The 72089-nt window shown below is 30.8% G+C and overlaps 6 protein-coding genes across 7 annotated transcripts; 5 read left to right on the forward strand and 1 right to left on the reverse strand.

The window, feature by feature from the left end:
- Window positions 1-4051: 4051 nt before the first annotated feature.
- On the forward strand, window positions 4052-4900 carry LOC105121257 (RING-H2 finger protein ATL56-like). The gene has a single exon (XM_011019821.1). It carries the CDS (start codon window positions 4179-4181, stop codon window positions 4689-4691), a length of 513 nt encoding a protein of 170 aa, XP_011018123.1. The 5' UTR covers window positions 4052-4178; the 3' UTR covers window positions 4692-4900.
- Window positions 4901-9421: 4521 nt separating this feature from the next.
- On the forward strand, window positions 9422-10322 carry LOC105121258 (RING-H2 finger protein ATL56-like). The gene has a single exon (XM_011019822.1). The coding sequence runs from the start codon at window positions 9528-9530 to the stop codon at window positions 10041-10043; it is 516 nt and encodes a 171-aa protein (XP_011018124.1). The 5' UTR covers window positions 9422-9527; the 3' UTR covers window positions 10044-10322.
- Window positions 10323-19111: 8789 nt separating this feature from the next.
- LOC105121332 (uncharacterized) lies at window positions 19112-19945 on the forward strand. The gene has a single exon (XM_011019920.1). It carries the CDS (start codon window positions 19112-19114, stop codon window positions 19943-19945), a length of 834 nt encoding a protein of 277 aa, XP_011018222.1.
- A 23516-nt stretch (window positions 19946-43461) lies between these two features.
- Window positions 43462-47320, forward strand: LOC105121259 (probable alpha,alpha-trehalose-phosphate synthase [UDP-forming] 11). The gene is made up of 3 exons (XM_011019823.1): window positions 43462-45658; window positions 45747-46020; window positions 46759-47320. Exons 1-3 carry the CDS (start codon window positions 43701-43703, stop codon window positions 47065-47067), a joined length of 2541 nt encoding a protein of 846 aa, XP_011018125.1. The 5' UTR covers window positions 43462-43700; the 3' UTR covers window positions 47068-47320.
- A 6850-nt stretch (window positions 47321-54170) lies between these two features.
- LOC105121261 (probable cyclic nucleotide-gated ion channel 17) lies at window positions 54171-62272 on the forward strand. Its single transcript, XM_011019826.1, has 7 exons — window positions 54171-54640; window positions 55143-55710; window positions 57703-57915; window positions 58017-58318; window positions 59478-59589; window positions 60442-60678; window positions 61178-62272. Exons 1-7 carry the CDS (start codon window positions 54612-54614, stop codon window positions 61901-61903), a joined length of 2187 nt encoding a protein of 728 aa, XP_011018128.1. The 5' UTR covers window positions 54171-54611; the 3' UTR covers window positions 61904-62272.
- LOC105121260 (preprotein translocase subunit SCY1, chloroplastic-like) lies at window positions 58644-69121 on the reverse strand. Of its 2 annotated transcripts, none has more exons than XM_011019825.1 (8): window positions 68821-69121; window positions 67519-67649; window positions 67041-67426; window positions 66293-66592; window positions 66120-66209; window positions 64597-64720; window positions 63889-64052; window positions 58644-58845 (listed from the first exon to the last, which is right to left on the reverse strand). In XM_011019825.1, exons 1-8 carry the CDS (start codon window positions 68991-68993, stop codon window positions 58774-58776), a joined length of 1440 nt encoding a protein of 479 aa, XP_011018127.1. In that variant the 5' UTR covers window positions 68994-69121; the 3' UTR covers window positions 58644-58773. The 2 variants fall into 2 exon arrangements, with proteins under 2 accessions (XP_011018127.1, XP_011018126.1); XM_011019824.1 differs by lacking the exon at window positions 58644-58845 and adding an exon at window positions 62565-63103.
- Between the last annotated feature and the right edge of the window lie 2968 nt (window positions 69122-72089).

Genomic DNA, 72089 nt, shown 5'->3' on the forward strand with positions numbered 1-72089 from the left:
ACCAGTAAGCAAGATCAAACAGAGCATACAGTTAAGGATCCAGATACATTTCAGTGATGTAAATTTCTTAAATTGAAAATTGAAAGGTAACAAACAAGTAAATGGAAACTCAAGTTCACAACACATAAAAGGACAACATCGTTAGACAACTTCAATTGATGGTTAAAATGTGAAACAGTCATAGCATAACCACTGAGAAATGAGAAACTTGATATACTTCAGAGATGTACATCCCTACATTAAAAAAGGAAAAAAAAAAAAGAGAGAGAAGGTAAAAGATAGAGATGTACATCCCTACATTAAAAAAGAAAAAAAAAAGAGAGAGAAGGTAAAAGACTGAATAAAATAAGGACATTCATAAGCACATAACCTTTACAAGTATATTCCAACATAGAAGGACTAGCAGCACCACTTCCACTTTGAGAAAATTAGAAGTTACAAGAAACATTAAAAAATCTATTTTGTTGTTCTTTGCATCATTAATTTAATATAATAGAAGTAAACCAATTAATAATAAAAAATAAACACAGAATACCTCGAAAATTCTTTCTTTTTTCTTCTAATCACCATTATTATTCACGTACCAGACAAGATAGAAAAAACAAAACTTTAGAATAAATTCTACCTTCATCTTACCAAGATGCTCTAGGTCTCAATAGCAAGCAAAACCAGCTGAGAGAGTGGAAAGTGAAAAGTGAAAAGTGAAGAACTAGAGACAGCGCTGCTGGTTAATAGAAAGTGAAATCGAATCAACCATTTTCTTAATTTTAATCTTGGAAAAGTGATTTCTTAATCTGCTAGGGAAAGGGAAAGGAAGTTAGGAACAAAAGGTGGAGTCACTGGAGTATCGGTCACGGGTGAGGTAGGGACTGGAAAAAAGGGAGTGTTGTGTCAGCGCCAACACGACAACATTCATGGTTTTAAATTTCATATGAAATCGTGAAAAAGATACGTGTTTAATGTTTTCTACAAGTTGATCTGATTTTATGCGAATTTGATCGGGTTTAATTAATTTTATTGGTTTTTAATTTTTAATCTTGATTTTACATGTTTTATATATTTTGACTCGTAAAATTATACAATTTTACTAGTCAAAACACATTTTTAACAACCATGTTACCATTTTCAAAGGTTAATGTGGGTTGATTTTCGTGTTTTTTTTAATTTGATTTATTTCAATTTGTTCTTTCAATATTTAATTTATTTGAAATTGGTATTTCTACCTCTTTTTTCTTTTCTTTTTTATTGAGTTACCCAATCTTGTATACATGGTCACGGATTTTGCATGTTAACCCAAGTTGATTCTAATTTTTTTCATTACTGTGGGATTAGCCTCAGGTTCATAACTAGAGTCACCAGTTTTGTGAATTGACTTTTTTTAATCTTTTTTTAAAATTGATTTATTTCAATTTCATCTTCTAACATTTGATTTATTAGAAATTTTTCTATGTTTTTTTTTTCATTTCCTTTCTATTGGTTATCCCGATCACATGTCCACGGTCGCGAGATTTATGAGTTAACCCAAATTAACTCATATATTTTTTTCATTGTTTTTTTTTAATTAAGTTTTTTTTGTCCTTCAACATTAAATTGTTCGATTATTAAGCTTCATGATTTTATTCAATTTGCTTTCAAACGCGGTCACATTGGTATCACGACTAAGTCAAATATTTTACATCCTAACCTAGGTGGGCTCAAATTGATTTTTTTTCCTTCTTTTAATTATATATATATTTTTAATTTCATCTTTTAATATTTTATTTGCTAGAGATTAAACTTTAATTTTTTTTTATTTTTTTCTATAGACTTATCATGTTCTCATTTGATTTATTACGAACTGATCTTAAAAAAAATATTATTTTTTTTATGAAATTATCTTAATCTTATGTTTATAGTTATTAAGTTTGCTAGTTCACTCATTTTAATTAGGATTTATTTTTAGTTTCTTTCACCCTTTAATATTAAATTATTTGATAATTTAATAAACTTAAATTGAGTTTTTTAAAAAAAAATTTTAGTTGTCATGTTTTGTTCATATTATTCTTTTTTTAGTTGTCATGTTTTGTTCATATTATTTTTTATTATTATATATTTTTTAATTATATTATTCAAATTATCAATTCAAAGAAATAACTCTGCACTAAAAGACTAAACTAGCATTCTTCACATTAAAAAAATTATATAAAAAAAAAATTATACACCCGCGTGTGATTAATTGATTGGTTAATCCCATATCACCCAGGCATTGACTAATCGGTCCTTTTCCTTGGACACGTGGGACCCATCAAAACCGGAGCAACAGTCCATGAAACGATTGAGCAGCGCACATAGAAGTATATACAATGGCAAATACGTGAAAGGACAGGGGAGCTGTAGCCCCTACATTTTCAATAACATTACACTTTGGTCCATGTTCTTTTGAGAGTTACAATTTTACTTTTATGATGCATAAATTTATTTAATTAGGAGTCTTCATATAAGTAGCATAATTTGACATTGACCTTGATTTTTAATAATATATTTATGTGTATTTATGAAGTAAAATCTCTGACGTAGTGACAATTCAATACATAGTTATATAATGAACGCCTTTATATTATTTAACGGGTTAATAATTTAATATATATAAGATGAAAGAAAACAATTGTTATAAAATCAGAGTCTTTATAAAAACATTTTAATAATGTATTTCTCTTCGTTAATTCCGAATTCTACACCTTGGTTGGGAAGTTTTCTCTCGTTGAAATTAGTTTGAAATCTCTATTTAATATCTTCAAAGTAAGGATTTGAAAGAAAAAAAAATGAATTGCTACAATCGGCAAGAACAGAAAGGGGTAAAGTTATTGTTGATTTGATTTCCTATACTTCTATTATTATTATTATTATATATTATTTATTTTTGATTTTTTTGTTAAACAAAAAACTTATTATCTAATACATGTCAACACAAAAAAATAATTTAAAAAATAATTACAACTATATTTTCAAGTAATCCCATTAAATATTCTATTTAGTAATATAATATATAATCTTTTTTTTAAGTTTTTTTTAATTGAAAATATATATAGTATTATCATAGTTTTTATGATTATAATTTTAAAATATAAATTTTAAAAATATAAATTATAGGATTTCATATATAAGTTTTCAAAAAAAAAAACTATACAAAACTGTGGCATTTATATTTTTAAAACTATAATTAAAATAAAATACAATTTGAACAATACTTCATTCTTCTATCAAGCAAATCTTAAAGGCTACCTTATCATCCAATACAAAAGAAACTAATGCCGAGTTTGTTTTATGTAAAATGATTTGTTAAGATTTACTTTCCAAACTTTATTTTGAATTTATTGTTTTTTAATTTTATTTTTTAGAATTTAATTTAATTTTTATTTTTTTTATTGTTATTTATTTTTTTTCTATTCTTTTATTAATTAAATTTTTTTGTATTTATTAAATTTGATTTTTATTTTTTATTGTTATTTATTTTATTTCAAATAATTTATAAAATTAATTTTTTTAGTTTTACTATTTTTTAATTTTTTATTTGTCATATTTGGTCCGATTCTTTTGATTATTATTTGTTTTATTTAAAATAATTTATAAAATAATTTTTTTAATTTCATCATTTTTTAATTTCTTTATCAATTATATTTGATGAGATTCTTTTAATAAACTTAAAAAATATTAATAAATTATTTTTATAACATAGCCAAAAATAATTTATTTTTTATGACATTACTAAATATAAAAAAATAATTTATTTTTTATAAATTTATTTTTTATGAAAACCATTTTTTAAAAAAAAAACTGCTTTCTCATAAATAAACTATACTAAACATGGGTCTTGTGTGAAAATAGTCAGATATCCAACGCATTAAACAACATGTAAGCATTACGAAATCATCACCATGACAATTAGCTGCCTAATTATTATTAGTTTTCATTTATTATCGTGTTAAATATTATTTTTTAAAATATTTAAAAATATCTGAATAATATTTTCTCAGTATTCAAAGCCTCCTTTTTCTGCCCATAGAAAGAAAGAAAACTGAAAGTGGAGTCGGGAAAACCGCACTTCTCTTTTCTTCTTTTCTGATGCTCATCTATTAGACCCAACTTTTGTAGTTACCAAAAACCTTCTCCTTTCCATTCATTCACTTCCATCTGTAACCATGCCTCCTCCTCACCACCACCATGATCACCACCGTACGCACGGTGGAGCACCACCAAAACCAAACCAAGAGTTTCTTTCTCTAATCCTGAAAGCCATAATAATGACTGCAATAACCATCTTTTTTTTCCTGTTCCTTGGTGTTGCCGCCATCCTCCTCCTCGTTGCCACCTCTGCACTCCACCGCCACTCGACTACATCCTCCAATTCCCCTAAGGCGTTGCCTCTCAAAGACTTAAAGAAGCTCCCAAGATTCAGATTTTCGACCAAGACGAGACCCGAAACGGGTGCTGATCAAAGTTCATGTGTGGTTTGTCTTGAAGAGATAAAGCACGGGCAGTGGTGTAGAAACCTTGTTGGATGTGGTCATGTGTTTCATAGGAAATGTGTGGATGCGTGGCTTGTTAAGGTTTCCGCATGTCCTATTTGCAGGACACGAGTTGGATTGGATCAGGGCGTAAAAGATAGGCCATTGTGGGACTTTGTTTGGAGAGATGAATTGAGGGTTTGGTAGCATTTTCTTTTTCTCTATCTAATTGTAAGTTCTTGTTAAATTTCGATCCCCTCTTCTTTTTTCTTTTTGTATGTACGTTATTAGATTTTTGCTTTTATAAATAAACGAATGGTATCAACTTTCAAATCCATGTATTTGATTTTGAATGGCAGCATGCTTGTTCGGTCGATAATTCTCTTCATGATATATGCTCTGTTTTGAATACGAAATCTGATTTTGGTGGTTGGATTCTTGATTGTAATTCAAATGCGACTACTTTGATCGGTTAGAAATGAAAGGCTGGTGCTTTTAAGAGGTCAGAGCTCAATTACTTTCCTTTGAATTGTCTGTGGATACCACATGAAAGGTTGGTGCTTGATGAATTTGTTGGCCAGACTTCGACATCATTAGGAAGAAATCAATTCTTTTCCGAATGGATTTAATTATTCATAATCGAAATGAACTTAGTGGACAGCTAAATTTTTATTTCCCAGTATATGAAATGGTTGCTCATGAATATTTTCTTAACTCGATCAAATTCGCGTAACATTAAAATCTTTTAACCCCATTTCATAAGTTCTTGAGTATAATTACCTCAATGTAGTGGTAATAAAACACTACATTCATACTTCAACAAAAACTTATTCCATTTCATTAGACTAATTGTTGCTTTTAAGCGTATATCCACCTACTCCTAGGATATTTCAGTGTTCCTAGTGTTTTGATCCAAGCAAACAGAAACACAGAACAGCAAATAGCTTGGAGTTCAAAAGAAAAAAGATATCATCATTATAAGCTGCATAACATAATGAAATTCTTACCAGTCTGCTTCTTTCGTCACCAACTAATTTTACAACATCAGATTAGCTTTTCTTATACGACAGAAATCAGCCTTGCATATCTTTTGCGTGAGATAATCATCTCTCTCTCTCTCTCTCTCTCTCTAGTATTTTTAACTGTTACATAGTGAAATTAGATTTGACTTTGAGTACATCTGTTTTGATTTGATCTCATTTCTTCTTATTTGTTCATCTTGGAGATTTCCTTTTGTTGCTGGTTTTTGAATCCGCAGTTTGGTGCTGGATTTTGATTACTGTAATAGATAATTGCCATTATGTCGAGCTTGAGCTTGCTTTTGTGTTGGTCTTTGTTGTGACTACTCTTGATCTCTTCTACGAGATTCTCCTACCCTGCTTTTGCCTTTTGCTAGCTTATTGTTTGCCTGGATTTTGGGTCATGGTTTAACGTTGTGGCCAGTTGGGAAAACAGTTGCTGGGAAGTGGGTACAATACGATGCTGTGGTTGAGTAGTGAAATCACATGTTGCATAGCATTTCTTTAATTTTTAGGCATTAATGTATTAGTGCTCGGGGAATGATTCTCCTTGCTGTGTTATGCACATTCTTGTGGCTTCCAAGTCATACATTTCATTTCTAAGAATTTATGGCGGAGTTAATTGTTGGAATGGGGAATCCTTCTTTTCTTGTTGTCGCTGCATAACTTTGATATCTTGTTTCCTTTGGTTTTATGCAATGAACCTTTGTGGTTCCTTCTCCCTATAGTGAAATTTGATTCTTGATGCTTCCCCATTTGTAAGTGGCCTTGGCGAAAAAAACTAGTTCTGTGCAGATCCTTTGAACTGAAGTGCAAAAACTGTATTATACTATACCATGGCCTCTGAATATCAAGTAAAATCTTGGGATTTTAGTGCTTGGCGTGCTACTTCATCGGATAAATATGTTTTTCATGCTGGTTTAACGAAGACCCTGTCAGGACTTGCCACAGATATATATAAAAAAACACGATGATCCTGTTAGGGAACCGCCACTTTCTTGAATTTCCATACAAAAATTAGCGTCATATAATCTTGAGCTTCGGTTACTCCTCCTTTTAAGCAAGATTTTGCAACATCTAGTTTATCCCAGTATTCAATATGATTTGTTAAAATAAATAGGGATTTTGAAATTTGATTCTTGAACCATTCAATATCACCCTATTTGCTAAAAAGATAGTCGATAAGGATGGAAGAAAAAGAGAGATCAGGCTGGATAGGATGCAGATATCTCAAAATTTGATTCTTTCTCACATGAAGCTGGATTTTCGAAAAGAATAGTGACTGATAGCTGCATCTGCTCTCCTCCCATTCTAAGAGTTTGTTTGTTACCGTGATTGCTTCTATATTTGAAGCAAATCATGAAAAATACATGTTTGATAACATATAAATACCTGTTTTTTTTTGTTGAAAACGCAAGTAAAAATTACTCAAGCTGCTTCCTAACTATTGTGCTACAATTAAAATATCAGGAAGTACAGGGTAAATTTCACTTTATATTATTTATTTTTTAAAGTGAATAGTATAAAGTGAATTATAATATTTATTTTTGTAAAGTAAACAGTGCAGAATGTTAGTTGAAAACGCAAGTAAAAATTACTCAAGCTGCTTCCTAACTATTGTGCTACAATTAAAATATCAGGAAGTACAGGGTAAATTAGTATAAAGTGAAATATAATATTTATTTTTGTAAAGTAAACAGTGCAGAATGAATTATAATTTATTCTACACTGTTTACTTTATAAATATGAAAAATGTAAAGTGAAATCTGAATTTCTTATGAATGGTCTCTATTGTTCATGATCTACACTGTTTACTTTATAAATATAAATAATGTTTAGTGAAATTTGAATTTTATGTGAATAGTCTCTACTATTCATGATTGGATTGGATTCGGTTTAAATTTAAATATATAAAACTGAATCCAACCTAAAAAATAAATAAATTGTTTTATTTTTAATTATGTTTTATTTAATAAAATAATATTTAATATTATTTAATAACACTACATTAATTATAAGAAGAACGCATGATAACAATTTTAATTTTATTCTTAATGTTAATTTATCTAATTTTATTATATGTTCAAAAAATTATAAAAATTATAGTTTTTATCAGATGAATTTTATATATAATAGAATTGTAGATAGTTTAATCAAATAATAAAAAATATTTTATATAAAGTATTATTTATTTCAAGATATAATAATATTAATTAAATCTACAATATTTAAATTAAAAATTATTAATATTATAATATATATTTTTTAATTATTTTATAACTTTAATTTAAAAATATTTTTAATCAAATATTTTAAATTATTTTTTATTTATTTTTAATTTTAATTATAATTTTAATCAAATATATATAAACATCAATCTAACCTTAATAAAAAAAAATAATGCGCTCCTGGTCAATTGTTGTTTAAATCTTGGATCTTTGTGGGAAAAAACGTTGAGTATAGTGCTCTGAGGAGAGCTACGTGGATTCAACAATTTTTTAAAGTGTTTTTTAATTTTTAATTTAATTTAATATTGGTTGATAAAAAAACATATGATTAATTGATTGGTTACTCTCAAATCACCCGAGCGTATCCTTTTCTTGGACACGTGGGACCCATCAAAACTGGAGCCATAACCCATCAAACGATTGAGGAGCGCCCATAGATATCTGTCTATATATATATATATATATATATATATAAAAATGGTTAATAAGCATTGGTAAATGAAGTTTCTCTTCATTATAATCATTCTCATCCAACTAAATTTGAATTCTAGGACGACGACGGCGACAGCATAACAATCTATCCATCCAGTAGTGTTTCTATTTCTGTTCTTTTCTGCATAAAACGACGACGACGACGTTGACGATAGCATATCAATCTATCCATCCATTGGTATATTCCATCAAGCGTACATGTTTTACATACCAAAACCGTGCCGTCTTAAGGAAATATCTAATGCTCTCTATTAAAAATCATGAAGATTTTACAAAGATAATTCAAGATAATTATGACTTATTATTTTTAATTTAATTCTATTTTTATTAAAAAATAATTAAATTAAATTTTTTTAATAAAATAAAAACTTATTTATTGTTTAGTTTGGTCTTTAAAACAAAAACTATTTTAAATCAGTTTCACTCAATTATTTTATTTGATTCTTATTTTTTATTTAGTTTGATTTTTTTTTATTTGACTTGATTTTTTTATTTTTTTGGTTGGAATTTGGTTCGGTTTTTTATTTTAGACTTTTAAAATTGAATTGAACTAATTATTTTTTTATAATTTTAATTAATTTTTTTATAATTTAATTTTATAATTAATTTTTTAAAATATTAAATTTAATTAATTTTTCAGTTTTTGTCCCCCTAGTTACAATTCTGTGGATCTACGGATACAATAACTTCGCGTTTTCTTGTCATTTTGTTTTTTCTTATGACAAGGACTGTTTTAATGGAGCCTACCTCCTACCTACCTACCTACCTACCTAGCTAGGTCCATCTCATCTAATGCAGAAGAAAATACACATGGAGCTTGTTTGGAAATCTAGATATTAGCTTTTCATATTAAAATATATATTAATAATATTTTTTATTTTTTAAAAATTATTTTTAGTATTAACACCTTAAAATGATTTAAAAATATTAAAAATATATTAATTTAAAATTAGTAAAAAATTTAAAAAAAATAAATCTTTTTAAAAATGCTTTTAAAACACATAAACAGTGCCGTAGGTTTTGCGTGAGAACGCATAAACAAACAGTGCCGTAGGTTTTGCGTGAGAACGGTGACAGATCCTCCGCGTAAGCCAGCATGCGAACACATGGCGACACCACATCGACATTCTAACTGCAGCCGCCCTTTACTGCCCACGGAAAGAAGAAAGTGGAATGATAAAAACCGCACTCCTCTTTCCTCTTCTCTCATATTCTATATAAATTGGACCCTATTTTTGGAGTCACACCAAAAACCTTTTCAGTCTGGCCATTTCCTTTTCGTTCATTAACTTCCATCTGTAACCATGTCTCCTCCTCCTCATCACCACGGTGGTGCACCACCAAAACCAAACCGGAAGTTTATTTTTCTTGTCCTGAAAGCCATAGTAATGATCGCAATAACCATCCTTTTTTTCCTCCTCCTTGGTGTTGCCGCCATCCTCCTCCTCATTCCCACCGCCGCACTCCACCGCCACTCGACTCCATCCTCCAATCCCCCAATGGGGCTGCCTCTCAAAGACTTAAAGAAGCTCCCAAGATTCAGATTCTCGACTAACACGACACCTGAAACGGCTGCTGATCAAAGTTCATGTGTGGTTTGTCTTGAAGATATAAAGCAAGGGCAGTGGTGTAGAAACCTTGTTGGCTGTGGTCATGTCTTTCATATGAAATGTGTGGATAGTTGGCTTGTTAAGGTTTCTGCGTGTCCTATTTGCAGGACAAGAGTTGAATTTGATGAAGGCGTAAAAGATAGGCCATCGTGGGACTTTGTTTGGAAAAATGAATTGGTTAGTGGTAGAATTTTCTCTTTCCTTTTCTAATCGACAACGCTACAGAGCGAGGGTGGCCCTTCTAGGCGGGCAGCTTTGTGACAACACTCCGGCTTCGCTCCGCCTTACAGCCTTGCTTCCCATTGTACTTGCCATAAGTTCTTGTTAAATCTTGAGTCCTTTTTATTTTTATTTTTTTGTATGTACGTTATCGATTTTTTGGTTAATAAATAAACCAACAGTACCACCTATCAAATCCATGTATATGATTATGAATTGCCGCATGCTTGTCTTGGTCGATAATTCTCTTCATGGTATATGCTCTGTTTTGAATATGAAATCTGATTTTCGTTCTTGGATTCTTGATTATAATTCAAATGCGACTAGTTTGATTGGTCAGAAATGAATTTAGACACGATTTCTGATTTTAAGAGGTCAGAGCTGGATTATTTTCCTTTGAATTGTCTTCGGCGACCACATGAAAAGTTGATGCTTGATGAATTTGTTGACCAGACTTCGACATTATTAGGAAGATTTTTTTTTTTTTTCCAAATGGATTTACATACTCATAATCGAAATGAATTTAGTGCCTGATTGAAAGGCATGCAGTACGAATTCTGCAAATTGATGAGGATAAGCTAAATTTTATTTCCCAGTGTATGAAATGTTTACTCATGAATACTTCTTTTTTTTTAACTGAATCTACTGGATAGAATGCTGTTATGTCCAAATTTGGTTCTTACTCAAATGAAGCTGGATTTTCAAAAAGAACAGGGGAGGCTGGTGGGTGATTTAAGCCGAGTATTCTGCAACTTGCCTGTTGAATGATAGTTGCATCTGCTCTCCTCCCATTCTTGATAGGCAATGTGGTGTCATAGTTGTAAACTCTTCGTTGCGATATGCTTGCGGTGAATTGTTGTCTAAGCTTGGAACTTTTTGGATCGCTTGGTTATTCAACCCTCTAGAATCCGGTTGCCTGTCAATGAATTCTTCAGAATTAGTGCTAATGCCACGTGTAATTTTCATGGATTGTGAATCATGTTGATGCTATGACCCGGTAGATAAAAGTTTTGCTGGGAGAAGGGTATACAATATATTTGATCAAAAATCTTACTTCTGGAAGGGTGACAGTAGAAAAGAATGCAAAGAGCAGCAGACAGTTGCATTATATTTCTGTTTTTCTCAGGCTTCAATGGATTCTGAAGGTGTTAAGCTGTTCCCCATTTTCTTATCTTCAATTATAGTTTTTGAAATCTAGCATGTAGCTAGCTGAGTTCATTTAAAGAAGGAACCTTTTTGTCTGGATGTCACTGCATAGCTTGGAGATTGTGTTCCCTTCGTTTTCTTAACCAATAGTGTACCCTATTTGCGCCTACTTCTTGCCACCGATTGCATTTGATTCTTTAATAATATCTTTTTTAAAGTGTATTTTGGAGAGAAAAACTGCTTTGCGTGCAGATTGTTTGAATTAAAACGTAAAGAACAGTATTTGGGGATGCTTGTTCTGCTCTCATGATGTGCTATCTTCATAGGACTCAATGACACTAAACTATTTTTCCACATCATGATTTAACAACTGATCGTATTGGAGAGCAGCATGTTTCTTTGATCTAGATAGCTACAGGAATTCACTTCATGCTCTCTTGAACCACAATTCGATTTTTTTTTTAAAGATGGTTCCTGGATTTATTATAATGAAAAAATATCGATTCTTGACCTATTGAACTTGTTAAAGTATCATGTCATTTCAATCCTTGTGCTGGCTGGGTCGGTTTGGGTGGGGACTATTCTGAGTTTCTGACATGTATCCATTGACTGTTATCAGGCCTCCCGACAGATCATGCACGAAGACTTGGTCCTTCCTGCATTGGCTCACTGGAATGGCGGATTCAGGCTTATCTTTATGATCCTCATTCCACGCTCATTTTAAGCTGCCTTTTCATATCACCCGCGAGAGGCTGTGTATTTAGTTGTTGCACAGCATTTCTGGACTTTACTTTGCCTAGGTTTGAACTCTCATTGTTCTCTACGAAATTGAGTTCCCACTATGATGGATCAAGAATTTACCATCAGCAGGGGGAGCGGCTATTTATAACTGTTCCGGCAAGTTTCTAATTTCACGAACTCTTCGCACTTTATGGATTTCCGCTTGATCATCCACGAGAAATCATGACTAGGAATTGTCAACCCTAGCCAACCAAATCGACACCTTTTTCATGAGCTGGAGTTATGTTTTATGTGTATTAATGTTCACGTCATAGGTCAAGTTCTAGGCCTTTGGATTGGAGCTAAAATATTAAGAATCATCACCCAGTTCTCTGTAGTGAGCAATCTTCTTCTCAGAAGTATTGAATTTGAGATTACTGGTATTCACTGGAATTTACTTTCAATAATTCTTGAAGGATGATGGAAATGGCTTCCCAGTTTGTTATCGGTGTTATCAAGGGGACAGAATGATTAGAGGGAAATTGAGCAGCGTTTCATAGCCTCTCAATGAAATGAATGGAAATGCAGTAGGGGAAGGCATTAGAGGTGATGATTTTGAAGTCAAGGCCATGAAAGAGCTTTTAGGAAGTTTGGAGGTTTTCTAGATGTTAATGAGAGAACGCCAACTGCAGCTGGCCCTTTGACTTTTCTTTGCTTGCTTGGTTTCTTCAATGAGCGTTGAACACTCAGTGAACAAGGCGAGCACCCTTCCTTGTGCTCGGACCGGAGCGAGGATTTCCTCGTTGCACGGCCGGGTTGCTGAGACCACTACAAAAGTAAACTAGTTAAAAATATTGTGAACTTATTTTATTCGGACGTCTCCCTAATTAAAAAAAAAAATCAATTTAGTTTAATTTATCAAACCCATAATTTAAATTTAAAATCAAAATAATTTTATAAAAAAATAAAAAAAAATTATAAAATTCAATCCCCTATCAATTTAATATTAAAAAAATAAATTTTAACCCCTGTCAATTTAATATTAAAAAAATAAATTTTAAAAATAACCTAAAAAATCAAAATTATCTTGAGCTAATCTTTGAAACTTATAACCCGAATTATAAGCTTAAGATCAAACCCATAAAAGACAAACTTAAAAAAATTAAGAATTTAAATTCTCAATAAACCAAACGCGGAAGGATAAAATTGACAAAAAAAATCAATTAAAAAAAGATGTAAAACAAAACAAATAGTAATTAAAAGAATGAAAATGAATTTGACATAAAAATAAAATAAAATAAAATGTTAAATGATAAAATAAAAAAATAAAATCAATTAAGAAAGTGATAAAATAAAATAAATAGCAATAAAAAAAATGAGTACTAAATTTGATATAAAAATTATATAAAATCAAATACAAATAGATGAAATTAAAAAAAAATTAAAAAAATAGTGGTAAAAAAAAGATTTAATATAATACAAAAATAAAATGATGAGATGTTTTTTAACTTTGATAGGCCAATGTGAATCTTAGAGAGAGGAGATAGATAAAAGGGAGGAGAATAAAAAAAAAATCATTAGAGGTCTATTGACAAGTCTTCATCGACTCTTGTCAAATCATAAAGAAGAATAGAAGTATTCCAAAAAATTGACTCATCTGTAATATTTGTATTATTTTACTTGACCCAATCCATCAATCCATCAAATTTAGAAGGTAAAAATCCAATTTGAGAAAAAGAAAAATAAAAATAAATATATGAGAATGATGAAATTAAAATAAATAAATAAATATATGAGAATGATGAAATTAAAGAAAAGAAAAGTAGTTCGGCATTAATTAATTAATTAAGAATGAGGGGATGAGGGCAAAATAGGTAAAAAAATAATAATTTAATAGGGTCAATAAGTAAAATTAGAAAATCTATGCTATATAAATACTTTATTTTTTTCTCTTAACCGACAGTTTTCAAGCTAAAAAAGGGGAGGGATTCTTGAATTTTCTTTCAAATTCTTGCCAAATTCACATAAATAAAAGAGAAATTAAGTGTAATTAGGAGAGTTAAGGTTCAAAATGGGGTAATTAAAGGTTATAGAGTTATTTTAAAGAGAGAGAAAAAGATCAAAAGTTAGGGTTTAGAAAGAAAAAGAAGAGAACTAAGAGTTTTCTTGCCTTCCATCGTTGAAACATCTTTCTATTGAGGTGAGGTTGTGAAGTTAGACTAGCAGTAGGGGACCACATCATGCGCATAAGCATCAAGAAAATGTTTAACACCTTGAAATAATCTATCAATCTATTTCAATAATTCATAAAATCAATTACCTTTTATTGTAATTTAGTGTAAAATTATGAAATAAAAAGGTATAATAATGCCCTGTCGAATGAACGTATCAAAAGATTATTTTCTAAATAATGAAAATAACATTATCGAATAGGCGAGTTGAGATATTATTTCCTGGTTAATAGAACTAGCACTCTGTTGAATTAGAATCTTGTTTGTTTAACCACTTGTACCGATAGGAGGGGTTGGACTTGCAAGTTTTGATAATGAGCCAAAATATTTCTGGTTTTAAAAAATATTTGTTTTGAAAAATGAGTGCCTATGATTTTTATGATTTTTGTATAAGAGAAAGAATTATGTAATAATTGTCTTCATGTCATTGTCTAGACTGATAATAGAATTTGAGGATGATAAAGATGGAGAGGATTCATTGTCTTTGATACTTTATAGAAATTGTTTAATGATTTTAAAATGATCATCTTCATATTTTATTAAGACGAGAAGAGTAAAAGCATAAGATCTTTAGGCTATAAATTTGGATTGAAGATTTAACTCTATAATTTGGCCTTTTGGTGTTTTGAAGTCATTTGACTCTAGTAGGTTTTGAACTTTTGCTTTTTTCTGCAAAGGAGTTCCATCATTTTACTTTGTATCGCTAATAAGAATGGGATACCTATACTAGGTATTATAGTCAAAATATCATGAACAACCCAAAAGACAAAGAATTCAGAACAAAACATAAAAATTGGTGGGAATTTCTTCTTATTTTTTAAAGGTTTAAAATTCTATTTGAAGTAAATATAGCTATTTTCAATTAAAAGGTAAGGTCTAAGAAACCAGTTTGGTAAGTTTGAAGTTTTGATAAAATTATTAAAATAGAATATCGAATAGTGATTGCCTTTATTATTTTGAAGGAAAAGGACATTGAACCATACTTGTTGATAATCCTAACATAAATAAAAAGAAGTTTTGATAGAATTATTAAAATAGAATATCGAATAGTGATTGCCTTTATTATTTTGAAGGAAAAGGACATTGAACCATGCTTATTGATAATCCTAACATAAATAAGAACGTGTAATGGAATCATAAGGTTTGACATGATAGCTGATCAAAAAAATAAATTGTCTGGTAAAGGGGTTATTTTCAATAAGAAGAATTAAGGATATTTTGGATAATGCATGTGGAGTAGGCTTATTGGAAATGAATTTATTGTAATTTGAAATGTTTGAATTTGACAGATCCTATTATTTCAAGAATTGTCATGTAATAAGATTGGAAATTGGATATGTTCCAGGTTTTGAAATACCAAGTTGGATGGAAGATTTTTATGGTTGCAATAAAAGAATTAGGGTGGAAAAATTCTTTTTCTATAGTTAAAACATTTTGATAATCTAGTTTTTAAATATAATCAAAATTTTCTCTTGAAACCTTTTGAGATAATTCAAATGAAAGATTTGAATTAAAAGAAAATGAGGGGTTTTTTAGAGGAAGAGTCTGCTTCATACGATGATTTGATCAATTTTGCAGAGGGAATTACCGATGTAAGTATTTTTATAGGATTTAAGATTTTAAAGACTCCTTTTTTATTTATGGGTCCTTGCCTTTGTCTTTGGATTTGGATTTGAGAGGCATTAATACCTGTTTTGGAGAAATTCTCTAGTTAGAAAATCAAGAACAAAATTTGTATCTTTTTTTATATATTTTATATCAAAATAAAAAATAATTAATATAACTTATCATTAAGCAAAAATCTATTTTAAAGCAATATTTTGAACATTTTTTTATAAAACTTCTTTAGCAGATTTACAATCAATGCGTAAAAGGAATTTTTTATTTAAAAAATCACTTTGAAATTTCATAGTATATAACATAATAGAAAGAATTATTTTTTTTATTGGTAGAGTAATTCTTTTAATAATCATTCAAATGTATAGATATAAATTGAATAATTTATTCTTTGTTTTCCTATACTTATTTGAGGATACCCACGTATCTTGACTTAGAAGGATATATCTCATCTATTTTAGGAGCTAAGGGTTTGGCAATTTATAGGCAAGAAATCTATTGGATCTATTTTTTTAATTTATCAAATGATTTTAGTATGTTCAGCAGACTAAAAAAAGATTTTTAAAATCCGATTAAAACTAACATTTTGGTTAAATTAAATAAGATATTAACTTGATCAAAATCATTTAATTTAATTATGATTTTAATAATTTAATTGATCCAATTTAACACAATCTAAAATAATTATTATTTAATAAAATTAATCGGACAATAACTCCATAATTAAAAATCTTGTTCCAAATCACTATCCAAATTAAATTACGTAGTAGTTATGGATAGATGCTATTTAGAAACCTACTAGTTACATGACCCGCGCGATGCCGCGAGTCAATTTATTTTGTATAAAAAAATATCAAAAAAATTAAGATTTAAAAATATTAGGTCTTTCTGCAAAATTATTTCAAAAAGTCTTGGGTTTGGCTGCAACGTCTGACTTAAGAGTAATATTTATAATATTAACAATAATATTAAACTTGCATGACCTAAGTTTAAGTGGTTTTGGTTGCAATACCAGACATAATAGCATTGGATGTAGGTCTGACTGCAATGTCATGTCATAAAAGTGTGATAATTAAATAGATTAATTAAAAAAAACTAACATAAAGAAAAAACTAATAAGAAAAAAGGGAAAAAAACAGAATCAATTGGGTTAACTCGCGGAAAAAAAACAGAATCAATTGGGTTAACTCGCCAAATTAAGTTCACTTGTCAAACCTGGAATTCGTGTTATGAAAGTGTAATAACTAAATAGAAAAAAAAGATTTAATATTAATGAACTAATTTTTTTTTTAAAAAAATTATAATTAAAAAGGAAAAAGCAAAGAGAAAAATACCTACAGGAAGGAAAAAACTAATGAAAAAAAAGAAAAAAATCTAAATCAACTGGATTAAACCATCAAACCCGGGATCCGTGTCATGAAAGCCTGATAACTAAACAGAAAAACTTTAATATTAAGAAACTATAGATAAAAAAGATAAACTAAAGGCATAAGCTTTTTCATTGTAGATTGCATCGTGTTATTCACAACAAAAGACTTAAAAAAAAAAGAAAAAAAAACAAAGGCATAGCAAAAGACTTAAAAAAAAAACAAAGGCATACACCATGGGTTAATTTTTTTTATTGCATAAAAAATATAAAAAAATGCTAAGATCTAAAAGTGTTAGGTCTTTTTGCAAAGATATACCCAAAAGTCTTTGATCTAACTACAATGCTTGATCCAAGAATATTATTTATAATATTAATAATAACATTAAACTTACATGACTTAAGTTTAAATGAGTATGACTGCAACACCAAACCCTGGAGCATTAGATGTGGAGTATTAGATGTGGATTTGTCTATAAATTCGTGTCATAAAAGTGTGATAATTGAATAGATTAATTAAAAACAAAGAAAAAAATCAATAGGAAGAAAAAACTAATGAAGAAAAAAATAATTTGAATTAATTGGGTTAATCCGTCAAACCTAGGATTCGCATCGTGAAAGTTTGATAACTAAATAGAATAAAATAATTAACTGGAGCATTAGATGTTGGTTTGTCTATAAGTTCGTGTCATAAAAGTGTGATAATTAAAAAAAAAACAAAGAAAAAACTAATGAAGAAAAAAAATAATTTGAATTAACTGGGTTAATCCGTCAAACCTGAGATTCGCACCGTGAAAGTTTGATAATTAAATAGAATAAAGTAATTAACGGGTTTACTCAAAATTAAATGGATTAACCTGTCAAACCAAGTTAATCCTTTAAGCCCAGGAATGTATCAAAAAAATCTGATAATTAAATAAAAAAATTTAAAATTAAGAAACGAAACTAAATAAAAGATTAATTAAAAAAATTCAGGTTAACTCATCAAATAAAGCTAACCCATCAAATTTATAATCAAACCAAAATGTTTAGTTAAAGATAAACAACAATAAAAAAATTAAAAAATAAATAGTTTAGTGTTTCATTTAATTTTTAGTATATATTATAATATAATATAATATAATAATAAAAATAAAAATATAATATATTAAAGATGGGAAAGTGATTATAATATAATTATAATATAATATAATAATTATAATAATGTAATATATTAAAAATGGAAAAGTGAAAGGTGTGGGAAAGTTATGGTAGTTTTTTTATACTTTTTAGTATATTGTTAATTTGAAATTTTTTTTTAATTTTGATTTTTTACTTAAAATTATTTTTTTAATATTTTTATATTATTTTAATGTATTGATATATAAAATATTTTAATATATTTTTAAATAAAAAATATTTAAAAAACAACTCATTTACATTTTTAAACACCAACATAGCAGAACAAAAAAAAAAACATGCGGTCATAATCATCATCCTCCACAAAACATGGTCACTCTAAGATTTGACTTGAAGGTTTAAAAAAACATCATCATCATCAGCCACAAAACATGGTCACTCTACGATTTGACTTATGGTTTAAAAAATCCTTCAATTTCTTCATTATCAGCAAAAGGGCCCCTACAAAAATTTCGTGTTTCTATTTCTGCCCTTGATAATGCCTACAAATTTCCACATTATAAAACAGAACCGATGCCTGAACTCCGAAATAGATGGTATAAAACACAAGCCCATTTACGTAAATTCAACATCTCATCACTCTCTGTAATTAGCAAATGAGGAACATCATGGTCAAAACGCAGAAGAAAAAACCAGACCACAGCCTCAAAAGTTCAAAAAAATTAAAAATTAAAAAAAAAATGCCACATCCAACAACAGTCATCAATCCAAAGATTTCTTCAACTCCAGCAATCATATGTTCTTGTTTAATCTTTCAACCCCTCCAGATTTTCTTTATAAACAAACAGATCTTCATTTTCATGTTTGCCCTCCTTGCCCTCCCCCTCTCTCTCCTCTTCTTCTCTCGCTCCCTCGCTTTTCATCCCATCCAATCTCAAATCCTCCACCTCGAATTCATTGCGGCGCTCTCACCCACCAGTTTCGAAGCCCGCCACGTCTGGAAAGAGTCTCGCGAAACCGCTATCGCCCTCTTCCACTGCAATTTCCTCTACTTCGTGCCCTCTTTCACTCTCTCCCTCCTCGCCGCCGTCTCCTCCGTCGTCTCCGCCGAATCGGGGTACCACAGAAACCCCATTGGCGTAAAGCCTGTTCTTAACGCTGTCAAGTCCACGTGGCGAAGGACGTTAGTTACTTCGATTTTTGTTTATGTCATCCTGTTCTGTTATTCTAGCGTGCCTCGTACCTTATGGTCCTTAACTGGAGGAGGTGTTTTCGGGTCGGGTTTTGTTATTTGGGTTGTCGGGTCGGCTGTTGAGATTTATTTGATGGCGGTTTTGGGGATGAGTTTGGTGGTTTCGGTTTTGGAAGAGAGGTTTGGGTGGGATGCAATATTTATCGGGTCAGATTTGATGGAGGGGAAGCGGGTTTGTGGGTGGGTGTTATCGGCTCTGATGGGTTTGGTTACGGGTTTGATTGGGTGGAAAATGGAGGGGTTGAAGATGGACAGTGAGGACCTGGCGAAGAAAACAAGATGGACGGCCGTGATGTTGTTGAAAGGGTGGGAGGCGTTGGGGTTGGCAGTTTTGTACGGGGCAGTAATGGTCTGGGGTTATGTTGTGGCCACCGTGTTTTACTGTGAGTGCAGAAAACAGCATGTCGTCTGGGAAGTAGAGCGTGGGAGTGTTGATGTTTGACAGTGTTCTCTTGTAGCTTTGTGTTTCAATAATTCTTTCTTCAAGCAAACACGGATATGGTTTGATTCTTCTTCTTCGTCTTCTTCTTCTGGTTCTACGGATATGGTTTGATTCTTCTTCTTCTTCTTCGTCTTCTTCTTCTGGTTCTGGTGTGTGTGTAATGGAAATTATGAATTATTTTCTTTGATCTTGGAATTCAAAGAAATTGTTTCGCTCATCAAAGAGCTGCTCTGTGTCAACTATCCTATTTGAAGATTAGACGGACATGATCCATGAGACCAGAACCATTTACATCACACATCTAGTACAAGTCAACTTCGACCCGAGGAAACCAAGCACGGCATGCAACACTTATTTGAAGAGAATAGTTTTTTTTATTCATATTTTTTCAGGGATCTCACTTGTAATAAATTATGTTCATCTTTGTTGTCATCTGTATTAGCTGAATTTGGAGCTCAATGATTTTTTATAATTTTGTTTGACGGATCAAAGGATGAGTATCAAAACTTAATGATTTATAATGGTTACTTCTTGTATATTGTTAAATAATCAATTACTTGAATAGACTGCAGAATATAACATGTTTGTATAGAAGAAGATAAAAAGGTCTCTTTCAAGAAAAAAATTGTTCAAGAGTTTATGTGTTGTTTATGTGTGATAGTTGTTGTGGGGAATTCTAGGTATGATATCAGGATGAAATGAATATTGAAAAAAAAAAAAAACGTCACTTATAAATGAATGTTGGTGTGCATTACTTTAACGCATAATTATTAAACCTAGTATAGGGTTGATCAGGATAAGAGGTGGGGTTCAGGTTTTATAGGTTAATTTAGATTAATTAAAATTAATTTGTAAAAATTTAAATTTTATTTTTTATATAAAAAATTAAAAAAAAATCATATAAATATATGTTACATATATTATAAATAATGAAATTTTAAAAAATATTTTAAAATTTTTTTATCACACATTAAAAAGATATTAGGTTAAAATTTTAAGTTGAAATATTTAAATAAAAAAAAAATTTTATCCCACATTAAAAAAACATAGTTTTTTTCCTGTGAACATAAAGTATATATATTAATAGGTTTTAAATTTCACATTAAAAAAATATAACTTTTTTCTTATAAACATAGAAATCTAACATTGAAAAAATATAGCCTTTTTTAAAACATTGAACATAGAGTATATATACTAATGAGTTTCAAATCTCACATTAAAAAGATATTATATTATCATTTTAAATTAAAGTATTTAAACAAAAAGTTTTTTTTATCTCACATTGAAAATAAATTAATTTTTTTCTTAAAAACATACAGTATATATATTAATGGGTTTTAAATCCCACATTTGAAAAAAAAAACATTAGGTCACGCCCGGGTTGACCGGGTCGTTGCACCTGCCAATATTTTGACAGACCTGGACCGGTCCAGCCCCCAGGTCGACCCGTCAAGCCGTCCAGATTTAATAACTATGTTGTAAGGTACAAAACCAAAGAAATTTATATATAAATAACCAACAAATCTAAAGATACATATTACTTACTACTTTAGAGATATAAAGATAAGAGATAAAAGCTCACCACTTAGAATGAAGATACAAAACTTGATAGGGTATCGAAATGTCAAGTTAAAGATTTTTAATTTAGATTTTGCCATAAAGATACAAATACACGGTTTGAAACATCATTATGGAACAACCTTTCAAGTTTAGAAAAAATCAAAATGACTTAATTGAAAGACCAAAACAAAAGACTTTGACATAAAACTAGATAAATATTAACTAGCATATATTTTTTACTTTTTAGAAACACATATACTTAAAAAACTTGAAAACTAAAACAACCATAACTTGTTGCAGAAAACTTCAATGCATGCATGATTGGAAAATCTAAAAATATAATGTTTTGAACTTGAAAACCATATATGATCTTCATAAGAGTATACAATGACAAATACAAAAAAAAGAGAGCAATATGCATTCAAAACTAATAATGACTGAAAAAAAAGGTTATTGTTAAACCAGGTGATGAGATTTGGATGCATAAACGAAAGGAGAGGTTTTCTGAACGTAGAAGATATAAGTTGATGTCAAAATGAGACAATCCATTCTAAATCCTTGAAACAATTAATGACAACGCCTACAAAGTAGATTTATCAAGTGATTATAGTGTTAGTGCTATTTTTAATGTTTCTAATATCTCTTTGTTTGATGTAGATGACGAATCAAGGTTAAACGCTTTCAAAGAGAGATGAGATGATGAAGCCAAATTACATTAATGATCCATCAAAAGTTTCAATTGAGAAAATTACAAGATTAAAGATAAATAAGCTTAAAGATGCATTTAATTGGCTTATTTAGAGTATTTATCAAAAATAAATTTCAAGAAAACTACAACTTTAATAAATAATGATCAGATCTTAGTTAACTTAATCTATATACAAAAGGGGTCTGACTCATTTACTTCTTAGGCTTAATTAATTTTATCATGGGCTATACATAGAATGAGTGTTCAACAACTATAGAGTTATGTGTTTCCATATGTTTTATGGATTCTAAACTAAGGATGAATTCTTTATTATGTGTAGAAATATAGGTGGTTAAGGAAGAATTATTTCCTTGTTTGTTTTGAATCGCAAAAGGCGACACCATATCCTATTTAGTTAAATGTTATTTTTAATTAAGGATCTTATTGAATAATTGTTTCTTTTTTATTCATAGAGTGCGACAATGATTAGTACTTAAAAGTGTATTTTTTATCAAGGTTTCATGTCATTATTTTGCACTTGAAATATCAATAACTCTTTAACTAAAACATGTTTTATAATAACATATCTAATAATATAAGATATAATGTATCTAATAATATAAGATACCTATAATTTGTGGTAAATGTCTATTTTTAATGCAGGTCTATCACATAAATGAAAGGATTGATTGATGACTTGAAGAACTTAAATTGCATGGATAAAGAGATGGTCAAACTTAGAGAAGAGATGTCGGTGCAATCCAAACCGGAACACTGTTCGGTAATTGGGTCATATTTGGAGCTACAGATCTCAGATTTAGGTCTAATTTATATGGATGGAAAGGTAAGACATAGGCCTACAACTTTCATATGGAGCCCAAGATCTAAAAAGGTCATTTTCAAGTCCAAATTGGAGCAATAACAAAGAGGTCTGAATATGTCTTTTAGCCCGAGCACCGTTTAGTGTTTGGCCCATATCTAGAGTTCTAGAAGTCCAAATGACCTGAATGTTTTACATAAGAAAGCTGAGACAATTTCCTACAACTTTCATGTTTTCAAGTGGCTCTAATTTTGACATTATCAATGATGTTTTCAGCAGACAATAAAAGATAAAGATTATCACCAAGTCAAGATTTGGTCACCTACTCATCAATTAGTCATCAAATCAATAGTTCCCAATTTTAGCCTATATGGTATAACCGACACTTGAGCTATGAAAGGAACTTGATTTGTTGTTAACATAAGTTATAATCATGAATGCTTGACGAGATTTACAAGTATTAGCATTAATTGAATAAGATGACTAATGTAATCTTGTTAACAATCTATAATCCGATTGGAACCTCCTTTGTGTGTGGTTTGCAATTGAATAATAAGAGTTTATACTATACTTGTTTAACATACCATTAGGGGAACCTCTAACCTTGACATTTGTTATTATCATTGATATTCCATTTCAAAGTTCTCATCATCTTTTTCTTCTTCTCCTTCTTTTTCTTTATTATTATTATTGTTGTTGTTGTTACTATTACTACTACTACTATTATTATTGTTATTACTATAATTATTATTGTTGTTGTTGTTGTTGTATTATTGTTGTTTATCATTTATACAATTAACTTCCCTGTAGTTCGACCCTGGTCTTGCCGAGTTATTTATTACTTCGACACTCCTGCACTTGGAAGAAGACATCAATCTTTTAGTAATGTCAGACAACTTATCATTATTTTTTTAGAATTATTATTTTTCATGTTTTAGGTCTTTCTTTAGATATTTTGGGCTTTATTTTAATTTTGGTTAATGTTAGCCCATTAGATCAACCAGAGTTTAGTTTTTTCAAAGTACAAATACTTTTGTAAGATATTTTTTTTAAATGTTGGATAATATATTATTGCCACATATCTTGTGTGTAGTATGAAAGGATTCTCTTATTTTGGTTCTTCAGTGAACAATTTTAAAGTATCGAAGAGATAATCAAAGTTTGCAACATCTTCCATACTACTCATCCATGTTTCTTCATAGGTATAAAATAGGGGTTAAGATTTTATAGTCTTGGTGTCTCAATATAGTCTATTAGTGTGCCAAGCTCAATCACTTCCTAAATTTAACTTTTATAGATAAAGTCAATCTGAGTGTGGGTTTCTAGCTTTTTATATTGATGGGGTTCATTTCATAAGATAAGTTATATTGCTAGTTATCTTCCATTCCTAATGATCTATTATTCCTAATCCACTGCAATGAGTTAAATTCTATAAGGATGTTCAAGCCTATCCTTTCTAAGATCAGGTTATTTTTATAATTTTTAATTGTATGGTGAATTGATATATCTATTATCATCTAATCCTGATCATAACATATAACTATTGGTAGTCTATCAAGTCATGTGAGTGAATAAATGGGTAGATTTATTTTGGGCATTTTTAACCCAAATCCTAGGGAAGTTTATTGTTATGCTTATTGTTTATACAACAATGATCTATTTGTATTTTTATTTATTGTGGTTTTATACCCTAGCCCTAGATATCTAAGAAGTGACTTATTGTTAGTTCATCAACTTGGAAGTAAGGTCTAATAGCATTGGGGTGAAAAATGAGTTATAACAGTTAAGATCAGTGAACTTAAAGGTTTTGCTAAGTCTAAACATTAAACAAAATAGTATAAAATTTTAAAAATAAAATGACAAAAACTAAAAAAAAACTAAAGAAAACAAAAACAAACATTCAAAATAATTCTTAAATAAGTTATAAATTCATTTTTATATAATTGTTTTCTTTGAAATACAAGCTAATGTAATATATTAGACAAACATACAACTCAAGAGTTAGAAAGTAATGACAATTTTATAAAAACTTATCTTAGGAATTTATTTTATAAAAATCTCATGAATTGAATTAGTTGATTATAGTATCTTAGGAATTTATTTTATAAGAATCTCATGAATTGAATTAGTTGATTATAGAAATACAATAAATAAGATATTCAAAAAGTAAAATTAAGATTATATACATAATCATTGAAGATCAATAATAATCATTTAAATAAAATCTATGAAATAATTATTATAGGAGTTAGGTTGAGATTAGATTGGAATTAGGTCCATGATGCTCAGGAATAACACGGGGATTGACTTAAGGCACTTGATGATCAAATCAGGATCTATATAAGATTTAGGGGACTTAAGGTCAAATTCTAAATAGATTTAAGGTATTTGAAAGTTAATCTAAGACCAAATTTTGGCAAACAAGGATTAATCTAGGATTGAGTTTAAGTTGGTTTGAAATTACTAGAGGTTGAGACAACCTTAAAGCTAAGGCATCATACTTGGGATTAGGCAAAGACACCATTAAATCAAAACTGAGAAAATGATATGTTTATACCTTTCAGCTTTGACTAATATTAGCATCCGTCCTAATAATTTTAATATCTAATTATTACTAAATTTATTTTTTTAAAAAAAAAAACTAATCAAGTTTTTCACTTTTAAAAAAACTGAACGAAAATAAAAAAAAAATTAAACAAAAAAAAATTAACAAAAAAATGATAAAAAATAATTCAATATTTTCCCTAATTAGTGATATAAAATCACTCAAAATTTATTTTTAACAAAATATATTAAATAAAATGTCTAAAAAGGATTCACATGCTTTAAGAAACTTTATCATTAATTTTTTTTAAATTGAAATATTTAATAAAATATTTATACCATATGCAATATAATTAAAAACACACACATAACACTATACATGACAAGTACTTCTATTATATCAAAACAAAATAGTCTAAGTCATAATTAATTATAGAAAAATATTCAAACTATTTTTCATGAAATCACCAAACTACCTTTGTTTAAATTATAAAAAATTGCTAACATTGTATGAAATTGCATAATATAATGACAATGACAAGAACTTATATCCATATCAAAATAAAATAGTCTAAGCTGTAATTAATTATAATAAAAAAAAAAAACCAAATAATTTTTCAAGAAATCACCAAACTACCCTTATTTAAATTGTAAAAAAAAACCAAATAATTTTTCATGAAATCACCAAACTACCCTTATTTAAATTGTTAAAAATTGCTAACTTTTATATGAAAAGAAAAACCCAAGTTACTCTTCATATAAAATAATCAAATCACCCTTACCTAAATTGTCAAAAATCATAAGCTTTCATGTGAGAGTTGGAATTCACTACCCTCCTCCAAAAAAGAACCAAAGTTTTCATACAATCAATGATTACTAATTGATTGATTTTTAGTCTAACCATGACAATTAAATTTATACATTCATTAAATTTATACATTCATCAACATGATTGTATTATTAATTATTTTAATAAATTCATTAATGACTCCATGCTGGTTGGCTCACCTAATAATTTCACAAGAGATATCTTCTTGTTTTAGAGCATAGTTATTAGAAAGATTTCCCACAAAACAATATAAAAATAAAAAATCTCACGTACTAAATGAATTGATCTCATTAATAAATTTCATATATGCAAAAGACTTCAGAATATAAATCTATAAGAATATTTTAATTGCACAAAATAACCCTATACACTTGCAAGTCAAGATATAATTTACAATCAATGAACTTATATTCTAAAAGCATATCTCTTCCTTTTCATGGATTTCGGATTCAAATCTTTTCAAATATGACCAATAATATTTTTTTTCAAGTATATAATTATTTGTATTTAAATTTTCTCTGGGATTTTGTTTTTGTGATCAAGATTAGGGTCATTTAATAACCAATATTATGGAAATTTAATGCCATTGAAAGAGACATGCGAATCAATCTATATATAAAATTTTATCATATGTATCCTAATATAATTTATAATAATAAGATATAAATTTCAACTTTTTTCTTGAATTGAGCTTCTGATTTTTTCTAAAAAATTATTCTTGATCTTTTTATAAGGGATTTGGCTTAATTTTTGTTTTTAAGAATTTATTATTTCTCTTATTTTATCTTTAATGATATTTTTTTGTGTTTTGATTATTTTCCAAAAATTGTGCTTTTTTTTTCAAAAGTTATTCTAATTTTGCGTGCAAAGCTTTGTTCTTGAGGGGTAAATCTAGGTTATGATGATTTCTATCAATATTAACATTTTATAGAGATTAACATTTGATTTTTTCTTGAAAAAAGCAAAGAAAAAGAGAGTGGAGCTAAGAAAGCAAAGTCAACCACTGTGTTATATTCTACTTTGATGCTTTGCAACATTCAAACTTTTTGGTCTAATGGATATGAAGTTTCATGGTTTGGACTCCTACTAAAGCATGTCAATTTTGACAATACAAGTTAGGTAGTTTGTATTTTTCATACTAATCAATGACTACAACTACTACTACTTGATTGAGTTTCACTTTAGCCATGTTCATCAAATATATGCACTTATTGAATTTATAGAATGATCATTGATGATTCCATGATCTTAGTGAACTAGGATGGCTCACCTTATAATTTCTCAAGAGCTTTTTTCTTATTTTAGTAGATATTTGTTAGAAAGATTTTCCACAAAACTAATTCACGAACTAACAATCTCATGTATTAGCTAAAAAATATAGGTTTAATGTTGATCTAATCCATCAAAACTCCTTTAATTATCCATTATATATTGCTGACAAAACTCCATTGGAGTGCTTCAATAATGCTTTCCAGCATGGCATTTCTCACCTCAATCGATTTAATAAAAAATAATATACTTGGATGTGTCATCTGACACTGGTCAATACCTCTTGAAGCTCTTTATTGGTAACCATCCATTTGAAATTTATGGCATTTTTTATACTGGCAGTGACCTTATATGAACATTGTTATAGACAAAGTAATTTTATCTATAATCCAAAATCCTCATCTAAATCTACTACCATTAATAGTCACTCAAATAACTGCCATATCTTAGATACAGTCTCTTACTCTACCTAGTTTTTGTGCAACTATACTTATGGCTATGCATCCAGTTCATTGACTAAATATGTCCTTAGCAAGGAAAACCATTACTCTTAGCTATAGCTCAAAAGGATAATGTATTTCTTTCTTATACATTGTATTCCGATGATAAAATTGAGATTATTGGTAAGGGTATGGTGTCAATTTCTTTGGTTTGAAATGAAAAACCCGATTTATTAGTATGTCGCTTTGGAAGGAATGAGCATTACAAGGAAGTTTTTGGCTTATAGCTCATCGAGCACAATTTCTAAAGGTAATGTATTCATTGACACAACCGCACCGCCAATAATATTACCTAAAGATTTCTACAATCGATTGGAACAAAAGGTGAAGAACTTAATTCTGGTGACACCATATCGAGATCCAAGCTAGGACACAACTTTGTTATAAAAGCCAAAATAATATTATTAATAGTCTATTTTGATAGAGGAGCTCGAGTGCCAACTATCACCTTTATTTCACTGAAGCAACATGTGTTTTGTTTTACAATGACTATAATAGATGCCTTCATGCTCGTGGCCTGCTTTGCTCATGGTTGGGAGAGCTTCATTTTTTTCAGACCAAGAACATCATATGTGATGTCAGAGAGCATGCTCGCTGGTGGCATATTTGGTGACTTTGCTCAAAGCAATTTTAGGATTGGTTTTAACCTGGATTGACAGACTGTATCCTTTAAACAAGTGGATTGCACTGAAAAGTAGCATTTTATTTTATATTATTTTAACCTATTTTTTTATGTTTGTGTCTTTTATGTTGTGTTATTTTATGTCTGTAGATTAAACATTTCAAATTATCTGGTAATAGATTGTTGTGTTACATTGTTAGTAAAGTTATGAACCTTTATTCTAGAAATTTTAGAAATAGATGCTTTGAAAATATATATGCAGTAGAGAATGAAAATTGTAAATCTTTTATTCTGAAAGTCTCATGGTATATTTATAGCTCATGGTCTTGTCCTGTTGTGAAGAAAAGGGTCGGCAACATAAATACCTTAATAGCATTTAATAAGAGATAAATATTTCTTACATCTATATTACTATTTGATGGAAATATGGTGGATTTTTGGAGGACTTTTATACATCAAAAAAGATGTAGGGAGATTAGAGTTTCAAATATTAAATGTAATTAAACCTATGAAAGATGAGTTCTTCCCTGACGTTAGACCCAAGAGAGGATAGTCATTCACTTGGGCGAGCAAAGAAAAAATGGTCGTTGTCTTAACCTTGGTTAATTGTGAAGTCCATATGTCTTGAGTCTAGCATGTTTACAAGACCCCCGTTGTCTTGAACTTAGCAGAATGTCAAATCCAAGTGCCTTTGTCAGATCCATGTTACCTTGGACTTAGCTAATTGTCAAGTCCATCTATTTTGGACTGGGTGAAATGTCAAGTTCAAGTGTCTTGAGTCTAGCATGTTTTTTAGATCCGCGTTACCTTGAATTTGGCTGGCTACTAAGTTTAAGTGCATTTGGTTTGGTTGATTGTCAAATTTATATGTTTTAAACTTTGAGGAATGTCAAGTCCAAGTGCCTTGAATCTAGCATGTTTGTCAAACTCGTATTACCTTGAACTTGGCTGACAATCAAATCCAAATACCTTGGGTATGTCTTGTTTGTTAGACCCACGTTATCTTAAACTTAGCTGACTGTCAAATTCAAATTTCAAGCTTGGTATACCACCAATCCCAAAAAGCATCTAGGTGTGGCTGGTGCCAGACCTAGCATGCTTGAAGCATGTCACCCTACCAACCCCTAAGTGGCTGGACTTAGCACACTGTCAAACACCTACTTGAAGCATGCTCATTCCCTTAAATATGCCCAATGAAAAAATGTTATAAGGGTTTTCTAAGCTCATTAAAAATAGATTTATCAAAAAACTTTTCTTGTTGGATGAACATGATACTTCTTTAAGATCTATACAAGCTCATATCTAATTTACTTAAAATAAAATAATTTAGAGTAATTAATTTTAAAAAATTTAAGTTAGTAACTTTATAATTTAATATTAGTTAATTATTGAACTCAAAATAAAACAAGAATAATTGAATTTAGTTAAGTTTAAAATATTTAAGATTATTTTTTAAGTTTAAACAAAAATAAAAATTCTTTCATTTTTAATAGCATAAATTCATTTTATTTTTCAAAGTGGAAGCTAACATGTTTTAAACTACTTTTCTACTAGTTTTTTTTTTTTTATGAACCTTGTGTTTTGCTAGCTCTTCTTAATGGAGATGCACTTAATTTTCTTTTTCCATTCAATAAATTTTAAAAAGAAGTTGACCATTTATTGAAAAATAAAGTAGCAAGAATATCATTATTAAATGGAAAAATATAATTGAAGTTGATTTCATCTTTCGAAAAAGGAGAGATTATTATGCTAATATAATTGCCATATAAAATCATGAATCAATCAATATGTTTTTTAAAAAATCATTAATTTAGAAGATGATATTTTGAATGTGAATCTTTTTGCATTAAATAGCACAATCATATTCATGAATTTTTATATTTATCTTCTCACTCATTTATAAGTGTTGGAATAACATCTCCATTTAAATCAATTATAGTGAGTTTAATAGAACCTTTCTCCATAATATCACATATATAACTTAATATAAATTGACTCAAGAAAAATTTACATTTTAGTTGTCCAATAAGTAAAAAAAAAATTCTTTAAAGAAAGAAACCTTAGTTAAACTTTGGTATCAATTAAAAGACTAGAATAACCTAAAATATGAGTGAATTGTGGCTAAATTAAACTTTAAAAACTTTAATAATCACCGCAATGATTTTTAGCAACACAATACACAATTAATCAATCCACTTTTACAATGCTAGTGAGAAAGAGAGAGATATTAATTTTTATACCGATTTAAATGATTGTCTACTTTATTTTTTAAACCTTTATTCAAGTATTAACTATCAAATAATAGCCTTTTTAATAGGTGAGATTGTATCAATTACACTAATATTTTTTTGTGATAGAGATTATAAAACCTTACATAATCTATTTTTAAGAATCAAGATTTAAGCTCCACTTCTAACAAATTAATTTTGAATGTTAAAATTGAGGGGGAAAAAAGTTAAATTTATGAGATTGTATATAATTCAATAAAAAAATAAAAATAAAAATTAAGAAGCGAGATTGTATATAATTTAATAAAAAAATAAAAATAAAAATTAAGAAGCATAATTTCCAAAAGAATCTAAATATATTAAATGATGAAATTTTTTAAAAAATAAATAAATAAAAGATTGAGTTGATGAACAATAAAATTAAAAAATATATATATTAATAAAAAATTCAAAATATTATTCAAATAAATAATATTTTGTGAGTATAGATACAATAATTTAGCAATATTTTTGGTGTTTTGTTAACAAGTGAAGTACTATCGAATTTAAAGCTTTTTAAGCATTTAGACCCTTAAACAGTAGCAAGTTGCTCTGTGGATGGCTCCTGGCAAATTGCTACGACTGCGAGACTCTTCCGGACTCGGGATCGTCCCAGATCAAACGAGGCAGTTCCAGCACGAAAGAAGTCCATTGATTGAGGAACTAAGATTGCCATAATAACGATGAGCCATCTGTGATTTTTTGGAGGTTTTTCATAATTATGGCTTAACAATGGTGGTCCATTTCTCTTTAAGCTTAGAGCCCAAGGCCTTATGTTTCTAGGCTTTCACTGCCGCTTCTTGTAAATTTCCTTGTATTAAAGCTCCTGCAGAGCTTTGCAAGCAAAGGCTAGCTAGGAGAGTGGAATCAAACCCTAAGTTTCCATCTCCTCCAGCCATGCAGCTTTATGATGGACATTAGATTTCCCAACTTGTGCTAGTGTTCCACCAACATTCAACAACATGATGGTTGAGCTTTCAAGCAACTGCAGGCCTCTTTTATTTATTTATTTTGAGTAAATTGCAAGGCTAGCAGCTGCTGTATTATTATAGGTTGTGTAAGATATTTAGCACTTGTAGAGAGTGAATATTATGGGTTACGCAATCAAGATCCAATGGCCACTTCGCAATACCATAGTCTATAAAGGTTATATCCAATGCGTGCTGCGTTTAGTTTTCATAATGGGCAAAACACAAGTCCAGTTTCAATGTTCCAAAAGAACTTGTTGAAGTTTTTGTTTATTACAGAAACATGTGTGATCTGCATCATAAAAATCGATGTTGGAGCTACTTTGATGTGTCATGGCGTCTTGAGGAACAGCCTATTTGTTCTGTATTTTAAAAATATTCAAAAATAATAATTTTTTTCATTTTAAATTAATTTAATTTTTGAATTTTCAAATTCATTTCAAATTAATTTAATTTTTGAATTTTCAAATTGTTTTGATATGCTGGTATTAAAAATAATTTTTTAATATATATGTTATTTTTATGTTTTTTCAAAGAAAAAATACTTCGAAATAAAACCATTAACATATTACCAAATCAAAATCGTAAGTCTTGCCTTGGCGTTCAATAGTCTTCATTTTTCTTAAAAATTTGTATCCTTAAGGAATTGACTTGCCTCGCATTTTGCTGATATGACTAGGCATGAAATTTCCTTTTATATAACTTGTGATTGTGGTTTCTCCAAAACTACACGAAGTAAATGCAAACTAACTTCCTACGGAGGTCTTTAATTATTAAAAAAAAAAACTAGAAGCAGTGATAAGAAGTGGTTCAACCCTAAAATATATTGATAAGAACAGGAGCTCTCAACTTTCAACTGCCTGTTTTGATAGTTTTAGCATAAATAGCAGGATTAAAAGAATAAGTCATAGATGTTGTTGATGAACATTCAAGTATCCAACTGCCAATCTAGATATAGGATCGGTGCCAAACTGGGAGGAATTGATACCCTAATCCAAACCCTAAAGTTGAGAGTTCCTATTATCCACATCCTACTAACTTAGGTCCAGCTATAAAACAAGCTCAAGGGCACATGTTGAGAGATGATAAAAGGGATCTGATCTTGGTAGAGAACAGGAACCAAGAAATAATGGCTATTCATTCTCTCATGGTAACCAGCAACATTTTACAACGACCTTTCTCCTTACTTAACCTAGATTTTAACCAAAGTAAAACTTGATTATTCCTCCTCCTGTTGGGTTCAGAAAATAGAAAGTCAATATTAAAAAAAGACTGAAATTGAAGCTGCAGGTGACCAAATGGGAACAGCTTCCTAGGAAGGAACCTTATTCAATCAACGTTCAACAATCAACAAATACACGGGTTGGAGCAGACAGATACTATCATCATAAGCTATTTAAGGACTTGGAAATTTCGCGTCAATGGTTAGACCAATGAGTAAAGTTGAGACCCACATTTATATTTTTATGGTAAAACAGACCCACATCTTTTTTGCAAACTTGGCTAATGACAGCCATCCATTCAAACTTAAGCAGCCGAGCCTTCCCCTTATCCAATCTTCGGCCAAATCCTGGTGGGGCTCATGTCAATTCAACTCTTCATATATATGCACCCGAAAAAGGAGACTTGCCTTGGTATATCAAATGGAGGACTCGTACCCAACCGTGCCTAATCACAAGTCATGTCGAATGTGGCATCTAACCATTGGTTTTGCAGATTGACCAAAAGTTCTTAGTACTATATATAATCCCTGCTTAATACGTTAAGGATCAAGGAAGGAATAACTTTTGGAAGTTTGTTCGGCAATTGCGTGTGGTTTTGGATTCAAAGAACATTCAACGTTTCATCGAGCCGAGAGATCAATTCTCGAGTTCACATGGATTTCGAAGGGAAAATCAGATGGGAGACAACTTGGACTAAGCTGGCCTTAGGGCTCCACCAGAAACATTTCCCACTCCGTACTTCGGCCATCCATTAGGATCTAGGCACATATCCATGTGATTAATTTATACCAAAAAGGTGAGCAAGCAAATATGGTAGATATCGCTTATTACAAATCAATTTATGTCTCCCACATGCCATGTTTTCGAAACCCATAATTACGGTGACATGTTAACCAACATTTATTGCTATGGATATCGATCTCATGCTGCGCTTAATGGAGATGAATGTATATTTCTTGTCATCCATATGATATTTTAACATTGTTCGAGAATTTAATGGATGGCAAAGAAGACCGGGTAAAAACCTAATCTGGATAAATATGGGTGTTCTTCCTCTGTTTTTAGTGTAAATATAAGTTTTATAGAACAAACATGTTTATTTAATCTTATTTTTAACTGAGTTTTCTTTATAAATACAAAAATTCTTTTTTAATGTATGATTATTATTGCACTATTATATTGCAAATCCTATTATAATTATTTAATCTATAATTATTGTTACTTGATAAATAATTATTAATTATGATTAGTGTCTTTAAGAACTAGGCTCTTTCAGTTTAAGTTGGGTAGCTGATGTATTCCTTATAAAGTGTATATTGTAAGTGATTAGCAAATAATAAATAAGAAAATCAATACTATATACATGATTTCTGAATCTTTTTAAAGACAAAAAAAAATTCTAATTAAATCAGGTATCATATGGATATTTAGATTTTGTTTTGTTTTATATTGTGATAATAGTTGATTTTTAAAATATTTTTGGTACGAAAACATATCAAAATAATTTTTAAAAAAATTTATTTTTAATATTTAATCCATTATGTGATAATAGTTGATTTTTAAAATATTTTTGGTATGAAAACACATCAAAATAATTTTTTTAAAAATTTATTTTTAATATTTAATCCATTAAAATAATTTAAAAACAAAATTTTAAAATTTAAAATAAAAAATTAATTTAATTTAATTTTTTTTAATTACTATTAGAAAAAGTCATCCCAGTCCAAATCATTGTCTGCTGGATAATTGAGGTTGCTGACAGCAGTTGCGAATTATGGTCATCCTATAGGTGTCTCTTTGAAGTTTGTGATCCATAACGATGTCGGTCCAAAGTAGAAAGCCATATCGTAATGGAGTCTAACAAGAAAAACATCACATCCTCAAAAGTGTGGTGTAAACTTGGAGAATTGCTCTTCCTGTTTGGCCTAGAGCTAGGGTTTGCTTTCACTAATGTCAAACATCTCATTTTTTCTTCTTAGATCACTTATTGTGGTTTCCAATTTCAATTCACTGTTTTGGATTGTACTCCCTTGAATTTCAGTTGGATTTTTCTCAAATTTTATTTTTCTTTATTGGATATTGAGGGTGATGGCATAACTCATAAAAAAAAAAAAAAAACCTTGCATTAGTAAAGAGTCATCCATATTTATTTTTTATATTTTGTTCATCAATTAATCTATTGGGTTTTTGGGATCGGGTAGTTCTATTTAGGGCATAATAATCAAATAAATTATTAGATGCTTGTAGATTTACATATATAATCCTTACTTGTACACATAATTACGACGGAAACAAACCTAATTTAATGCAATCGTTTTTCTTCATCTGAATGAACATGCATTATTTAAAGTCTTAAGGAAGGAGAAAAGTCGATGTGTCCAATCTTGCAATTAATGAACAAAAATTATCTTCCTAGAAAACTAGCGATACACATTATCGAGACTCGTATATTTGTGTGTGTGTGTGTGTGTAAACACGAACCCTTTTTGGGATGATGAACTGGGTCATTTTGTCCCGCTACTTTTCAAGCATGCTTAAAAAATAAAATTATATTTTTAACGAGAAATTTAATTTCCCATTTAAAACTAACTATTTTACATTAAAATCATTGAATCAAATTTCTATATATGATCAAGAGAGAATTGAAAAAATTAATATCATTATTATTAAAAGCATGTCAACTTAATAACCTATCAATTAATTAAGAATGTAGTCCGAGTTAGGTTTTTTTATAGAATTTAAAAAATTTAACAGATGAATTTGCAATCTGATTAAAATATAAATGAATCTAATTTAGTTTTTTAAAAAATAAAAATGAAGTGATGTTGTTTTAATCTTTTTTAAAAATTCTTAAAATAATATTAATTTTTTTACTAATCTACTCAAATTGACCCACTCTATATTGATGATCTACATTATACTTTGATCCGAATTTCATAAGCATGGTTAGTATAGGTCTATATCATATAAAATTTCCTTACAGATGACCCCTCATTGGAGCCGTCATTTGTTTTTGTTAAAAAAAAAACCGATATCCCTTGTCGGCTGTCTTATATCTAACATCTAAGGGACTTGGATTTACAACAACTGGTGACACAAAATCAACAAACACCAAAGACCAAAAGGAATTAAACTAATAATATTCTCGGATAGAAGCATCAGGGAGAGGGGAACAAAGATTAGAAGCAAGACTTTTGTTCAGATCCTTTTCTAAGAACCGCTGTCGTAGTTTGATAAATGTATGTGAAGAAGATCATCTAAATATATATGATCACACACTCTCCAAATTAGTCTTCTTATATATTCTAATGCTTATATCGACAATGCTTCGGATATATATATATATATATATATATATGGGAACGATTAAGACTCTGCATACAAACAATTATATGCAAAAAAAAATTGATTCAAATTATTAACGTGACTGTTGTTTTTATTTACAATGAGATATGAATCCGTAGTTTATATGTTTAATTTTTTCCCCCTAGGCAAATAGATGATTATACTTTCTAGACACAATTTTCTTAGATAAGCATGGAAGCATGTTCTCTCTCGACATGGACTAAGAAACAAGGTCTCCATAATATGCGCACCATATGTCCCACCACCAGAGTTTAAACAAAGCTAGACACAACTGTTTGTCAGCTACCTTGTATAAAAGAAAAGAGGAGAAGCACTATGGGACGCACGAAAGACAAAAAGACAAAAATGGATTGTGTTTTAGGTAACCATAGAGATAAAGACGGGAAGGGAGAGGGGAGGGGAGCAAGAGGATAAGAAATACGATTGGATTAACTCATATATATATATATATATATATCTGAACTGAATCAAAATGGTTAATTAAGGGCCATTAATTGCTATTGTCCAACCAATGACATCTTCTTTGATTCTATCAAGAACTTTTCTAATCAAATAGAAAGCCATATTGTTTTCGTTTGAGTTAGAACTTGGAGATAGTTATTAAAAGTTATTAATCCAGCTAGTAGATGTATAAATAATTCTTTTTATTTAAAGTTTGTATAGAGTTTTTGTGCTGTGTTTTGACTATTATACCGTGCTATGTCTTGGTTATTGTGCTGGATTGTGTTCTTTGATGTTATGTCGTGGAATAAAAGTGGTTTTTAATGTAGTTAAGTAATATTTAAAGATATAAATTTAGTGATAAGAATTGTGACTAAATTTATATCATTAAATCACAATGAGCAGGGTTTGATTTAGTAATAAGAATTGTGACATGTTAATGTTAATTATAAGAATACGTAAACTGTAAACTATTCTGCAAGTTGGTCAGAATATTTATGTTTAAAAAAAAATATAAAGAATTGTAACCTGTTAAATATATTTAACTTATATATTTATATTAAATATATTTTATTTTGTGAAATGATAATGAGCATACAGGTGATGAAAGATTTAATTAAAGGATTGATAATGGTAAGAATATCATGTTTATGATTATTTTTTAAAATATTTTTGTTGGAAATATATTTTAAAATTTTATTTTTTAAATTATTTTCATATTAATATGATGTAAAATAATTTTTAAAAAAAAAATTAAATTTTTAAAAACCAACGCGAGTTGAAGTTTTAACACCCACGACAGAGACTTAACGCCAATCCACGGTTGATTTAAAGCTTCTGTTTATTCCCTAGGGCCAAATTAATTAAATCCTCGGTCAATAAAAAAAAATCCTGGAGTGGGCCCTATGGCTCTACCGTAGATATACCAAACCTCACATAAGCAAGATGCCCCTCACGTCCACGTTTTGATTTTTTTTAAAAAAATAACCCCACGGCGTTTCTCTCAGGGCGGTCTTTGTAGATAATGTGGGCCCCGTCACTAATGATTCCACGAGGCCGATGAGTGGGCCCCAAAAAAATCGTTTTGGATAGCAATCTAAAACGGTAGTGAAAACTGGGGGAAAGGTGTCGATTCTGACAGGAAGGGTGAGTGCCACAGAGGCTCATCCTCGTCGTACCATTGCTTACTGTTCTCGTGTTCGTGTCGTTTTTAGAGATACCTTCTCAAAGTTCTGGAATGAGTTTAATGGGAAGCCCGTGATATTCTCTCGGGTTTTGATAATTTTTGTGTTTTAAAAATGTTTTTTTATTTATTTTAAAATTATTTTAATGTATTGTTATTAAAAATAATTTTTAAAAAATAAAAAATATTATTAATATATATTTTTATATATAATATTATTTGAAAATTCACTGAAACTATATTACTAAACAAATTTTTAGCCTTATTTTTTTTATTTTTTTTTAATTCATATTATTTCTTTATAATTTTTTAAAAATAAAAAATATCATTAATATATATATATATTTATATAAAATATTATTTGAAAAGTAACTATAATTATATTATTAAATAAATTCTTAGCCTAATTTCTTTTATTTTTATTTTGTTTCCAGTTCCTGCTACTTCTTTCTTGTTTTCAGAATTAATAAACGGATATTTTACATGTTTTTATCATAATTGTGAACTAGATTCAAATATGGAGGTATAACCTTTTTTTCAAATACTTTTCAAGCCGGACAAGATCATTTCCAATAAAATACTAGAAAAGCTAAAACACAGTTATTTTAAACAAAAATTTAAAAAATATTTCTTTGTGCTGGCCCATCTAAATAAATCTATGGATTAACCCACAAGATCGTGTCTTGTTTGGAATTAAAAAAAAAAAACTAAATTAATAATTAATAATTTATTGGTCAAAAAACAACAATGAACATTATCCGATATTAAATTTGTTGTACTGTATACTAGAATTATTCTTTCATGGGCGCCTGATAAATGCATACGATTAGGTGCGATCTTCTTGTCCTCGTAAAAGTATCGGTTTCTTTATTCAAAATCAAACTCCAACCGTACATGCGTTAATAGATTGATAATAAATTATCGGCACCTGTTACGCTAAGAATAAAATAAATAAAAAATATATTATCATCCAAATTATGAGATCAATCCAACCTACATGATTTGAATTTAAAATAAAAATAAAAAAAAATAATTCAACCTTATTATCCAATCAGAAAAATACATAATTTCTACCCAAAAAATAAGAACATAAGCTAACATTAAATATGTATATATGTATGATACTATCTTTTCAAACTAATTATTGTAATATTTGAAAGTTATAATATTTGAAAGTGTAATAGTTGTTGTTTTTAAAATGTTTTTATTTTAAAATATATTAAAATAATAATTTTTTTATTTTTAAAAATTATTTTTAATATTAGTATGTTAAAATAAATTAAAAATATATTAATTTTAAAAAAATTAAAAACTCTTTCCGACCACAGTAACAAAGACTGCTTGCATAACGGCAAATTAATAACATCGTCAGGTTAATAATTTAGGGGTGAAAAGTAACGGACAAATGTAAGGCAGGCGTGACATTGTATTTAAATAATTTTTTTATACAGTGAGGCGATCCAGTGTAAAAGTCCATGGTTGTACGGTAGACGTGTGCAGCACTGAGTGAGATGGACGCAATAGAGCCGTTGATCTAACCAATAAAAAAAAAAGCAGGACAAAAGGAGTAACCATCCGTGACTTCTGGGGCTGCTCTTTTAGATCTCAGACCACTCGGACCCGCCACGTTTCTTTTGTAAGAACCCAGATGGCAGAGTCATCAAGAGAGAAAAAGCCCTCCTCTCTTTCTTGAGTTTTCGCATAGGAAAAAAGGGGAATTCATCGGGTAAACTACATGTTAGTACCTAAAGACTAAAACAATGGTATATTGGTCCCTAATGTGAACTGCCTGGAGGTGGGAATTTGGAAATTATGAAACGATGGGGTGAGAATTGAGAGATAGAGAAGATGACAGGAGGTGACCTTTATTATATAAAACAAAGCTCATCATGCCTCCCATCAAAATTTAAATATAAAAAGACAAGTATGATGATTCGGTTTCTGTAATTTATATTAATTTGGTAATAATTTTCTGGAACTTCAGATGCGGACATTCACCTCTGGACAACTGGTCATTGGATAGATAACAAAAGTTAAAGATAAATCCCACTCTTTTATTAAAAAAAAATGAATTTTTTTTCATTTTTTCCTCGTTTTTTTTTTTTTTTTTTTTTGCTTCCGATCCATGTTTGTGATTTGCAGGGAGCCTTATATGTTCTGGAACATGCATGGTCTTCGTGGTTTGTATGGTGCTTGTGTGAACAAGGGTTTATATATTATTGGATTTTAAATCCATCTTGTATATAAATATTTTATTTTTCTTATTTTCTTTAACATAAGATATTCATTCCTCACCTATACATCTAATAATGGTTATATTACATTAAAGAAAAAAATAAAAACTTCAATTTGCTATTACATTTTGAAATGCTAATAGTAATTTTATATTGAATGGGCTAACTCCAACTTTTCAAAAAATATTAGGATATTATCCATAAATGTTAAAGCAAGGTAAATCAAAGAGAATTTGCTTTCATTGTTCGCTAGATAGTGAAAGCTCAGTCTAATATCTTGATTTTTAGAATTTTTATGTTTGATCCTTGTTTATTGGATAGTGAAAACTTAGTCTGGTATCTCATGATTACATGACCATACAAACCACAATCAAAATTAAAAATTAATTCTAAAAAATTGAAAGAGATCTAATAGGAGTGTAACACAATAAAAACATATCATAGAACACTAATAATATTGAAATGAAATCGAATAGCACCACAAAATGAGTTAATCTTTGATAAGAAAATTCAATTATTTCAAGAACTAAAAAATACAAGAATTTATCTCATATATTAAATTGAAAAGTTTAGGATTATTATTGATCAAAAGGTTGTTGAAACTCAGGTTTACAAGATTTTAAATACTCGTGTAAAATTAAGCATAATAAATCTCCCTCTTGTAGGTTGAATTGACCCACTTCTAAAGCTGTCTTAAACTATAAATGAAAATAAAATATTAATTAAACTCAAACAAGCCGTAAAATAATAAAAATAAAAATTATAAGTTAATCTCCATGCTGTTGTGAGAAAAATGCAAGTTTGATATAAGGCTTTTTTATAGCCTATAATGATGCCGAATCATCCTAAAAATTAATCTATCATTAAACAACATCAATCCTTTTTTTCTTATGCAATTTGGATGAATAAAAAATCACTGTAAAAAAAGATTTTGAAATATTAAGCAATTCTTAATATGTTTAGAAATTGCATTGCAACCCATTAACATATCCTTATAAAATTAAAAAATTTTCAAAATAAATGTTACATCATTGTAGAAAAATGATCTTTACCAAGTATGAAGTTCATAAGTTAAAAGAAAATAAATAATAAAATTTGTGCAACCTGTTTCGATATATATTGCAAGTCCTTCATATGCTCCGATTCATATAAAATTTTATCCCAACATGGAAAAATATATCTAAAATCTTCTAGTAAATTTCAGTTTGATCCAATAATTTGATTTTGATTTATGCTCAATGATATAAATTGATTTGTAAGAAATTTTATATTAAAATTTGAATCTAGCCTTACCTAGATCATATTAAATTATATATGAACCTAATATATATTTTTTTAAATAAAATACTTGTGAATATTTTATAAGAATAAAATATTTATCTATTTTAATTTTATTATCATTATTTTTTATATTATTTTATCAAATCAATTATTCTTTAGTTTTTCATACATCCACTGAAGAATTATTGAATCATGATTTTTTATATTTTTATTGAAACTATCTTTTAAAATTGTGATATGTTTTTTTTTTAAGTTAATATTTCTAGAATAAAAAGAGACCGTAAAATAAATACACGGAAAAAAATAAATTTTGATTGAAGAGACCCGTCTTCTTTAATTAAATTCTTGGAAGTTTTTTCAAATATTTATTTAAATTTTGTTTAATTTTTATTCAAAAAATAAAAGAACATGTTTCTCAAAACAAGAAAATACATAAACCAAAAAAAATGTAATTTTGAAAAAAAATACATTTTTTAAAATTTAAATTAACTTTTAAAAATATATATTCTAATTATCATAAAATTAGATAAAAAATTCAAAAAATGGGTAAATTTATTGGAGCTCATATTTCAAATTATGGATTTGATGAGATAAGCTTATATATCCTGCACCATTTAATATCTCGTTATTTTAATATTAAAAAAATAATATTCTTAAAGAAAAAAACAACTCCCTAACAACTACCTAACAAGTCGACGAGTATCATAATTTAATTTGAAATTCAAAATAAGTAAAAATCAAGATTAAAAGTTTTCGGCTAAACATGTTTTCTTTTTTCAGCGGTGGCGTAGCGCGACGCGCTACCAGTGACGTAAGAATAAGTACGGAAAATAATTTGCGAGCGTTCGAAGGAGGCGTCTGTACACGTGCCAACCGTGTGGAGGCAGTAGATATCCACCTGCTTCCTACTAATTCACCGTCCATGACCGAGTAAGCCTATCTTAGCTGTAAAGCTGAACCACACACGTGTTACCGTTTCGTTGCCTTGGTATAATTTTCTTTCTATTATTTATTACCCCTTGATCCACGCAATTTATTTACAGTTATTTCCGTCAATAAATAAAACAAATAATGGTCTTTCCTGATTTAGGCTAACCCACAAGATAAGCTTTCTGGTGTCTACCAAAACCATTAATTGCTGTGATCTTATCCTCTTAGAATAATCAACGCCATGCCTTCAACAATAGACTCAATATTGAATAAAAGATTATAATTATATATAAAAAAAGACATCCCTTTTGCATCATAATAAATAAATTTTATCTAAACCCGGAGTATGAGGTAAATTTTATAAAGATGTTTTTATTTTTGTGTTTAAAAAATTACTTTTATTTAAATTAATTTTTTATTATGATTTTTAATTTTTTTGATATGTTTGTGATAACTTTTTTTAAAAAAATAAAAAAAATATTATTTTAAGATATCTTAAAAACAAGCACTTGCCCGAACTATTTTTTAAGCGTGAAAGATTTGTGGGTGCTCGCAGTTAAATTAAATCACGTGCTCTCTTTATTTATTTGCCATTTCAGGAACCCGCAGGGCCAGAAAGTAACCGGCTATTATCGGTAAACAGATGCAAAGACAAGGCGATAGTCAGCTACTGTGCAGTACTAAACAGTCGCCAGTAGACCCCACCATAAAAAACCCTCAAAAATCAAATATCGACCGTCCAATCCACCTCATTGTTCACAGACGTATAAATACACCCTTCAAGCCTGCCTCTTCGTGGTTCTTATCCATCGTTGATTTTCTTTCCAGAATACAGCGCTCTCTTCTCTCTCTTCACTATAATGGAAATTAAATCAATCTGTCCATGTTTTCTCTCTATAATCATTCATACAAATAGAAACCTTCCCCTCTTTCTTTATCTTCATTATCAACCAGCCTAAAACCAGCGTTCTTGGCTTCTCTTTTTTAGCTTTCTTGAATTATTTCTTTGGTTTCTTGATTCGAAAAGAACATGATAACGCAGTCCTGTAAAGACAGCTTGGATATGATTTCGGTTAATGATTTTCGTGGACTGGAACGGATCCCTGCTGTAATGAATGAACTTGGATATGAGGTTGGCGATGAACATGGTCAAGGTCCTGTCGTGTCCAAACAACGAAGGATCATCGTGGCAAATCAGCTGCCAATAAGAGGGTACCGGAATGAAGGAACAAAGGGTTGGTTTTTTGAATTTGACAAGGATAGTCTTGTTTTGCAGTTAAAAGACGGGTTTCCTGCTAATACAGAAGTTTGGTACGTGGGGATGTTAAAGGTTGATGTTGAAAAGGAAGATCAAGAAGAGGTTGCACAATTGATGTATCATAAGTTTAGATGCGTCCCTGTTTTCTTGACTGTTGATCAAAAGAACAAGTATTATCATGGATTTTGTAAGCACTATTTATGGCCTTTGTTTCATTACATGTTGCCTTTGTCGCCTAGTCATGGCGGTGTACGTTTTGATAAGTCGCTTTGGGAGGGTTATATAGTAGCTAATCAATTGTTTGCAAACAAAGTAGCTGAGATTTTTTGGCCTGATAAGGATTCTGTTTGGGTGCATGACTATCATCTTATGGTGTTGCCTAGTATCTTGAGGAATAGGTACACTAGAGTTAAACTTGGCTTCTTTTTGCATAGTCCATTCCCATCATCTGAGATATATAGGACTATACCTGTTAGGGAGCAGATTTTGAGGTCTCTTTTGAACTGTGATCTTATTGGGTTTCATACTTTTGATTATGCTAGGCATTTCTTGTCTTGTTGTAGTAGGTTGCTGGGCATTGATTATCAGTGCAAAAGGGGTTACATTGGTCTTGATTACTGTGGTAAGACTATCAATATTAAGATCTTGCCTGTGGGAATTCATATGGGACAGCTTGAGTCGGATCTGAATATGGAGCAGACTGCTACTTTGGCCAAACAATTGAAGGAGAAATTTGAAGGGAAAGTTGTGATGGTTGGTGTGGATGATCTGGATATGTTTAAAGGTATTAGCTTGAAGTTTTCAGCGATGGGGAGACTTTTGGAAATGCATCCGGAATTGATAGGGAGCGTGGTATTAGTCCAGATTGCTAATCCGGCCAGAAGTCGGGGTAAGGATGTGCAAGAAGTCAGATTTGAGACCAGTGTCATTGCTCAACAGATCAATAATAAATACGGTAAAGAAGGTTATGAGCCAATTGTTTTTATTAATAATCCATTAAGCGCTCTAGAGAAAGCAGCGTACTATACGATATCTGAATGTTGCGTGGTTAATGCTGTTAGGGATGGGATGAATTTGGTTTCATATAAATACACTGTTTGTAGGCAGGGCAGCCCTGTTTTAGACAAGGCATTGGGGATTAATGAATCGGATCAAAGGAAAAGTTTCCTAATTGTGTCAGAATTCATTGGATGCTCACCGTCCCTCAGCGGGGCATATCGTGTCAATCCTTGGGACGTAAATGCTGTGGCTGATGCCATGTATGTGGGTATCCACATGAAGGATGAAGAGAAACATTTGCGCCACGAGAAGCACTATAATTATATTAGCTCTCACGACGTTGCTTTTTGGGCGAGGAGTTTTGATCAGGACCTTGATAGAGCTTGCAAAGAGCATCATCTCAAGAGGTATTACAATGTCGGATTTGGTTTGAATTTCAGAGCTGCTGCTGTGGGAAAAAACTTTAGAATGCTTACGGTGGAAACAATTGTTGCTGCCTATAACAATACAAACAGCCGGTTAATCCTTTTAGACTATGATGGAACTATGAAGCCAAAGTCTGCTGTTGACAAAACACCCAGAAATGAAGTTATTTCAATCCTGAATTGCTTATGCAGCGATCCCAAGAACACTGTTTTCATTGTGAGCGGCAGAGGAAGGGATCCTCTAAGCAAATGGTTCTCTCCATGTGAGAAATTGGGTATTTCAGCTGAGCATGGTTACTTTACTAGGTATAGTCTTTTGTATTTCATTAGCTTATGTGATGCATGGATTTGAGTGTTATCTATTTTAGCTCTTGACGATCCTGTTTACATTTAGGTGGACAAGGGATTCTCAATGGGAGACTTGCTCAGTCGCAATGGATTGTGATTGGAAAAAGACTGTAGAACCCGTCATGGAGGTGTACACAGCGACAACTGATGGGTCTTTCATAGAGCACAAAGAAAGTGCACTAGTTTGGCACTATCAAGACGCGGACCCTGATTTCGGCGGCTGCCAGGCTAAAGAGCTTCTCGATCACTTGGAGAGTGTCCTTGCTAACGAGCCTGTGGTTGTTAAAAGGGGCCGACAGATTGTTGAGGCGAAACCGCAGGTAATGAAACGTATTGAACGATTTTCAATTTAGTAGTTATGGTGCCACCACTAGAGATTTGATATTCTGAAGTGAAAGAGAGAAAGATGTGCTTCTGAATTGCATTAGTCACTGAAGGTCAGATGGAGAAAGAAATTTACTTTATGAATATGAAATTATATGGGCTGTGGTTATTTTGGTACAACTGTATCTGCAGTACATGCAGTTTGTCTAGTGATACAATATGTTACCATGTCTACTGCAAAAAGAAAGAAGTTGCATTGTAGTTTTATCTTTCTATCTTTGCATTTTGCTGTCATTCAATAGGCACCTGCACTTTTAATTGATGTTGAATAAGGTTCGGTTGTTTCATAAATGGGATTCTGAAGTGAAAGAGAGAAAGATGTGTTTCTGAATTGCATTAGTCACTGAAGTTCAGATGGAGAAAGAACTTCTGCTTTATGAATATGAAATTATATGGGCTGTGGTTTTTTGGGACAACTGCAGTACATGCAGTTTGTCTAGTGATAACAATATGTTACTATGTCTACTGCAAAAAGAAAGAAGTTGCATTGTAATTTTATCTTTCTATCTTTGCATATTTGCTGTCATTCAAGAGGCACCTGCACTGTTAATTGATGTTGAGTAAGATTTGGTTGTTTCATAAATGGGAAGTTAGGTTATGATCCTTGACTTCCCATATAAATCTAGAGAAGTTGGGTTATATATCCTTGACCTTTCTTTTTTGGTGACTTTCAGGGAGTAAGCAAAGGTGTAGTTGTTGAAGAACTTATTTCAAGCATGCGAAGTAAGGGCAAGTCACCGGATTTCCTATTCTGCATCGGCGATGACAAGTCAGATGAGGATATGTTCGAGAGCATTGCAAGACTTTTTGACAATCCATCATTGCCACCCATTGCTGAAGTTTTTGCCTGCACTGTCGGTCATAAGCCAAGCAAGGCAAAATACTATCTCGATGATACGCCTGATGTCATCGAGTTGCTTCAAGGCCTTGCTACGGCATCAGTAGGACCAAAGTTTACACATACTCTGGAAGAAGATATCTAAAATGACCATAGGGAAACAGAAAACTAGGAAAACATGGGCCATGAGTTTTGGAGCTTTGGGTTTTACTCCATTTATCTCATCCATGTTAGGAGGGAAGGTGTTGATTTAGGGCTAATCAAATGATACCTCAGGACATGTATAGCACATAACTTACTTTTACAACCACAGGTTCATCTTATAATTCAGTTCTTAAAATTTACAAAGATGAGAGAATCATGTTTTTTCCTTAATTTGAGGTCAAATTTTCGTTTCATGACAGATTGTTTTTTTTTCTTCCTGTCCCTTTCTGGAGATACTCAGCTGTAGATTTGTTTTTTCCTTAATTTGAGGTCAAATTTTCGTTTCATGACAGATTGTCCCCCCCCCCCCCCAATTTTCTGGCGATACAATCTGTGACACAAGAAGAAAACATGTGCAGTCAGCTGTAGATTTCAATTTAATTATCAAATCATGTGATGTCTCTCTCTGTGCTGCAATCATGTTTGATTAATTTTCAGGGATCTTGGATGGATGAATAAATCTGTGAACCATAAAGAAAGCAGGCGTCTGATCTACTACAAAACCTACAGAGAAGCAAACCCTGATTGGTTTTGGCTTGTTTCATCAGCTAGTCTCGCAGCAGGGCTTTAACCACCTGACTTCTTTTCTATCAGCACGAATCGATCCCTTGTCAATAAAGAAGTTCCCATTGCTGCTTGATCCCCGGTGTTATCCGTTTCTGAAAACTACGTTGCATAAACTTCTCAAACAAATTGCTACACGGAAGGAAAGATTATGACGAGAAATTTAGAAAGATCAGTTAACGTTGATGGTGACGCATAAATTGACCTCTTCCATAATTCCAAGGTTGGATAAATATTTAAGACCATGCATTCAGAATTCATAATTTTCCTCGGTTTTGTTGTCCCGAGGACATCATGCCTCTGTGTATCTGAATTATAGACTTATAAGTTTGTATGATTTACTTGTATGCACAGCATTGCATTTTTCCACAACATTACATGACTAGCTTGGCCTTCTTATAGCCAAATCTTACAAAGAGATGGCCTGCATGTAATCGTAAGATTTTGTCCTTGGTCAAGTAGATTATCATTGTCGAAAATCCAAGAGAGCCTCCCACATCATTGTTCCTCATCACATTGAAGTTCAAGAAGCTTCATCTATGTCCAGTTTCGCAGCCTAGTGAAATTAATCAATTAGTTCTATTTTGATTTTGAATTGTGTAATGATTATTCATCAACTTTGGTGTTCTCTGTATTCTTCATCAATCAAATACATTTCTTTGTCAAAGATGGTATATTTGTCAGACGAACACTACCCTGTGTTCTTTGAAAGCCAGATAATATAAACATTTTATTTTCTTTGTTTAACCACTTTGAACAATCAATTTTCTTTTTGCTAATTATTAATGACCGAATATAGACAAATTTTTCGGCCTCATACTTTCATTTCACTCGAGGGCTCTTAACAGTTTTCTCCTTGCATGAAACGTAACTCTTGAATTCTTGATGCAGAGAAATAATGTTTCTTGTTGCTGTCGTAAGGAAATTTGCAAATACATGCCCTTTTATTTATTTATCTGGGATTCAAAGACTGGATTATGCAAATATCTTTCTTTTACACAAGAGAGACCCCCATGGATTAAATCTTCTGCAGTGTCGTGTGCTTGATATCATGGTGAAAGGGGTATTTTATTGGGGCTCAGAGGGCTTCTCAGAGTTCTTCACTATCATAAATCATAAGCCACATTAGTAATTTGTGGCGTGCAGCAGCGCCATGACCGTCTCTGCAGTTTACCAGCAGGAGGTTTGCTTTCTGTATGTTGACCTGATCAAGGTCAATGAAATTGTTTTTTTAAATGCACAAAGTTAATACAAGATACGTGTCTTTAAATTCATTGTAAACCAATATAAAAATACTCTATTATATAATTATATATTAAAAAAAATCACATATAGTAGATACCATATAAAGTGCATGACTGATGGGATTTATTTATTACTATATTCGTGGCCTGCCGCGAGCTGTGCCAAAGAAATTTCTAATGTAAAAAATAACCTCATTACAAAACTATCTACATCCAATAAAATAATTTTATCAAATTATATGATACAAAAACAAAAAAACAGCTACAATAAAAAATAAGGAAACAATCATGATGAAGCAGATAACATTAAAAAATAAGGAAACAATCATGATGACTTACATAAAAAAATAATTTTTTTTTTATAAAATTCAATTCTCAAAAATCTAATACTAAATAATAATTTTTTATAAATAAACAAAATTATAAAATTCAATTCTCAAACAATCTAATACTAAATAATAATTTTTTATAAAAAAATAAAAAAAATAAAAAAACCAATTCAAGTTAGTTTGTTAAACTTGTGACTCGAGTCATGAAGCTGGGATAATATTATAAAAAGCAAAATGAAAAGATTACAATGTGTAATTTCTAAGAATTTAAATATAAAATGACAAAATAAAAGAAGAGTCAATTAACAAAAAGAATAAAAAAAACACCTACAAAATCAGGCAAGACCACCAAACTCGTAACCTAGATTATGTGAACATAATAACCTAGTAGAAGTCAAAACAGGAAAAACTATGAATTTTAATTCTCAAACTAACCCAATATTAAAGTACAAAAATAAAAAATTATTCAATCTTCAAAAAATAATGACCTAAAAAAAAAAATATTTAAGCCACCTGAGCTAACCTGCCAAACTCACGACTTAGGTCATAAGGCTATGATAACCTCTTACAAAGAAAAAAAAAATTATGAAACTCAATTCCAACAAACCCAATGTTAAAGGATAAAATTAAAAAATATTTAAGTCACCTGAGCTAACCTGCTAAACTCACGACTTAGGTTAGAAGGCTATAATAACCTCTTACAAAGAAAAAAAAATTATAAAACTCAATTCCAACAAACTCAATGTTAAAGGATAAAATTAAAAAAGAATTATGTAAAAAAAACCAATATGAACCCGAGTTATCACTTTAAAATTGTAAAAAAAACTAATATGAACCCGAGTTATCACTTTAAAATTATGATTTGGATCATGGAACTAGAATCATCCCATAAAAAAACATTCAATTCCTAATTAATATAATGTTAAATAATAAAATTAAAAAAAATAATCAATTTTAATAAAAGATCTAGAGCAAAAAAAGTAAAAATCAAAATAATAATGACTAAATTTAAAAAAACAAAAACAAAAATGAGAGGACAAATTTATTTTTTTGGCATAGCAATGCGCCATCAACCATCATACATGTCATACCATCCAAAAGAACTCACTATGATGCTTCCAACAAAACCAAGAACGGAGGTAGACACCCATGCCTCTAGAAAGTGATAACTAGCTTCTACACTCTCCAACTAATTTACATTGCCCGTCTACCCTAGCTCATTATAGGTTTTTTACTTTCAATTTTTATCTCTTAACACTTTATTATTTTACATTAATATAATTTTATTTTTTTAATTCAAGCATTGATCAAGTGTCAAATTTTTCTTTCAATGTTATGAGAACCCTATATATAGACAACTAAAACAAATTACCAAATCAAATCCTAAAAAAAAATTTAATATGAAAGGATCAAATTAGAAAAAAAATAGTTGGGTGACAAAAAAAACTTTCATTAATTGTGCAAACCAATCCCTAATTTTAGAAAACAAAAGGGATTGAAGATTTGTTTAATCTTCAATTTCAATTCCTAAATCTCTAATTATTTTACATCATTAAAATTGAATTTAATTTTTTTAAATTGAGCATCGACTGATATAATATTTCCCTGATATCACAAAGTCTTTAGGCATATATATAAGAATCAATTATAAATACCAATCTCCTATCAACACAATATTAAAAAATTAAATAAAAAAAATAAAAACTCAAGCAACTTTCACCATGCAAATCAATAGTACAAGCTCTTAAAGAGCATAATAAAATACTCGATGCCTTTTATTTTTATATTTTAATATAAACAATAGTGTATAGTAGATACCATATACAATACATAATTAATGAGATTTGTTTAATCATAACTACAAATTACACTTGAGATGAATTGAATAGTGATTTGTTCTTTCTTTTTTTGTGTGAAAAAAGAAATGATTATACTACATGCTAACACCAAGTTTAGCTCAACATATTAACTTCAGTAAAACAATCCTAAGATTGTTTTTTAAATAATCTCATTTTATTGTTTTTTTAAACAACCTTAGGTTAATTTTATTAACCAAGATCATTTTTCAAGTTCAGCAGGACTTGTTCTTAAATCTAATGAAAAAACTAAATCGCAAAGATATTAAAACATTATGTTAGTGATGTAATAATGAGTTAAATAGAGGATTTGCAATGTCTGTATTAATTAATGTTGTGTTTTTATTCCTCAAGCAAAGAGGATGGACTCCATCATTCGCTCTTCCCATGAAGCTTGCTGCTTTGCCACTGCAAATACCCTTTCTTTATGAAGGATTTGCCAAATTGCCAACTCATGAAGGGTCCGGTTATGGTAATTGTAATAAAGCATTTAATTATTTCCTTAATTTCGCATTAAAAATGATTGAAACATAAAATCATGGTGGAAACATAGTCTCGTTAATTGCCAACTATTGACAACCGAAGCATGTTCAGGAAACTTACACCAAAGATTTGTAACTTACGCACCAATTGTTGTTATTTTCAATAAAAGAAATTCCAAAAAAATCAGACCAAAAAAAAAAAAAAAGAATACAGGAAAATCCCCTTCCCTTATAATTCCCAAACAGGCAAGCATACTAAGGCAATTTGTTCTTATAAAGAACGTAGAATGGACATGGTTATTATTATTGTTCTTTTTTCAATAAAAAATTGTATTCTTACCATAAAGAAGTGAAAAATTCACTGCTTGCCCTAGGGTGAAAGAAAGAAAGAAATACTAGAAACTATAGTATTTAGTTATTATCTCGTAAAGATATGAAATAATGGAGATAAAAGAGACATGTTTTTTATATTTTTTATATAAAAAAAATACTAGAAACTATAGTATTTAATTATTATCTTGAGAAGATATGAAATAATGGAGATAAAAGAGACATGTCTCTTTTATCTCCATTATTTCATATCTTCTCAAAATAATAATTAAATACTACACTTTCTAGTATTTTTTTTATATAAAAAAAATACTAGAAAGTGTAGTATTTAATTATTATTTTGAGAAGATATGAAATAATGGAGATAAAAGAGACATGTCTCTTATATTTTTTATTTTGAAAGTATAAAAGTTTACTCCAAAACTTTCACAAAGATAAATTTAATTGATATCTCTATCTTTATCTCTCAAATCAAATATGTTTTTGGTCTTTCTTTATTCATCCTTTTTACTTAAAATACTAATCAAATATATATAAATAATAAATAATATGTACTTTATAAGTATCCAAAAAGTGCTTTAAGACAATTCAACTAAAAAACAAGAATAATTTTCCTTACATGTTTTATTTTTTCAATAATTAACTATAATCTAAAAAGTGAGGCGAGGGGAAGATACTATTCATCGTATCATTATTCATGCAAAATATATTATTATAAAATGCTATAATGAATTTCTTTTTATCCCTATATTTCCTTTTCAAACTTCCTTTTCAATTATATACTTATAGACCCAAATTAATAACAATTAAAGTTAATTTATTCAGTAATGTATAATTTAAATACAGAAAATCAAAGTGAAAAGGACATAGAAAAGTAGTGGCTATTTCAAAATTAAAATAAAAAGTTCACTTTATTTTTTAAACTTTCAAATTATAAACTTTAGGTTCCTTAGTATTTTAAAATATCAATTTTGATACAAGAATTCATTTTCTTATTCCTTGGTTTCTAATTTGAAAGAGGTAATTTGAGAGAGGAGATGGAGAGTAGTTGGATTCTAAAAATAAAGAAAAAAAAAGTCATATTTGACATTGATTTTAACCACGGAAAAAGAACGATTTTAGTGTTAATAGATTCTATTAAATGAGGTGAATTTAGCTTAGGTGTTTTTTGCCCTTAACCTTACTTAAGATGGTAAATCTGAGCTCAATTTTTTTTCCAGGTTTTCACTATGATTATTGGGTTTCCCGTGGTCAAGAATAGGTTTTTCAAGGTGTATAGGGTGTTTTTGAATTAAAAAATAATTAATAATATATTTTTTTAGGTATAAAACTTTGACTTATTTTTTGGTTGTTAAAATTTAGATAAAACAGGCAACACATCATTTATTTTTTTTTAAAAAAAAACTTAAGGGTGGAAGACACGTTATCCACCTCATAACAAAAAATAAATAAATTAAATAGATCTAGGTGCATTAGAGTTAAAGTCAATTAGGCTCCAAGCTTAGGTCATTTTCTCTATTTTTTTATTTATTATTTTTTATCAATTTAATAATTCATAATGGAATTCATAATGGAATTTTTATTGATTTTTTGTTTTTTAAATTTTAATTTAATATTTTTTTAATTGGATAATTTAATTTATTTTAGTTTAATATTTATAAATTTATCACGATCTTAAACAAATACTTTAATATTTGATTGGTTCTTAATCTTGTGAGGGTATAAATAAAACAATTATTGAACTTAGTTAATTTCATGATTTGATTCACAAATTTAAATAATTAATTTTGATTAATTTAAAATTGAATTTGTAATTTGATATAGCTGCATGAATAATTCTCTACTTATTTAATTAAATAAATATATAAACTTTTCACTTTAATGATTGAACTTTTAAAATAAAAAATTGTTGGAAATGCTATTACATTATTAAAATGTTTTTTTAAAAATTATATCAAAATAATATTTTTTATTTTTTAAAATTATTTTTAAAATCAGCACATCAAAATAATTTTAAAATATAAATAAATTAGTTTTTTATAATTTTTTTAAAAATATGGAATGGAATGTATTTCCAAAAGAGCCCCATCCAAGTCGCAGAATGGTTCAGAATAGAATACAGAGGAAGGAGGGAAAATAATTTGAAAGCATTGAAATTGGGCTTATGAACCAAAGAAATTATGGGCTTAGAGAAACAATCTTACTTCTAATTTTCCAACTGGGATCAAATTCAGTGTGAACACAACTGTTTTCCTGTCAAAAAGAACACAATCCCTTCGTTTTTTTCCAGGCACAACAGTGTCCCAAGTGGGAGCCCGTTGCTGATTGGTGGTGTTGGTAATTAAAATCTTAATTTTGCTGCTGCGACAAATATTAATGGGTCTGACTTTTTTTACTAAACAACAGTCTTGTAGGGTTCCTCAAATTGGACGCCATTATTTATTCCCAGCTAAGCATAAACAAAGGTTAAAAACAAAAAAACCCGTCTGTTAAACTCAGTGAATGTCTGATGCCTCATTTTCAAGACTCCGAAAAGAGCACTAGCCAAATCTATCACTCACCCGTCTCCAGCTAACTCTTTCCTCGGTTTCAGTAGTTCAGATTTGTTAGTGTACACCAAAAGATTTTATGGGTTTGTTGTGGTTTTAGGGAAAGATCAGATTTTTAGTTTTTCTTTCTAATGGAGTTGAAGAAGGAGAAGCTTGTAATGTAAGTTTCTTTTATTGTTTTGTGATCTTGCTTTTGTGGGTTCTGTTTGTTTCTCTGCAAATGCTTTGTTTGGCTGCTAATACCCTGAATTCCCGCTTTACCGGAGGCTCATAGAACTCTTTTGCATAGGTGGGGTTTCGTCCTTACAATGAGCTGGATAACAAATTGATATGAATTTTGTGATTTTTTGGAATATGTTTCTAGTTTTCTTTCACAGTAAAGAACAACTTCTGTTTTTAATTGTTTAGGTGCTTATAAAATTATTAAAGTTTGAATCTTTCATTATTTGGTTGCTGGGGAGGCCAAGATCTTTTGTTTCAATTGGTTGAAATAAGCCTTGAGCTTTAATATTCTAGAAGCTGAATTAACTATTGAAGTCAACAGTTTATTCGCTCAAAGTTCATTTCTTGACAAGTATACTTCTGTTCCTAGGTGAAATGCTGATGGGATTGCATTCGCAGTTTGGAATTTTCCACTAACAATTTGGCTCAACAATTTGTAGGTTTTATTCTGATGGAAAACATGACAAAGAAATCCTGTGGGGAAAAAATGACCCGATACGCCTAGAAAAGTCATCGTCTGTTGATAAGGTCTCATCTTCATTGCTAAAAGCAGACAATATGATTGTGGGTGGTAGAAATAAACTCAATGGAAATTCTGAAATTGGAAGGTCTAAGGTGTTTCCAGAGGACCTTGCCCCATGGCGTCAGAGAATACTTGACCCTGGAAGTGATATTGTATTGCGATGGAACAAGATTTTCCTTTTCTCATGCTTGATGGCACTTTTTGTTGATCCGTTGTATTTTTACTTGCCCACTGTTGGAGAGGCAGGGGAATCTTCATGTGTGAATACAGACTTTAAGTTGAGAATTGTTGTGACCTTTTTTCGGACTATTGCAGATCTTTTTTATTGGTTGCACATGCTTATAAAGTTTAGGACTGCTTATGTTGCACCAAGCTCTCGTGTCTTTGGAAGGGGCGAACTTGTCATGGACCCAAAGAAGATTGCAAGGAGATATATTAGGTCTGACTTCTTCATTGATCTCATTGCTACGCTGCCTCTCCCTCAGGTATCACTTTTTAATAATTGATGCTCTACAGTTTAAGCATGCTTCACTTGTGGTCCTTGTTGATTCAATTTGACTAGTGGCCAGAGTAAAGTAGACGAGGATTTACTTGATCCTAATTTTTAAACAACATAGCTTTTCTACCTTGAATATGAATCTGTGTTAGTTACTTGAATGTTATAGATGTTAAAGTCAAAAGCATTTAACTCAAGGATTTTATCTATAATTCACCAGGGTTCTACTTTATGCTAATATATCAGAGGCTGCAACTATAAGCAACCAAATGGGCCCCTCCCGTTTTAAGAGAACAAAAGCCATGCACAAATTAAACAAACTGTATAGGGTCGTCTACAAATAAAGAATGCCCTGAATGATGCAATTTACTTAAATGGAGTTGGTTTCACATGCTTATTATTGATATTTATATACACTTTGTGGAAATTAACATATATATGTCTCCTTCCTTAAAATCTCTATGTTCTAAAAGTTTTTTTTCTTTGTAAATGGAGAGGAATGATTTGGAAAAGTTGAATAAGGGTAGAAGATAATTCAAGTTCCATGTTGATGTTAAGGAGAGAGTGAACAAGAGTGGATTTCACTTGGGGCTCTTGGGGATCATGGAGGAAATGATGATCCCAATAATTTAACAATCTTTTTGGTTGTTCAATCCTTTCTCAAGTGTGTTCCTTTGTCTCTGGTGTTCTTTTTGTAAACCAATCAGACATGGTAAGAGCAGAGGAAGAGAATTCGGAAAATAGTAAATGAAAATTAATAGTGGAAGTAGGATTTTATTTCACCACACATCGAATGAAATGAAAAATGAACTTGATGAAATATTAGGTCATAACCGTCCTAGTTGTAGGAAGATTTGAGAGAATCCACAAGAGAGTCACGTGGTTTTTTACTGGCTTTCATTTGGAAATATGCGAAAACAGAAACAGAAAAACAATCTGAACTTTGTAGAAGCGATCCTCCCATACAGCTGTGGTGTTTAGAAGTCTGTTCTGCACCTCAAGGCATGGAAAAGTTGGGTTTCATATATGGCCTCTGGGAAATTTAAGAGAAGCATAGGTAGTGTTATGTGGTCAAGTGCTGGCTTTTATTTGCAATTATGGTAAAATAGAAACAGAGAAACAATTATTCAGAAATCCCATTCCACATCTCTTCAAATGGAAAAGTTGTGCTTATGTTGTCCTCTAGAAATTAGTACATTGTCAATTAGCACTGCTAGAGTTTTGTGAGCTACCTCTTTTATTTGATTTTGATGGATTACAAATAGACATGTTTCAGCCACGTGCAGTATAGAACTTTAGCTGTATCATCGAGGAAATAGGACAGCATTCAAGAAAAGCAGAATAGGTGAACTCGAAATATGTTTGGCTATGGGAATGATTTGATCTCAAAATATCTCATATATATATAAAATCCAAAATAGCGCAGGATGGGAAAAGGAAACTATCAAAACCAAATTGATGGTGGGTTAAATTGCACAGGTATAAGTAGTTTGCCAAGGTATTATGGGTTCTTTTATTTTCTTCAGGGAAGGGCGACTGGGATGTTTGTGGAGAGACCAGTTTTTTTAGAAGAAGCTTAAACTTGCAGCATCTTGGCTTCCAAGATTAATAAATAGTGTGGCAGATGTTGTGAATAATAACCGAGTTTACCTTGACAATGGGCATCATATGTGAACTTACCTGCTGTTTCTATCAGGCAAACAGTTTAGAGAGGAAATGAAAGAAACTCAAACAAGCCAGAAAACCATGGAATGAAGTAAAAATTTGCCTCTCTTATGACTTCTATCCGTAGATATTATTGCTTGCTTGTTTTTGAAATACATTCCTGCATCTGAAAACAGTACACAGGCAAACCTGCTTAGCTTCCTCATCTGCACTATTTGTTAGTTTCAATTTGTAAATGTTGAATTTTTTAGTCGCATCTGTTTCATAAGTCTGGCCTATAAAAAAGGAAAGTATAATGGATTGAAATTTACTGCAGATTGTCATATGGTTCGTAATACCAGCAACAAGAAGCTCTCGAACTGATCATAAGAATAATGCCCTTGCTTTAATTGTTCTGCTACAATATGTTCCCAGATTATATCTCATTTTTCCATTGAGCTCAGAAATTATTAAAGCAACTGGAGTGGTTACCAGGACAGCGTGGGCTGGGGCTGCATATAATCTGCTACTATACATGTTGGCCAGCCATGTATGTTTGCTTTTGTCTTCTTCTTGTTGCTACACGCTTGGTTTTTCCCGTGCTATGAGTTCAATTTTTTTTTCTTATCATTACTTCTCTTTTTTATGCAGGTTTTAGGGGCTTCATGGTATTTGCTATCAATTGATAGGTATACGTCATGCTGGAAATCACAATGTAGAAAAGAAAATAGTCCTGTCAAATGCTTGCTCACTTATCTGGATTGTGATACTTTCAATGATGGCGAACACAAGGCCTGGGCAAGTGGTACAAGTGTTTTCAAGAACTGTGATCCTGATAATGACATAGAGTTCAAATATGGCATATTTGAAAATGCAGTTAAAAAAAATGTCGTATCCTCCAACTTTATTGAGAAGTATTTGTATTGCTTGTGGTGGGGTTTACAGCAGCTAAGGTATACTTTTGCACACACCATACATTCAGAATTTTGTATCTCAATTTGGTTTCAATTTCATTGCATGATTGAATCTCTCTATTGCAAGATGTTCTTCCAAATATTATATGGCCTCAATTATGATACTAGAATAGAATATGCAGTTTATTATTATTTTATTTTATGGAAGAAATGATATAGATATCTCAATGCTAATTTGCATTAACATGTACAATTGTCAGACATCGGTGTATTGATGTGGACTATCTTTGAAAAAGGTTACTTTTTTCCGACATCTAGTTGATATATGTTACTGGTTTAATGAATTGATTTATTTTAAATATAATTTGGATATAATTTAATAAATTGACAATTTAAGGGGAAAAGGTAACCTCATTAAATAGGGAATGTGCGTGCCTTGTAGTTTTCAGTAAATTGAAAGACGAAGAAAGAAAAGGTCTCTAATTCCTCTTCATCTATATGGCTTGGAACACCGTTTGAGAATTGCCACAAATCTGGCCTTTGACTTCTCTCACGAACCACACCATCTGCACATTACGGCAAAATAGTGAGAGAGTCATAGTCAAAGAAAAGTTTTGATTAACTGGAGAGAATGCATACTGGAACAAATATGTGGTCAAATTGAAGCTAAGGAGTGATAAAAGGGCAGTCAAAAGTGTAGACCTCCAATTTACCCCATTCATCCCTAGACAGAATAATGTAAGTATGTTATGAAACATGTAATTAGACTGTAAAAAAAACCCAAGCACATAGTTCACTACATACCACAAACAGAGGAACTGGATGTTAGAACGAGTAGAATGCTTTCTGGTAGCATTTGAATGTCAAAATAACTGCTTCAGTGTGCTGATTGATGGCTTGATATTCCCTGTTCTTTTGGTTATCTGGAAGAAGTGGCCATACTGTAGTTTTTGGGATTAATTAAGCCTTTGTAATTTTTAGATTTTTTTATGCTTTTAAAATCTGACAACTAGGTCCCCAACTTTGCAAAATCATATTGGAATACGACAAGATGCTTATTATTGTTGAATAGAACATTTGATGTACCAGATAATTGACTAAATATTTGCTATCTTAATGCATTCTCTAAACTCAAAAATTAAGAAACTTATGCAAGCATGGGCTATGGTAGCTAATGTCTTATACTTTCTTATTTCAGTTCATATGGACAGAATTTGTCAACTAGCACATTTATTGGGGAGACATCATTTGCTGTACTCATTTCAATCTTGGGTCTTGTTTTATTTGCCCATTTGATTGGCAATATGCAGGTATCATTAGTGCTTTATGTTTGAGTTTCCACCTCTCAATCTTCCAACTTGCTTTCTCTTTTTGTCTGACTTTTCCATTTCCTGGTAGTTCTTTCTTTCTTTTTTCTGAACTTTGAAGACATCTCTTCATGGCGTTTGCTAAAGTTCTCCTTATTCTTGTTCCCAAACATGTTCCATCTTATTAGTATAAACAATATGCAGTATATCATCTTCAATGTTTAATTAGGAGGTAGGAAGGCAGGCTGTCAACTATAATTGCTATTTAGTAATTTTCTTGTCTCATATGTCGAGGTATTTCTGGGACCCACTTGATGGTTTTCATGACGGTGATGAACTTCATTTAGAATTCAGAAGCCATGCTACCATCTTCCAATATATGTCTTTGACTGATTGACCTGTGATGAACCTTTTCTCTTCTTTGTCTGTCCTTGTTTACCAATTGCTTTAGTAAGAGATAAGATATCGTCTTGTCAGGTTCTATTTTAGTACCACTGCTAAATCCTTTACGGGCCTCTCTTCATAGCTTTGTACTTTTGATGTTGCCTTGATCTTTCGGTCTCAACTAAATATTTAAAGAAACTTTTGAAAGCCAAATGGACCCCCCTTGTGTTATTCTTTTATTTGTTACTTTAAAGAGCCTTTTTTCTGGTTCAAAGTCTTCACTTGTTATCAAGATATTGCAAGTTGAAGGCGAATGAATGGTCTCTTCATGCAGAAGTTCTGAAGAATAAAGATTGCGTCTTTAAGTATGTGGTGTTATCCTACTTTGGCTGGATAATAATCTACTGGCAGCATTTATATTTATTACTTTATGACCTGGTTTAATGATTTCACATCTGCTATATGACTTAGACATATCTTCAATCCCTCACTGTGAGACTGGAAGAATGGAGACTCAAGCGAAGAGATACTGAGGAATGGATGAAGCATCGCCAACTACCTGAAGATCTGAGGAAACGGGTTCGACGTTTTGTTCAATACAAGTGGCTTGCAACTCGAGGAGTCAATGAAGAATCCATACTACGAGGCCTACCTGCTGATCTTAGACGTGATATCCAGCGCCACCTATGTTTGGACCTTGTTCGACGTGTATGTCTCTATCTGAATATTTAATGTTGTAGAGGTGAAAACACTCGTGTCTGTTTGTCTTTAGTCATTTCTGCCCTGATATAGGGTGCTGAGCTGCATAGGTATTTCAGACTGGCATTTCATGATGGCTTTTATGTTCTGGTTTGACTTTTGTTATATATGAGCCTTCTTGTCTGATTTGAGCATGGGTTTCTTTCTTTATTATACTCTATGAATTAATCATTGTGAGGTACTGAATGCAGTTTTTCACCACAGTATTAGGGAATTGTACTAGATGGACGTATGCCAAGTAGAAAATCATCAATATGTTCATCAATCAAATGCATCTTCTTCCTAGGAAGTACTGCTTTAGATATTAATTTTTGGGTCTTGAATCTTGATTTTGATTCTGTACATAATCTGATTATGCTTCCATAAGTTGATAAACCTTGATTGGATATGGCAATCAATTCAGTTCACTCTGTTAGCATAATAATCCAATTGCTTTTCTTGTTTCTAGGTGCCCTTTTTCTCACAGATGGATGATCAACTGCTTGATGCAATATGTGAGCGTCTAGTTTCTTCCCTGAGCACTGAAGGCACGTATATTGTTCGCGAGGGTGATCCTGTGACAGAAATGTTATTTGTTATTAGAGGCAAACTGGAGAGTTCCACGACCAACGGTGGCAGGACAGGTTTCTTTAATTCTATCATGCTGAAACCTGGGGATTTTTGTGGAGAGGAGCTACTTTCATGGGCTTTGCATCCAAAATCATCCCTCAACTTGCCATCATCAACAAGAACAGTCAAGGCTCTAAATGAAGTTGAAGCTTTTGTATTGAGAGCAGAAGATCTCAAGTTTGTTGCCAACCAATTTAGACGCCTCCATAGCAAGAAGCTGCAGCATACATTCCGATATCATTCACATCATTGGAGGACATGGGCAGCCTGCTTCATACAGGCTGCTTGGCGTCGGCACAAGAAAAGGATGGTGGAAAACAATCTCACCATGTCAGAATCCTTTGCATTGAATGAGAGAGAGGCTACTGAACCTGATGAGGACGAGGATGGGGCTCATTTTTCAGATCATTCAAATCCTTCCCAGGCAAAACTGAACCTGGGGGTCACAATACTAGCTTCCAGATTCGCTGCCAACACAAGGAGAGGTGCTCAAAAGATCAAGGATGTTGAGATGCCAAAACTACCGAAGCCCGAGGAACCTGACTTTTCATCTGACATTGATTAGTGTTTGAAGCAGTCTAATATATGATACCAACTAGTGTCTCCACTATGGTCAAATTAGTTTCACATGCTTCTCAGATAACTTTCCAGCTGATGGAATCCAAGGCCTCACTCGTACGAGAGGGAGGAGAACAGTGGGGTGGGATTGGATTTTCTAGAATTGGCCCTGTAATTGTATATTTTATTAGATTATGCCCTCATTAGAGGTGATTAATGAGCGATGGAATTTGCTTGCTCTATCTATCTTTCAAATTGGGCCTTGTTTCCATTGGGCTGTACCATGGATTGCAAAATACACGGACTTGAGCTTGTATCGTTTGTATATGTGACCGCATCCTCTTGAGTATAATTAAATATGGTCAGGTAAGTGCCAGTTCGTGCTGTGAGACTAACTTCAAAGTGTCATTTATAATGGTGGCCATGATCAATCTGGACAAGTTAATGTCACGTTTCAGACTTCAGAGCTGCTCGAGTAGACTGTTTTCAAACACAGCCACATGCTCTTTCAAATGGAACAAAATTTTTTGACAGAAACAGGGAGCTGTTGATTGATTTAGAAACTAGTTATGTCAGAAGAAGTCTATTCTTTAAATGCCAAAGACAAGCTACAAGAATGATTATGGTACAAATGCTGGGGGCATAACTCTGGAGAAACGAAAAACTTGGGCAATTCATGTCTTTCATTACCTGCACTGCAGAAACTAGTAAGGAAACAATGTGAATGGATTTTAGGTTATGTTCTTAGAAAATACTAAAATTAGGCAACTCTGACGTGATTCTGGACGTCATATAGCATTATGTACAAGTTACATCCTAAATCAATAATAAAAAAGGTAAAATACACAGGCCAGAAACCTAGATACAAAATGGCAAGCTATATATCGCATGACATCTCAGATGAAATGTGATCATACTGCGCCATGTCCCTAGAATACAATCCAAAGACCTGTCTTTCCCATTCTTTGTCATCCTTTTATGGACCATACCTGTCAATGTCATAAAATTCTATGTTCTTGTACTTCTGGGATATTATTTCTGCTTGAACTTTTCTTGCAGTGTCTGTTGCACAACCAACAAGAATCAGGACGGAAGTGCCAGCAAATCCTCGAAATGCAGTCAAGTGCGAGATTTGTTCAATCACAGAAGGACCAGCAGCCAGGATAGCCAAAAAGGCAGAACCCAGAACAGATATGCGGCTAAGAACCTGTATGACAAACCATTTTAGTATAAATAACGAGTCCAAGAATCATTAGCTCAACAAAACTTAAGGCTCGCACTAAAACTTTACACATGCAATGATAAAATCTTCTAGCAGCTTCTGCATAGTATTAGACGATCAAATTTATGTAGCCCTCAGTGAAAAGGATTATCTGGATTCTGGAACAGTAGAGATGAAAGGGCTTGTGTAGCTCTTGTGGAACACTATTCCAAAGGTGGTTCAGCTATGCATGAAATATATTAAGGGGTGTCTAGACATCCATGGAAATGAAAGGGGCCATTATGGTTAACATAGTAATAGGCAATTCCACAGAAAGAGATCACTGATACAAAGGTGTAGCAAGGAGGTTGATCGCTAAAAGATCAGGTCTGCTTCTATTGAACATCCAAGAACTCGTGAATGAAACTGGCCAGAAGAGTTCATTAAGGTTCAAAATAAGCAAATAAAAGAAAAGGGTGAGAGGTGAGATTATTTTTTTATTTATTAGAAGAACCTAAGAAGTAGAACATTTGTAGATTATGCGATTGACTACTTCATATGATAAATACTAAGATTGCTTAGTAATTGACCATTTTGATGTATACCCCAAGGTCAATTATTAGATGCACCAATCCCAACTCCTGTATCAGATAGTATGGTCTAGAATTCATGTAACATATACCTGAGGTTCTAGTCATGATAGCATGTTTCATGTATGGTTCATATATGGATTCAGCATTCAGGTTTATAATGCAAACAATACACATTTCATAAGAAAGAAAAAAACTTACTGTTTTAAGAAAAGCAGAGGTGCTTTTACCCGGTCGTACAAGTGGAATTGATGCACCTTGGCGCTTCAACTGTTCACTCACATCATCGGGGTCTAATTGAAGGAATGTGTAGTAATAGTTGAAGAACGCTATTAATAGGATATTGGTTGGGAGATAGAAAGAACCTGCAAACATTTATCCAGTTAGTTTAAACTATATCTATTTGTTTTACACCAACAAAGCAAGCAGAATCCACCAGATGAAAGTTATTGATGGCAAATTCTTTTCTTCTATTTTCTTTTATTCCATCTCATGCAGTTACTATCTATAGTTTGGTTCCTGGATTACACAACATTACAACTCTGAAGTAAAATAAGGGGCTAGAAAAACAGCCACCCATCCTACCCCACCCTAAGGTAACCATGAATCAGATGACTCAATCACCATACTAAGACAGGAAGGAAGACAGAGCACAGCATCCTACCATAAACATTGAATTGGTTTGGAGGCAAGCAGAGTTTATGGTAAACAGTCAAAGGGTATTTCAGCAATTTAAGCACCATGACAAGGCCCTCAAATGAGCACAGAGAAAAATAGCTTCCAAAACCTAGGCAAGACTCATTTCAACTAGGTTGATAATCAATAATTTTGTTAGTGCAAAGAAACTGTTTCCAATCAACTAACATCCTGTCTTTTTTAACACGAGCAGCCAAAATATCAAATGCTCACCTCCTGGGTTCAAAGCGAATGCAGCTTTCTTCAGTGCAGACACTCCAGTGAACCGTGCTAGGGTGCCAGGAAGAGCCAATGATGACGTAGAAAAGATAATTGGCATCACCCCAGAACTATTTACCTGCTCAATGAAAGCATGATATGAAAATAAAGATGAATTAAACCTGAAAGGAAGACATACAACCACAGGAAGCCATCTCATCACAGCTCAATTAAAAGAGGTGCGCATGCAAGATACATAACATAGTATGTAAATTGTTTGATAATCATCTTCATTTACTCCCCAGGCTTCTTTCAATACTGGATTCTGTATTACATCCTATGCTGTGGGAATATGCTCAAGTTCATAACTTAAGGTGGTGAGATCATGCATAAGTTTCACAGAAAAAAAGTATTTGGAAGACAAATCATCAGCCTTAACTTTTGAATGTCAAAGGTGACATAGATTAACATAATATCATCGAACATTATTCAATAATGCTTGTTATTTCTCACTGTTAGGGAGTTGGAGAATAAGAGTTCTGTAAGTTGAACAACTAACGATGCTGAAGTAACAGCATGGTCTCTGTTTTCCCTCTTTTCTAGAGAGCTAAAACTAATCTAATAGTAAGAGGCTAAAGGTAACACCAATTTCTCAATGAGCAAGAACCCAATGATGATATGTTGAGAAATTATGAAAGTAATAAAATGATAATTTTTTCCTTTTCGACGGGAGAAGAAAACTTTACCAAGAAAAATAAAGAAAATACAAGTAACAAGAAAAACAAGACACTCCTGCACAAACAGGAAATCAAATGAGATTAGCTTGATTGTTTCTGAAAGAGATCCAATGGTGCAAAGGGGAGATGTAGAATGCATGAATTCATCACTGATTGCCTCTCTTGATACACAAGCAGTAAAAGCAAGTGGGTAACAAGCTAAAATTGTTCTTCCAAAGATTATGCCTCTAGATGAGGATTTTTAAACAATTTGTATTCCTCCTTTCCAAAAAAGCCAGGCTTTTGACCCTTGATCCTCCCAAAGAAAGAGGTATGGCATTTCCCCTCATCTTCCATTGATAATTTTTTTCTGTTCAAGTTGAAGAGGTAATTTCACCTTCAAATGGTCTCATTAGTGAGCATCTAGCTGCTCTTACTTTTATAATAGCTGAAGTTCTATAAGTTTTGGAATTGACAGAGGAACCTATTTGAGGCACTCTGTTATGAAGATTATCATCATGAATGACAGAACCCATGCAGTTGATATGATTAATTGGCAAAATATCATATCAAAGTCAGGTCAATGGGTATACCCAATCATAGATACACAAACATTGGCATAGTTCTAACATCAAAATTTGGGGACTTTGTTCTTAATTTTGTCTCAGTGTGAGAAAATGACTAGTTAATTACTCCTAGTTGAAAATAAAGGTACATATCAAGAAATTGACCAACAAAGCATTCTGAATAGGAATGAATCAAATCAAAGATTTCAAACTCATAGAATTTAAAATACATGATACAAGAGCATAAAATACAAACCTTAAAGGGTAGATAAGCAGATTTTTGAAGCCCACCACTTCTGCTGGTATATCTTGAGGCATAGTTGAGCGGAATCTTTCTTTCTGCCTCCTGAAATCCTTTTTTGTAATATTCATTAACATGTTGTTTCTTCCACAAAATCAAGTTTTATCAAAAAATTGGTTAACAATTACCTGAACATAGACAATACCAAGAACTAATAGGAAGAACGAAAAGATGATGGTGCCCAGTCCAACATAGTTACCATCCTGAAATGCCTCTGCAGTGGTCCGACCAAAAGATGCCGGCAAGTAGGAAATAATGCTTGTAAATATCAAAAGGGATGTACCATTTCCAAGTTTTAGATCAGAGATTCGTTCTCCAATGTAAGTTGTAAGCACAGAGCCAAGTGTCAATAAAGTAACAGATGTTAGAACCCACTGCGTGTTAAAGTCATCAACGTAAGGACGGAGGTAAAGAACCTGACCAATTGCCTGTCATGGAAAACAAAAAATAACTTGGCATCATTTTGTAGAATACATTTCCAGGTACTCTGTTGAGAACATCAACTGTTTTTAAGAGTTTCAAATGCAAGATATTTAATGTTCAACACCTTCACAGACAGATACGTGATGCTGCTATATGACAAGTACTTATAATTTGCTACTAGTTTGTATATTCAGACTCCGAAAATTACTTTGCAATAAATTGATCTCATAATTCACAACTATAACTTTCTTGACAGAAGTACTAATAGATGTGTTAATGGTTTTTCTTTTCACATCTTAACAAAAGATCTGACCTGAATATATATGACAATCACAAATTTTAGCTACAACAAAACTTTACATTTATTTTTTGGAACAGCACTTAGTGGGTTATGTGATGAATCTAGGTTCATGTTAGCTAACACATTATTCAGGTGAACATTGAGCTGCTTACCTGTACTACAGCAAAACCAACTGAAGCATACCGAGTGTACTGAAGAATTTTCTTTCTTCCTGCTTCACCTTCTCTTTTCTGAAGATCTTGCAACTTGGGATAAATTTGAGCAAGAAGCTGAAACACAATCTGGGCATTGATAAAGGGAACAATTCCTAGTGAACATATTCCAAGTCTACCAATGCCCCCCCCAGAAAATGAATCCAAAGTGCTCAATAAGCTATTCTGATCTAAATTTCCAGCGAATGCCTCCTGATTTACCCCACCAAGGGGTATATATATACCAAGACGGGATAGAGCCAGAAACCCCAAAAGTTTGAGAAATTTTCCTGGTAATGGGCCTTTGAAGAAATCGCCAAAATCAATGGAACTGTCCTCAATTGCAGCTGCCAAGAGTCAAAGCATCCCACTTAATTACTAGGAGATAAAGAATACGTTCGCAACTTGAATATCATAAGACATTAAGCCAGAAACAGACCTGCAACTCCTCGCTTATCTTTTTTTGTACTCGAAGCACTCTCAAATATTGGTGATAAGAAGGCTAGAAGACTTTCCCAGGAAGCACTTAGACTGGATGGTACATTTGAATTAATACCCAGGGGATCAAAACTGGAGCAATCACGGTTACAAAGGAATTCATGTCAGCTAGAGAGAGAGAGATTACAACAACAGAACAATTATAGGAAAATGTTAAGTGAGGAAATTTTGAATGGAATAATTTCCAAATGAAAAAACACCTATTAAAACCTAGACATCTTTAGAGCTTACTGAATTGAAAAGTTCAAGGCCTAAACTAGGCAGTAAAAGTTAAATTCGGTAAGAGCATGGTTAGCCTGATTCGAAGAAGAATGACAGAAACTAGGTGCTGCATCACCTTAGCTTCCATTTAAGACATGTAATGATTGATTTTTCAAAATGCAGAAATATGCTGCTAATTTCCAAGGAAGAAATGGGAATTATGGAAGTAAGAATGAAAATCAAGCAGAACATCTTCAATTCTAACAGGGGACGGTACCAAGCCTAGTTAGAGGGGAGTTATATGGAGTTTTTAAGTACAAACAATATGTTTCTCCTTCAAACAACCCCCACTTCGATGGCCACAAGATTGTTGACCAAAAGAAGCTAATTTCTTGCACATTTCAGTACGAAATCTTAGCAGATAAGCCTGGCCTTTCACAAATCAACATTGCACACCAAGTTGAGCTGACATTGGTTTTGAATAACTTCTAGCTGCTCGTGTCTAAACCTCTCAGAGTATCGCCTTTATACAACTCTAGAGATTATCGATTCATTTCAATCTCCAATTTTGATCGAACATATGCACCTTGCTTTTTTAATTTGGGTTCTTTTGGTTTACACCCAGCACCCGTAGTCCTATTATGAACAAATTTCATTTCCCTCGCTTCTCCTAAATATCCATTCGATCCAGACAAACACACACACACACAGACACAATAGAAGAACCATAACGCGATCAGAGCACACACACACACACACACAATAGAAGAACCATAACGCGATCAGAAAGCTTTTTATATTGAACAACAACATCACCACCACCTATAGCTCAAGAAACCAAGAAAAGCTTTTTCAAATTATTATTCCTCTTGCCAAGCAATGCATGGGACAGACAAATTGACGTAAAGAGAGACCAAATTACCAACAAAAAAACAAAGCCCATTTTGGGTAAAGTAACACAAATCCAAATTTAAAGACCAAATGACAAGATAATAAGTGAAAAAACACAAAAGGGTGTCCCTGAAAAAGCAAAAAGAAGTACCTTTTGGCGTTAAAGGTAGTGTTCCACGACTTGGTGTTGGGTTTTGGCTGGACAGAGAAGCTGGCTCTGCAAACTGATGTTCTGAGTCTTTGGGAGGCTCTTGTGGGATTGATACGAGAGAAGTTGAAGCTAATTGGCGAGCAAGGACATGCTTCTCTCACAGTTAACAACATGATCTTCTCCTAACACTTAATAGCCTCTTGGTTTTCTCTTGTCTTAGTACAAGTTCTCTACTACAAGTCCACAACTACTAGTACAAGGATATCCTTTCTTTTTCTCCTCTTGCTGGAAGTGGAACCTCAACTGTAAACGGTTTTTTCTTTTGACCAAATTAACTTGTGGGATAATTTTCCTAATTCAAAATTTTAGAAACAAATTAAGGATATGTTTTAATTATTTTATTGAATGTGTCACTCTTTCAAATTAAATTTCGTTCCATAAGGATACGATCAATATTTTTCAGAAACATTAACGTCAAATTATAAGAAGGTATCAACAATTTTTTTTTTTTTGACAATGCTACTATTCTTGTAAAAATCACTTAAATTTATTAAGGTTTTTAATTTAAAATTTATTAAATTGAAATAATTCTTTAATTTTAATAAAAAAAAAACATGAAAATGAGTCCAAAATATGTTTTTCATTAAGTGTATAAATTGGACTAGCTAGTTTGTTGGTGCACTGTTCTAGAATTTTTTTTTATATTTAAATTTTATAGTAATTAAAATAAATGTTTGCAACAAAACAAATGATTCTAAAAGAAAAAAAAATATTTCTATAGTATGATTTTTTTGAATAAAAATTCAAGTCAGTTAGAATAAATATTTATAAGAATTTTAATGATTTAAATTGAGAAGAGAATATGCATTCTTAATCAAATGTTTATTCTTTATTGAAGAATTTTTTTTATTTTAATAAATTTTTTTTTAAATAATCATGATAAACAAGTTTCAATACAAAGATCAAAAACCTTGTCTTAACAATTTTAACACAACCATATAAAAAAAACAAAAAAGAATAATTAATGTGAGGAAACTAATATAGAAAACCTGATAATAAAAATAACAAATAAGATATTTAATTCTCATTAAAATTCATGAACAAATTTTGAAAAACAATTATGCATATTAGGTTAATATTTATTATATATCAAAGTAATTATTAATATTACCATAAAAAACTCTAATCTTAATTGAAACTTATGACCAAATCAGGTAATTTTCATATATAATGTTAACGATTTTATTTAAAAATTATTTTATTATAAAATAAAAAAATTAATTAATTAACTAACTAAAAAGAAGAAGAAGAAGGAAGGGCTAAAAGAATGAAGTTAAGCTCACACACCTAGCTTGTTAAAAAAGTTAGGCGTTTTAGGGGCTAGAAGGTCAAGGCCAAAGACATGGTATTGTAAAAAACTCAGGTGTTCTTGGATATAAAGTCTAGACATGTGCACTTGCATATTTTTTATTGGATGAATTGTTGTTTATTGTGTTTATTTAATGAATAGATAACACGTTGTTTGTCGTGATGAAAAAGTGTGTTAGATCTCAAAACTTAAATTTAAATATATTTTTAGCAAGGAAAAACAAAAAGAAAAAAACATCATATTAAATTCAATAATCACATATTTTTAGCAAGGAAAAAAAAAAACATCATATTAAATTCAATAATCAAATTTAAAATTCCACAACTCTTTATACTACTTGCATATTTTTTATTAGATGAATTGTTGTTTATTATTTTATTTAATGAATAGATAATACGTTGTTTGTCAGGATAAAAAAATATATTATATCTCAAAACCTAAATTTAAATATATTTTTGGCAAAGAAAAAAAAACGTCATATTAAATTCAATAATTAAATTTAAAATCCTAAAACTCAAACTCAAAATCAAATCAAATCTATTTTTTAATGATTTTTGATATATTTTTTATAGTATGATTAAATATCTAAACCATCCCTGTACAATTCTTCTCTTAAGGTATCAAGATTGATTTTTTGTGTGGCAAGAACGTGGTCAATTGAATGTTTATCTCTCTTTTGTTTACCTGTTAACTTGCTCTCTTCTTTTTCAATTTTCAAGGACCGAAATGTGAGAAAACATAGATTAGGATCAAATTGTAAAAAAAAATAAAAATTCTGAAGACCAAATTAAAATTTTTGGATAAAGTATTGTAGTAATCTATAATAAAATTTGTAATAGAATTCTATCAAATAATAATAGACTTATTTAAGACACCTTATAATGATTACGTAACCCAAATAACTCTAAAAGAATTAAAGAAAATTAAGAAAAGACTACAACAAAAAAAAATGAGATAAAATCTAGACAATAACCAAATGGTCTCGTTGTTTTGGAGATGGCAAGAGAATAGCTAAAATGATCCAACCATTTTGATAAATAATTAGACTGTTTCTCAAACTGGTCCAATTATTTTTGAAAAAAATTCAGAAAATTTCAGAATTTTTCAAAATCATCTAAATAACTTTAAAAGGGCCTGATAAATTCTCAAAATAGTTTGACCAATTATAAAATGGTTTAACCGATTTTGCCAATTGACAGAAAACTATGTTTGACAACTATTTTCTTTTCTAAACACATAAATAGCCTTTCACTTACCCAAAACAAGAGTGGAAGTCCTACGGCAAAAATCTATGCATATTTCCTCTAAAAAACAACTTATGACACTCTTGTTTAACTTATAATCATAAAAAAAAAAGGTTATGTGTGAATTAACAAAATTCTTTTCAAGAGCTTAATTGTTGTTCCAATCAACTTATTTAGGCCATGTTTGTTTGCTGGAAAGTAGTTTTTTTAAAAAAAAAAGTAAATTCCAGGAAAGTGAACTATTTTTTTATGTTTAGTAGATTTTTTTGAAAAGTAAATTCCACGAAAGTGAACTATTTTTTTATGTTTAGTAGTATAATGGAAAATATGATGGAAAACACTTTCCAGTGTTTCGTTATGTTATGAAAAATAAGCAGAAAAATAACTTATTAATATTTTTTTTTCTCAAGTTTATTAAAATAATGAGGAACAAATCTTACAAATTAAAAAGTTGAATGAGAATGAAATTGAAGAAAATAAAATTTCATAAATTATCTCAAATAAAATAAATAATAATCAAAATAATAGAGATCAAATCTAAAAAATAAAAAACAATGAAAGATGAAGAAATTAAAATAATAACAATTAATATTTTATAAATTATTTTAAATAAAATAAGTAACAATCAAAAGAATAAGGACTAAATTTGATAGATA

The sequence above is a fragment of the Populus euphratica genome, unplaced genomic scaffold (genome assembly GCF_000495115.2).
Source record: "Populus euphratica unplaced genomic scaffold, PopEup_1.0 scaffold31.1, whole genome shotgun sequence".
NCBI lineage: Eukaryota > Viridiplantae > Streptophyta > Magnoliopsida > Malpighiales > Salicaceae > Populus > Populus euphratica.

Bases quoted from the DNA above. Each gene is read 5' to 3' on its own strand.
- LOC105121332 (XM_011019920.1), top strand. From the start codon at position 19,112: ATGTTTGCCCTCCTTGCCCTCCCCCTCTCTCTCCTCTTCTTCTCTCGC.
- LOC105121261 (XM_011019826.1), top strand. From the start codon at position 54,612: ATGGAGTTGAAGAAGGAGAAGCTTGTAAT. The intron at 57,916-58,016 runs GTATGTTTGCTT...TTTTTTATGCAG, and splicing joins TATACATGTTGGCCAGCCAT to GTTTTAGGGGCTTCATGGTA. The intron at 58,319-59,477 runs GTATACTTTTGC...TTCTTATTTCAG, and splicing joins TGGGGTTTACAGCAGCTAAG to TTCATATGGACAGAATTTGT.
- LOC105121257 (XM_011019821.1), top strand. From the start codon at position 4,179: ATGCCTCCTCCTCACCACCACCATGATCACCACCGTACGCACGGTGGA.
- LOC105121260 (XM_011019824.1), bottom strand. From the start codon at position 68,993: ATGTTGTTAACTGTGAGAGAAGCATGTCCTTGCTCGCCAATTAGCTTC. The intron at 64,053-64,596 runs GTGAGCATTTGA...AAATGTTTGCAG, and splicing joins ATTCGCTTTGAACCCAGGAG to GTTCTTTCTATCTCCCAACC. The intron at 63,104-63,888 runs GTAAGTTTTTTT...TTTGTCATACAG, and splicing joins CCTCTGCTTTTCTTAAAACA to GTTCTTAGCCGCATATCTGT.
- LOC105121258 (XM_011019822.1), top strand. From the start codon at position 9,528: ATGTCTCCTCCTCCTCATCACCACGGTGGTGCACCACCAAAACCAAAC.
- LOC105121259 (XM_011019823.1), top strand. From the start codon at position 43,701: ATGATAACGCAGTCCTGTAAAGACAGCTTGGATATGATTTCGGTTAAT. The intron at 45,659-45,746 runs GTATAGTCTTTT...GTTTACATTTAG, and splicing joins GAGCATGGTTACTTTACTAG to GTGGACAAGGGATTCTCAAT. The intron at 46,021-46,758 runs GTAATGAAACGT...GGTGACTTTCAG, and splicing joins TTGTTGAGGCGAAACCGCAG to GGAGTAAGCAAAGGTGTAGT.